Below are 72,089 nucleotides of genomic sequence, written 5' to 3'. Positions count from 1 at the left end.
AACTGTTGCTGGGCTCTGAGCACCAGAACGGCCGAGCACAGGAACATTTTTTCCTTCAGGCAATAAATCTCTTGAACAGTTTTACGATAGACAACACTTTATTACAGTGTATATATGACACGCATTATTTACATTCCATCCATGTACTTAATATATTGTGTATTATTCTGGTTTTTTTTCTATTTTGCTTTAAATATTTTTTGTATATATTTTAATGCACTTATTTTTATATTTTTTTTATTATCTGTATCTCATCTTGTCACTTTCATTCTGTTTGTGGAAGCATCTGTCACCAAAACATATTCATCATCATACCTGGCAGTTTACTTCTGTTACTAGCCTAAATGTCAACACCCTTTATTAATTCCCACCTGAATATTCCCAAAATTGTGCAACCCTATGAAATTATTTATGTAAGACCCGGATTATAGAAGACATGAACCAAGCAGAAGTGTTATGCTGCAAGATGTAGATGTAACATACGATAACAGAGGGACGGTGTTACAAGTAGAAAGAGTGTAAAGATGATTTAATAAGTCCAATGGAACAAAACAGGTTAATCAAACAATATACATCAACAGAAAAACCACATAAAAAGTTTCACAACTCTAACCGACCAATAACTTAAATAGTGGAGTATAATAGGGATCAGGTGTGGGACAAATGAACTGGGGATTGCAAACAGGTGTGGGGCAAATCAAAGATGGTGGGAAGCCATACAAAGGATCGTGGGAGATGAAGTTCAATTAAAAGTCCAGAGGGAAAACAGGGCAAACAAACAGGGGAACGAACAAAAGTGTTACAGTAGGCCAAATGTCCCTGGTATGATTTACAAGACACACTCTGGAAGTGGTCTAATCTTAAACTCTGTTTTATTTATCAATATTCCTCTGTCATATATCAGTGAAGCCAGTTAGAGTCTAATGTTTTCTAACATGACAGGAATATTAACCCCTCTCTTGAAAGGTGTTGCAACTTGCAAGAATTGGAGGGAAAGAAGTGAGGGATTGTGTCCACAAAGTTCTTGACAGGTATTTGCAACAGTATCCCAACACACAGAACTTGACAAACATGTTACACTTCTTCTCACAGTTTGCCCTTTTTTGTGGTGAAGAAATAAAATATATTTATACTTTAAGTCTGGGTAACCAAACAGTTGCTGGTCCACATTGACAAAAAAAAAAACGTTAAAAAAAAAAAAAAAAACTAAGGACCAGCAACTGTTTGATTACCTACATTCTTCAAAATAACCATCATGTTCAGAAGAAGAAATAAACTCATTTCAAACTATTGAAGACGAAAAACTATGAGAATCGTATAATTTTTGGGTGAACTATCCATTTAATGTTAATTTAAATGGTGCATTTGTTTTTTAGGCTCTTTACCAATCAGTTGATGGCAAAATTCAATATGAAGGGGCAGGGAAAAAAGCAGAATCTTCCTCTGGAGACGACTAAAACTTACGAAGCAATTAAGGGTACTCAGCATTTTCTCCGTTTTAACCATGTAATTTTAACACCAACTCACTCAAATAAGATTTTCCTGTGATTTTTCTGTGAGTAAAGTTACATATAAAGGTCTGTACAGGTCTGTAATATAGAATGATTAACTTGGATCAGCGAAAAAAATGGAACATTAGAGACAAGTCTAAAAATCTGTGAGTTATTGAGAGAAATTGGATGTTGTGCCAGCCTCCTCCTATTGCTATTTTGCAGTATTTGCATTCTGCATAGTGCTTCCTTTTTATTTGATTTCTTGACGGGAGAGATTTTAACAGATCTTAATGTTTTCACATAAAAATACTAACTGAACACTCATACTGCAGTGTAATGTACACTGGTTTTCTTCACGTTTGTAATTTTTGTTTTCGTTCTACTCTTGCAGCTGCAGTCATGACACGGAACAAAGAAGTTACAGAGGCGACAATAAAGCATCATGCCTCAGAACATCTCAAACATGCCCCGGGGAGGAAGGGAGATGGATGGCACACAGGGGTGGACACTAACTAAGGACTGTTGCATGACTTTACAGTCCCTCCCCTCCCCCCCATGTCAGACCAAATTTTTTTAAATGAACTATTAGTTTAATTAAATATTATAATTTAGTTCTCTCAGCTTGTGTTTTTTTTTTTTTTTTGCTGAAGAACTTAAGTTTCCTCTTGTCTTGAGTAATCTCATGTCATTTGTTTATTTCTGTGTTTCTTTAATTAGATTTGATGGAAAATAACTGAGGACTTTTGTATGAGTACTGTAAGGCATTTTTGTTTATTTCCAGTGTAGTGGACTTTGAGTTTAACTATTATAATGTATTTACATCAGCTTGTAAATATGTTAATATTTTGCTGAAAAACTCATTAAACATTAAGTAATCTCTTGTCATTTTAAACTAATGATGTGGCTTGGTCAGCAATAAAAACATGTTTAAAAAGACATCTTATGAATGTTCACTTTTTATGTTTTTTGGACGTCATTACTGCACACTTAAAAGACGTCTAAAACAGACGTCGCAAAAACTTTCATTCTGGATTCTCAGTGGACGTCTTCTGAACGTTCAATATTTATCTCACTTGGACGTCATTACTGCACACTTACAAGACGTCGCAAAATCTTTCATTTTGAATTCTCAGTGGACGTCTTCTGAACGTCCAATATTCATGTCACTTGGACGTCATTCCTGCACACTTAAAAGACGTCTAAAACAGACGTCGCAAAAACTTTCATTCTGGCTTCTCAGTGGACGTCTTCTGAACGTATGGCAAAGACGTCAAAATTACGTCTTTTGGACGTCTCTGTGTTTGGTGGGTAGTTCTGTTGGGCTCCCAACTTTACCCCTGTTTATATAATAGTTTGTTATTAGGCACATCAACCTAAAACAAAGTTACTCTAAAACATCATTCCTGCTAAAAAAAATCCTCCTTTATGAAGGTGTTCCTACACATTTATTCCCAACTGTTTCAGAGAGATATTGATTGATTAGAGTCCGTAGTTTATGCTGCTGTAGAACTGTACTGCAATAAAAAAGGTGTTTATGTTATTTAGCCTAGACTCAGTGATATTGATAGGGTGGACAAAAAGTAGAAAAGTCTGTTGGTAAAATACTAATTTATATATTGCAAGAATGATATTAACAAAATCTTAACATAATCTTAACAAAAACTAAAAATGATCACCTTCATGAAGGATAACTTGTTGCAACACTGTTTAGATTAGACTGCATTTTTCCAAGGATAACTAACATCAAAATTGTAATGTAATAGGGAGTGGTCAATCACTTGTACTTGACAGCAAGCTGTGTGTGACATGAGTAACAGGTGTGTCCAATTCAGAGGAGAGAGGTACACGAGGAAGGGAGACAGCGACATCGCGTGGAGGAGGGAAAAGCTGCAGCCCAGAGTCATGACAGTGTAACAACAACACTAAAATTATGAATACGTCAGTACTCATACATACCTCTGCAAGGATAGTTGACAACGCCAAGGTGGTTTTGTCCACCTTGTGCTTCTTCAAGCACTCTATAAGGTTCCAAAGTTTTTGAAAAGTTTTAAGCAGAAGCTTATACGGATGAGTTACTTGTTCCGGGGTAGTCACTAGAAAATATACAGCATAAAATTATTATTACATGACAGTTGTTCAAAGTGACAAATAAAACTTCATTACAATTATGACAGATTTACATAATTTTGTAAAAGTTAACATTAGGTCCTATGTTTCTGATACTGCTGAAAGTTCAATATTTAAATATTTTATGTTATTTTATATGCTTACTTCTCCCAAATGATCTTTGATTAGATTTTATTATTATTATTTTTTCTTCTTTTTTCTCTCAGAGGAAGATGAGGAAGAGGTTGATGAAGAGTAAGTGGAGGTTGAAGATTCTGACGAGGATGTCACCCTCATCCTCTTCTTTCCTAGTTTCTCTAAACAAACATAAATGTAATTTAAGTGTCTCTGCATTAAAAATTACCTGTTAAAAACAATTGTAACAACAATGTTACTTACTGTAGCTATGAGGACAGGCAGGCACAGTTGATGGACCAGGCGCTGGGGCAGCAACTGAGTCCAACAGCTGATTCAACTCTGTTCTCAGCTGATCTCGCTGTTGCATCAATGCCCTCTTGTCTTCCTTCAGTTTTTGAAGGGTGATAGAGGCAGTTGGGGCAAGGTTTCCTCCATCACTAGAACCAACAGCTGGGTGGGACTGGGGTGGGGACGTCTTCATCACCCATGGAATTAAATCTACTAAAAAGAAGACTGTATTTTTATCATACTAGATACTTTAACCTGTGTTGAAAGTTCTGTTATAATGCTACTCTGTGCGTTTGTCACCTGTCTAATGAAATGCATAAGCATATTAAAGCGTCTTTGGGGTTTCCATGTTTTCTACAAAATAAAACCAGAAAATCGAGGGTGCATGTCGTCATTGGCAGGCGACACAAGGACACAATAGGTTACTCTAGTTAAAATTGTTTATTTCTCTGTATTAAGTTCTTAACATTTGTGATAATGTAAGAGCACAAGTGAGCAAAATGTATAACACTGTTCTAGGGTCTTGGGAATAAAAAAAAAAAAAAAAACTTGCATGTTGTGCCTTTAAGGCTAGACCCAGACTAAAATGCATGGTTGAGCTCATAACAGAAAACAACTTGCATTGACATATCTTAAAATACGTAAATGCCATTGTTTTGTCTCAAGGTGCACACCAGTAAATTTTCTAAGGGATTTTTACAAAAAGATAAGTACGTATTTTAATTTATGTAAGGCCTAGTCCTGGCTGAGCCATGTCTGTGAAACCGGGCCATTTGTTAAACCATGTCTGTGAAACCGGGCCATATGTCACATAAATAAATAAATAAATAAATATATATATATATATATATATATATATATACAGTAGTCAACATTCGAAGTGGATCAAAACCTTTCATCAAATTTGTCCTAAAACCAAAAAGAATACCTGTTCTTATCTTAGGACAACTTTTGATGAACTTTTTTGATCCACTTCGAATGTTGACTACTGTATATATATATATATATATATTAGGGATGTAACGGTATTGTAAATACCGTCGTACCGCAATAGCAAATTTTTTCGATACTACCGTGGCCGCATGACTCGATAAAACCATAGGTCTTCTAAGAAAAGTTTGCTCAGGCGAATGGAGCGAACGGGAGGTAGCGGGAACTACAATTCCCATCAGCCCAGGCGTGGCCATCATCCTTTGCGGTCTGTTGCCCGCCCCCCTTGAACGTCAAGTTCATTTTATTTTCGATATAGCGCCAGATCACAATAAAAGTCATTTAAGGTTATCTTTCTTATAGAACAAGTCTATACATTGTTCTTTTATTAAACTAAATTGGCTTATGTTATTTATCTTATTTACACAAAGGCATCTCTACATGGTCGAGCGTTTACAATGTCTCCTCCGCGAAAACACGGACTGGATCGCGGACTCCATTCATAAAAAACGAATTTACTATAGCGCGGAATGCCACAGAATTCGTTGATTTTTGGTTTAATAAATCTGAAGTTGGTCTGTCACTTAATTCAAATCGTGATATGGACTAGTGTCTGTGAAAACTGAAATGCAGAAAGACCGTTTTAATATGAATCCTGCATGTTCCGTTTGCTTCTGTCTGTATGAATGGTGGAGACACGTATTTTTTCTTTACTACACTCATACTGAAGCACGCGTGACGCTCCCGCTAATTTTTGGCATTTGCATCTCACATGAACAGATAAACTCAACCTCCAAACCTGCTGTGAGTGTCACTTTTACCGTTTCATTTGAGAAAACTAGCATCATATCATACTACTGTATACACACACAAACTTTACGGCAACCTGTCAAAATAAAAGTACGGTTTAACATGTAACAGAACAATATTAGTCTTGTATTACTTTTGCACAGTATACTGTAGGTGTTTATATATTGCTATTTAAATCATTTACATAAAACAATATATATGATAAAAAATAAATATTACAACAAGATTAACCACTTAATTATAGAACAAAAATACTACAATTATTATTTAAACGTTTTAAACTGAATATAATTTTTCTTCCATGTATTGATTTTAACAGTAAACCTCTGTTTGTTTGCCAAAAATTAAAAGGGTTTATTTTTCATTTGATTAAAAATAAATAAATGTTTATGCTTTCATTTGATTATCAGGAAAAAAAAGAAAAAACGAAAAAGATTGTAGAGCCCTATTGTTCAAAATGTTAAAACAGAGTTTTGGACTTATTTTTCCACTGAAATGAATGTTTTCGTTATTACACAAAGTAGGCTAAAGTACTGCGAAAAAAAAAGTAACGTGGTTACATGGTTTAATAATTTTTTGTTATTAAAATTTAAAAATTCCTGTTTCAAAGTTTACAGATAGATGGCTAATTTGTATGCCATTGATATGTTCAGTGTTCATGTAAACTGTTTAATAAACACTTCTGGCACTTTTTTCGAGTCTCTTCATTAGTTTTGTTTTTCCTGTAAATGATTCAATAAATACCGTACCGTGCCATTCATACCGAGGTATTACCGTACCATGAAGTTTTGATACCGTTACATCCCTAATATATATATATATATATATATATATATATATATATATATATATATAAATAGTGTTTCCCTGTCTTCAATCATTGTCTATTATGGGCACAAATTGTTGTTGTAGTGTGTCACAAAACAGTTTTGAGTCTGCATTTAAATGTGGCTAATATATTAGCACATCTGATCTCTTCTGGAAGCTGATTCCAACTGCGGGCGGCATAATAGCTAAAAGCGGATTCCCCTTGTTTTGTGTGAACCCTTGATATTACTAACTTGACTCGATCCTAGTGATCTGAGTTTTCTGTTGGGTTTATATTCAGTGAACATATCTGCAATGTATTTAGGTCCTAGGCCATTGAGTGATTTATAAACGAGTAAAAGTACTTTAAAAATCAATCCTAAACATAACTGGAAGCCAGTGTAAGGACCTGAGGACTGTTGTAATATGCTCTGATTTTCTGGTTCTAGTCAGAATCCTGGCAGCAGCGTTCTGTATGAGCTGCAGCTGTCTAATGGTCTTCTTGGGAAGGCCAGTGAGGAGACCATTACAATAGTCCACCCTGCTGGTGATAAAGGCATGAACAAGTTTCTCCAAATCTTGATGGGAAACAAAACATCTAATTCTTGCAATGTTTTTGAGATGATAGTATGTCGATTTAGTTACTGCTTTGACATGGCTACTGAAACTGAGGTCTGACTCCAGAATCACACCCAGATTCTTGACTTGATTTTTTGCTTTTTGACCCCTAGTGTCAAGATACGCATTTACCTTATGGACTTCATCTTTGTTTCCAAATGCAATGACTTCCGTTTTCTCCTTGTTTAACTGAAGAAAGTTTTGGCACATCCAACTGTTAATTTCATCAATGCATTGGCAGAGGGAGTCAATGGGGCTGTAGTCATTTGGCGATAAGGCTAGGTAAATCTGGGTATCATCTGCATAGCTGTGATATGATATTTGGTTCTTTCTCATTATTTGACTTAGTGGGAGCATATACAGGCTGAACAACAGCGGCGCTAGAATTGAGCCTTGGGACTCCGCATGTCATGGACGTCCACTTAGACTTATATTCTCCTATACTCACATAATAGCCTCTCCCTTCTAAGTATGACCTGAACCATTTGAGAACCGTCCCAGAAAGCCCGACCCAGTTTTCCAGTCTATCTAGAAGAATGTTATGATCGACAGTGTCGAACGCAGCACTGAGATCTAGTAGTACCAGCACTGATATTTTGCCAGAATCTGAATTTAGGCGAATATCATTTATTATCTTTATGAGCGCTGTCTCTGTGCTATGATGTTGTCTGAAGCCAGATTGGAAATGGTCCAGGTATCCATTTGAGTTTATGTAGTGATTCAGCTGATTGAAAACAACCTTTTCAATAATCTTGCTTATGAACGGAAGATTTGAAATTGGTCTGTAGTTGCTCAATATGGTGTTATCAAGATTTCTCTTTTTCAAAAGGGGCTTAACAACTGCAGTTTTCAGTGAGTTTGGAAAAGTCCCAGAAAGAAGTGAGGTGTTCACCACCTCTAAAAGATCTGCTTCTAAACAGTTAAGCACACTTTTGAAAAAAGATGTGGGAAGTGTGTCGAGGTGGCAGGTTGATGATTTGAGGTGCTGTACTGTTTCTTCCAAAATGTTGCTATTGATTGCTTCAAAAGTAGACATAGTGACTTCTTTTTGAGATTGCGGTCGAATCTGTCTGACCTCTGCATAACTTGAGGGTGTGCTGATTGTCTTTCTGATATTATTGATCTTCTCAGAAAAGAAGGAAGCAAACTCATCGCACTTGCTGTCGGAGAGCAGTTCACTAGGGATCTGACTAGGGGGGTTCGTTAGTCTCTCGACGGTAGCAAAAAGAGTGCGAGTGTTGTTTAGGTTGCTGTTTATAAGGCTTGAGAAGAACGTTTGTCTAGCTTTACCTAGTTCAGCATTGAAAGCATGAAGGCTGTCTTTATAGATGCTATAGTGAATTTCAAGTTTCGTCTTCCGCCACATCCGCTCAGCTTTTCTGCATTGTCTTTTCATACTCTGTACTGCTGTTGACTGCTGTACTGCTGTTGATTTTCTCCACGACGATTAGCCAGTAGCCAGTAATGGGTCTGTAATTTCTTTACAATGTAATACATCATATTAAACAAATATTAGAAATGGCTAAACATTGGGTGCTTGATTTGTAAATAACTTAGATTTTCTAACAGTTTGGCCAAACCTCTCTGAACAAAATATTTATTCTAATTTAAGACTGAACTATAGATAAGGGTCAGAGGCATTATACCCTAAATACTTAAGATGTGGAGACCAAATATAATACAACACTATAATGTATTTCTCATAACATAATTACATTATATTTTATGGGTTTAAATGCATTAGACAATTCAATTATCTCTAACTGTCATATAAATGTAATTCACTGTTTTAGAGTACAGTGCCATTTGTAGGTAATATTAAGTGTTTTCGTTAAAAAAAAAAAAACATCTAACTATTCAAAACTGAAAACAAACACTGAATAAAAAAAAAAATCCCAATACATATCCAAACAGCAGCGATTCTAGCAGAGAATTTGTTGTGTTATATCTGGCATCAGTTAGTCATTTAATGTTGATTTGATATGAATTGTTACTTTTAAACATTTATTGCAATGAAAATTCAGTTGAAGTATCTGATTTAATGACACAACACTGACCTTTTATATGAAGTCTGAGGGGACTTGACTATACAACTGGACAGAGGTTACTGATATGTACAAATCATCCAAGCAACCAATTCCTAGCATAAGCCTATAGGCTACATTTGATTAACACTGCTAAATATTATTAAACTGGAAAAAAAATAAAGATCCATCTTTGATTATCAAAATAATTCCAGGTGCAATTTACTCCCAGCCAGTTAGATTTAAAGTGTAGGCTCTAAATTTCAATAGTTTCATTATTCAGTCATAAAAGTCTGATTAGTTAAATGCGAGCGAAGAGATTCGTGTTCGCACAAGCTATTAATATGCTTTCGCGCTACAATAATGCGCTCTCGACATTTGTCCTTAAAATAACGCCATAAATAGACAGGTTACTGTCTATGCTGGTGGTTTGTCCAGCCTTTATTGAGCACTGTTGAACATGATGGTTAGACGGTGTTTTGTTATTGCCTTTGCCGAATATTGCAAAATAAAGGTGTGTTTTTGCAGTTTGTTTGTCTATTATTTTTTCTACTCTTTAAGGTTTAATTATTATTTAAGTAATATTTTTTCTAGGAAAAAATATAGGCCCGCTCACTTTTTCAATGGCCCGCCCAAAATACAATTTCTGCCTACGCCACTGTACCAGACAGCATAAAAGGAAAGACTTCTGACAGTGAATCTGAATCATTAGTTCAGAAAGACACAGAAAAAGACAAGTTTAATTGAGAAAAGCCGTTTAACAAAAACAGAGAAAACAGAAGAACTCCAAAAGGAACATGAGTCAAAACGCGACTCTAAAGTGAAAGGATCAGAATTCTCCACTTCCGATTGAACAAGCAGGGCAGCCAGCAATGAAAAAATAAAGTATAGAGAGGTCGGTCTGTGTGTCATCTGATCATTCAATTATTCCACTTAACCTGGCAAACGAAAAATGGCCAAAACAGGTTGACGTTTCATTTTTGGCTTTTTCTGTATGAACCAAAACATGACAACAGATTTCTTTTTTCCATTTTTCAGCTCAAAACCAAAAATCCAATAAACAGGAAAACCAAAATGAAATAATTTCGGCTAATTGACTTTTTTTCCCAAAGACTTACCGCTTTGCGCATGCGCAATTAATCTATGGCCTCTACTCAACCGCGTGTGGTTTACAGGTCCTACGTACGGACTCAGAGGCAACATATTGCGACAAAATGGATTATTTATCATTATCATTTGTGCTTTTCACCTTGGCTAAAAGAGTCACATTGAGGGAGGAGGACATGATGGTGGAGAATATTTCTAAAATATTCCAGGTAAGTCGGCGATCCACACAGACATTTTGAATGTGTGACATTGAGTATATCCTTCCTACAAAAAAGTCACTGTACTGTTTATACAAAAGGCGATAAATATGTGAAAATCCATGGTTTACTACACCTTTGTTTTTATAAAAGGTATATGTTCTTAAGATAATTATGGACAACTACTATTGTTAACCATGTCAGTATATAAGTTACTGATCTGTTAGAAGCGTCCAGTTATGGGATGCCAACAGTTTTCCTCCCCTTATCCCCAATCATCGTAGTTTATTAGGTCTGCCAAGTTAAAGCTAATGCTGTCTAAACATTTTGCTAGGAATTATTTTCGTGTTTGTAATGTTTGATGCAGTCCTGTGGTTGCAGTTACGTTATGATGCTGTTGAACTCTATTGTGTTGTACTGAATGGTTTTTATCATTTTGTCTACACCATTTAGATCAGTTAATTTCGGCTCAATGACAGAAGCACTCTTCTGTGCAATACAGTTTTATAACGCCACAAACTGCATCCTCCTACATCCTCAGTGAACCAAAATCTGCCATCTGATTGTAGAGATTGCCTATATCTATCTAAAAAATTTAGGCTACAATGAATTCCATGATGGTTGTGCTTCTGCATCCTTAAGAAAACCTTTTTTTTTGATTATGCAAATGTGGTAGTGTATCCTAGAGCAGATGGTCACTTTAGCTCATTAGACCTTAGAGACAAGGCCCATTATGAGGTCCATGGGGCTGTTCCCTTCCAAAAAGCTACACTTGATGCTGCATATCAATACGCAGAGAACATTCTTTGTTTGACCGATTGTGAAGCACGTGTGTCAAACATGCCAAGAATTGGCTTAACCTCAGTAGGTGACGTATTTGATTACACGCACCTGAGGGTTATAAATAAATGTGAAACGAACACACCTGCAGGTTTCTTTGTCTTCGCACCCAGGTGCTTCTTCAGATCGAGTGGAGGACGCTTCATCTCTTGCTTCTGCAGGCATTGACATGGAGAGTGCCACCTCAGAGCGCTCATTCCGTGATGATAATTCATGAGTTACTCGAGGTGCAGTACACCTACATGCAGTACAGCTGACAGACCAATTCCTTTTAATTTGTATTTAATGTAAATATAAATAATTATGTTCAGTTATGCACTCAATACTTGGTCGGGAATCCTTTTGCAGAAATGACTGCTTCAATGCGGCGTGGCATGGAGGCAATCAGCCTGTGGCACTGCTGAGGTGTTATGGAGGCCCAGGATGCTTCGATAGCGGCCTTAAGCTCATCCAGAGTTCTGTATCAAGGCACCTCAGTGGGAAGTCTGTGGGAAGGAAAAAGTGTGGCAGAAAACGCTGCACAACGAGAAGAGGTGACCGGACCCTGAGGAAGATTGTGGAGAAGGACCGATTCCAGACCTTGGGGGACCTGCGGAAGCAGTGGACTGAGTCTGGAGTAGAAACATCCAGAGCCACCGTGTACAGGCGCCAGGTCAAGCCACATTTGAACCAGAAACAGCGGCAGAAGCGCCTGACCTGGGCTACAGAGAAGCAGCACTGGACTGTTGCTCAGTGGCCCAAAGTACTTTTTTCGGATGAAAGCAAATTTTGCATGTCATTCGGAAATCAAGGTGCCAGAGTCTGGAGGAAGACTGGGGAGAGGGAAATGCCAAAATGCCTGAAGTCCAGTGTCAAGTACCCACAGTCAGTGATGGTCTGGGGTGCCATGTCAGCTGCTGGTGTTGGTCCACTGTGTTTTATCAAGGGCAGGGTCAATGCAGCTAGCTATCAGGAGATTTTGGAGCACTTCATGCTTCCATCTGCTGAAAAGCTTTATGGAGATGAAGATTTAATTTTTCAGCACGACCTGGCACCTGCTCACAGTGCCAAAACCACTGGTAAATGGTTTACTGACCATGGTATTACTGTGCTCAGTTGGCCTGCCAACTCTCCTGACCTGAACCCCATAGAGAATCTGTGGGATATTGTGAAGAGAAAGTTGAGAGACGCAAGAGCCAACACTCTGGATGAGCTTAAGGCCGCTATCGAAGCATCCTGGGCCTCCATAACACCTCAGCAGTGCCACAGGCTGATTGCCTCCATGCCACGCCGCATTGAAGCAGTCATTTCTGCAAAAGGATTCCCGGTCAAGTATTGAGTGCATAACTGAACATAATTATTTGAAGGTTGACTTTTTTTGTATTAAAAACACTTTTCTTTTATTGGTCGGATGAAATATGCTAATTTTTTGAGATAGGAATTTTGGGTTTTCATGAGCTGTATGCCAAAATCATCAATATTAAAACAATAAAAGGCTTGAACTACTTCAGTTAGTGTGTAATGAATCTAAAATATATGAAAGTCTAATGTTTATCAGTACATTACAGAAAATAATGAACTTTATCACAATATGCTAATTTTTTTGAAAAGGACCTGTATATAGTCCTGAGGTGATAAGAAACAGCTGTGGGTGACATGAGTAACAGGTGTGTCCGATTCAGGGGAGTGAGGTGCGTGAGGAAGGAAGACAGCGACATCGTGTGGAGGAGGGAAAAGCTGCAGCCCAGAGTCATGACACATATCCAATCGTTTGTGTGGAAAGTCAAAGCTGAAGCGGGCTTTCAGGACTTGGAGGCACCAGCGATCACTTGCACTGAAAACAACTTAAAATATGGCATAATTTTTGCTCATAAAGGTAAGAGTAATATATGATTCGGAGCTGTGAAGGGTCTATGTTTATTTGTGTGCACTCACAATATCAACAAAACTTTGTGAGTTTATAATATAAAAAAGAAAACATACAGGATGCGCTTCTGCCGTCTTGGTTTTGCACAGGAGCGTTTCACAATGATGAACCGAAACCGAAAGCAAAATCTTTAATTAGGCTATGAAATCCTTAAAGACGTAATTCTTTAAGGCGAATCTAATGAGGAAATGGCGTGTCAGGATCGTCAGATTTATTTTATTTTTTTATATTTCCTTACTATTTCCCCCAACACATTCATGGTAATTACTTTTGCCGGTGCTTTAGACTATTGCGTGTGCATGATTGTGCAACTCTTCAAACTGCGCTGAAGGCACGCTCGATGCTGCCCATCGGGCTCGGGCTGCACTTGTATTAAGCTTGTGTCTATTTTGATGAATATGCAGATTAAACATCTATGCTTTCTTTTTTTTTCTTTTTTTATCTAATTTTAAATGAATTTGCACTCCAAATAAACATGATACTTCTTGCAGTTGAATTGCAAAGCGACTTTTTTACTATTTTGCTCTATACAGATAATAATACTGAAGTTTTGAAGCCTATAACTTATACCAGAAATAACGGTAAAGCCAAAACTTATTGTCTTCAGTTAGACTTAGGCATGCAAAAAAAAAAAATTGTTTTGTGCCACCCTAACATTTTTACTGGCCCCTTTCGGCCACCCTATGAAAAAAATCCTGGAGGCGCCACTGGTGGTGAGCTGGGGTGTCTGCATGCTTTCGGATGGGAGGAGAATTCAAATCCTCCACATCAACATGGACCTTAGAATTACAGAGGTGAAGTACAAAATTAATAACTCTGCGCAAGATTTGCGGCAATCGTCAGCAGTAATCAAACAAAACAAATGATCATCTTTGAGTCCCATCTGAAAGCAAGCATTTAACATGGAATCGCTCCAGCTCACCAGATGTAGCACGCTCAGGAAATCCTCCACAAACTCCTCCAATGGCCATTCACCTTGTTGGAGATCCCACAGAAATTCCTCAGCCCAGTTCATCCTTGAGGGTCCAGTCTTCTGTCACGACGTGCAAGGGAATGAGGAGCCAGAGGAAAACACAGGGAAGCAGGAGTACAAAAAACACATATTTATTGAAAAACAAACATAAATCCAGGAATAAACAAACATGACATTACTTCCTAACAAAACAAAATCCAAGGCTTAAACAGACACAACGAAACATTAAGACCGGATGATGAAACTGAGGGAACAAACAACTTAAATAGACTGGCAGAGGGTGTGGCAATTTAACATGCCAGGTGATACCAAACAAGATAAACGAGGAGGAAGTCCAAATATGGACAAAAGGTGAAACCAAAACAAACTGAACAAAGGGGGAGACACATGAATGACCCAAAACAATGGAGAGTTAAATGCAATTATACCATGGTCTGTCTGAAAACTCAATTCAGATCGGCTGTGCCAAAAAAAACGTACTCGGTTACTAACGTAACCTCGGTTCTCTCTAGAGAGGGAACGAGTACTGCGTAAGAAGTATCTTACGCTAGGGGAAAATCCTTTTCTGCGAGATATTGAAGCCAAAAATTATCCTTAATTTTGAAATAATGTAAAGCGCGTTGCAGCAGCATACAGACATAGGCGAAACAGCTTGCGCGCCTATTGGCTGCTCTGCGGCAACTGCAGCAGCCTATTAGAGCGAGGCCTGACGCGACGCCAGATCCAATGGGGGCATTTCGCGCCCTTTGCGTCGCTTCGCGCCCTTTTCGTAGCTTCCCGCCTAAAAGGGCGTGGTCTAGACCTATAAATATCGCTCATAGGCAGCTATTATCTGGTTTTTCATCATCAAAGCAACCAGAGCGTGCGCATGCACGGCAAGATACGCAGTACTCGTTCCCTCTCTAGAGAGAACCGAGGTTACGTTAGTAACCGAGTACGTTCTCTTACGAGAGGGAACGAGTACTGCGTAAGAAGTATCTTACGCTAGGGGACCCAGTGTAAAACGCCGTACATGCTGAGATCTGACACCAAAGACCCAAGGGCGAAAGCCCGGGGTTCATACAGTTCATAATCACCTATGGAACTCACAGGGAGTCCGGGGAAGAGGGAGGGGCAATGCCGCACTCTTCCACATAGTGCAGCGTCACTCAGACGCTAAGTAAACGTACATACAGGGCGGGGTTACGGCCTGAGCTGACGTAAGAATAAGGGTCTTCACACAGTTTGCTCAGACACATCTTGTGCTATCACTTTCACTGTCGACCCTAGAGCTGTGCTCAGTAGACGCAGCATTCCGAGCTGATAACATCAGGTCAGACAACACTGAACATCTAGACTGACAGCAATCTGGCCTGTAAGGCGGGAACCTCCAGGTTGTAAAACCTTATAAATGTAGACGGAGAGGCCCAGCCCGCCGCCGTACAAATATCTTGCAAGGCAATCCCACTCGACCACGCCCACGATGAGGCCACGCCCCTCGTGGAATGTGCTCTGACACCTAGCGGGCACTGCATGCCCTTGGAAGCATATGCCAACGCAATAGCATCAACTATCCATCTGGATAAGCTCTGTTTCGACGCGGCCAGTCCCTTGGGACGCCCGTAAAACGAAACAAAAAGCTGCTCTGTCTGTCTAAAGGCAGACGAGCGAGACACGTAAGCTCGTAATGCCCTGACTGGGCATAGGAGGCTCGCGTCCGTTTCCTCATCATTGACCGGTAGGGCTGACAGCGCGATGACCTGTGCCCTAAACGGTGTGTTGAGTGATTTTGGAACGTAACCATGTTTGTGTTTGAGTATGACTTTAGAGTCATTAGGTCCAAATTCCATGCACGTCGCGCTCACAGAGAGTGCGTGCAAATCCCCTATGCGCTTCACTGAAGCGAGAGCCAGCAGAAACACGGTCTTAAGAGACAGGTATTTCAAATCAATAGTCTGCAGAGGCTCGAATGGTCCACCTTTCATGGCCTCTAGTACCACAGAAAGGTCCCATACGGGGACTGTGGGAGGTCTGGGGGGATTTAGTCTTCTAGCTCCCTTCAGGAAGCGAATAACTAAATCGTTCCTTCCTATTGACTGACCTAGCGTTGTGCTCGAGAACGCTGTTATGGCCGCCACATAGACTTTGAGCGTGGACGGGGTTCTGCCCTTGTCCAGCAGCTCTTGTAGAAAGGAAAGCACCTCCATCACACCACAGTTAGTGGGTGACGAGCCGCGAGCTGCGCACCAGCCCGAAAACACTGACCATTTTGAGGAATAGAGCCGTCTCGTAGACGGGGCTCTAGCCTGCGTGATCGTGTTTAATAGTCCTTTAGGGAGTTCATCATATATTCGCTGGTGGCCCAGACATGAAGGGACCACAGCTCTGGGTGAGGATGCCAAATCGAGCCTCTGGCCTGAGAGAGAAGGACTCTCCTCACTGGTATCGGCCACGGGACAGTGCTCGTCAGCTGCATCAGCGCTGGGAACCAGGGCTGGTTTTCCCAAAACGGCGTTATCAGCAGTATTGAACATCCTTTTTCGCTGACCCTCTCTATCACCTGAGGTAGGAGAGAGACGGGGGGAAAAGCATAGAGATGACGGCGGGGCCATTCGTGGGCCAGCGCGTCTCTGCTTTTTGAGTAAAATTCCAGACAGTGAGCGTTGTTCGGAGACGCAAACAGGTCTACTTCCGCTCTGCCGAATTTCTTCCACAGTAGTTGTACTGTCTGTGGGTGTAGAGACCATTCGCCTGCTGGAACATTGTTCCTGGACAGTCTGTCTGGCCCTATGTTTAGAAGCCCCGGCACATGCGCTGCTTTCAGCGAGCGCAGGTTGCGCTGAGCCCATACCAGGAGGCGTTCTGCAAGTCTGTATAGGTTTTTGGACCTGAGACCGCCCTGGCGATTTATATAGGAAACCACTGACATGTTGTCCGAGCGGACTAATACATGGTTTCCTTTTATTTGGGGACAGAAGCGCATCAGCGCGTTCTGTACTGCCAACATTTCGAGGCAGTTGATATGCAGGAGCTTTTCCCGTTCTGACCACTGGCCAAAAGACGGTCTGCCCTCGAGCAGAGCCCCCCATCCCGAGGTGGACGCGTCCGTAGACACCACTTTTATTCTCGAGGAAGTCCCCAGGCTTACACCTAACTGGTACCAGTCGATTGCTCTCCACGGATTCAGGGCTGTGACACATTACTGATTGACCGTGATACGAAGCCGACCGGGCGCCCACGCTTGACGCGGGACGCGCGCTTTCAGCCAGAACTGCAGTGGGCGCATACATAGCAGACCCAGCTGCAGAACTGATGACGCTGAGGCCATGAGACCCAGCATTTTCTGAAATTTTTTGAGCGGGACAGACGCGCCGCAGCGGAACGAGCCCGCTGTGCGCTGAATGTCTGCTGCGCGCTGTGGTGACAGCCGCGCTATCATTGACAGCGAGTCCAATTCTGTGCCCAGGAAGGAAGTTTTCTGACTGGGGGATAGTGAGCTCTTCGCCCAATTGAGTCTGAGACCCAAATTCTCGAGGTGATCGAGTAACATGGTCGTATGCTGTACAAGCACTGAGCGAGACTGCGTTAGAATCAGCCAATCGTCCAAATAGTTCAGTATGCGCACGCCTTTCAGTCTGAGAGGAACGAGCGCTGAGTCCATGCACTTCGTAATGTACGGGGTGCCTGGGACAAACCGAACGGCAGGACTGTGTACTGATATGCCTGGCCCTCGAAGGCGAGTCTCAAAAATCGCCTGTGACGTGACGCTATCTGTATTTGAAAATACGCGTCTTTCAGATCCACTGACACGAACCAGTCTCCTTGGCGAACTTGCGCGAGGATTTTTCTGGTCGTGAGCATCCTGAACCGACGCTTCACCAACGCTTTGTTCAGTTGCCTTAGATCTAATATGGGTCTGTGACCCCCGTCTTTTTTCGGTACCAGGAAATATCTGCTGTACAGCCCCCCTTCGCTTTGAGCTTGAGAAAGGGGCTCTATGACCCCTTTGCTCAATAGTTTCGCCACTTCGGCTCGAAGCAGGTGTGCTGCTTCTGTCTGCATTGTGGTCTCGACGCGCGCTGTATAGCGGCGCGGACGTCGGTGAAACTGTAGCGAATAGCCTCCTTTTATAATGTCCAGCACCCATTTCGAGACCCCTGGAAGCTTTTCCAATGCGTTTGCATGAATAGCTAGAGGCTGAATACGAAGCGCGCTCCGTTCTTTCATTAACGGAGTGGTTTCGGTATGCTGTGGCACCAGAGACGTGCTCGTGACATTCGGGGCGTGGGGCACGCTGATAGCGGGAACTATTATGTCTGTGTGTGTATGTGGTTGTGTGGCAACAGGCACATTTAACACACTGCAAACACCGTTCGCCTGCATACACGATAGTTTCGTTTGTACAGAAACCTTTTGACGTGCATAATGTGATGTCTGTGGGCACTGTTAAGTGGACACGTTTACCACATGTGAAGCGCAATCGATCTGAGCCGATTTTATGTTCGCAGGGTCTGTATGACAGGTTGTGCTTGTGTGTAGAAATGAGCACTGGAGGAGTGGGCATTTTTGACTACACGTGAAACACCATCGGCCGTGGCCGGGACTCCAGAAAATACACTCTATTGGGGGTTTATCTGGGTAGCCGTGAAAACAACCTTTGTGTGCAGGCAAGCGGGCGACAGAACCGGCTTGTTGGCTGCAGCAAACACTGGAACAGTCACATTTAACACACTCCAAACATCGTTCGCTTGCATGGAGCGAATGCACGCTGATTTCATGCAAAACGTGCTCGTGATATTTGAGGCATGGGGCACGCTGATAGCGGGAACTATTATGTCTGTGTGTGGATGTGGCTGTGGGGCAGCGGGCACATTTAACACACTCCAAACAACGTTCGCCTGCGTAGAGCGAATGCACTTTTGGTTTCGTTTTCACAGAAACCGTTTGACGTGCATAATGTGGTGTCTGTGGCCACTGTGAAGCGGGCATATTTACCACGTGTGAAGCGCAATCGTTCTGAGTCGATTTTATGTGCGCTGTGCTTGTGTGTAGAGATGAGCACTGCTAGTGGGCATTCTTACACGTGAAACACCATCGGCCGTGGCCGGTTGTGAAGCGCAATCGATCTGTGTCGATTTTAAGTGCGCTGTGCTTGTGTGTAGAGATGAGCACTGCAGTGGGCATTCTTACACGTGAAACACCATCGGCCGTGGCCGGTTGTGAAGCGCAATCGATCTGTGTCGATTTTATGTGCGCTGTGCTTGTGTGTAACGTTAGAGATGAGCACTGGTTAGTGGGCATTCTTACGACACATGAAACACCATCGGCCGTGGCCGGGACACCAGACAATACACTTTATTGGGGGTTTATCTGTGTAGCCGTGGGAACGACTTTTGTGTGCAGGCAAACGGGCGACGGAGCCGGTTTGTTGGCTGCAGAAAACACTGGAACAGTCACATTTCCTGGAACTGGACGAGCGAATAACTTTGGTGGGGGTCCGGCAACAGCGGGACTCGTACACCGTCGTTTTCCCAGTTGTGCTAGGACGATTTCGGAGGCTCAGGTTTCAACTCAATCCTGGGCCGCGGGCCGCGTCTGGCGGGGCGGCGGCCAGACGAGAAAAACGTCAGAAAGCGTTAACCACGGGTGCCTCTCAGCAACGGTGAGAGACCATGTTACGCAGCGCTGACGCGGCTAGGCGGTGGCGAAAGCGCGGCGAAGCAGGTTTGACGTCAAGCTTTAGAGGGGAGGGCCGACTTAGCACGCCGTCCAGCGGAGGGCAGACATAAGTGGGCTGCTATCGCCTCTTCTGAGCAGCATGCGCGTTCCTGCTTTGGCGGGAAACGGAAATCAGAATCAGAAACCTCTTCCTCCTTCATGGCCCCCCTCGTCAGCGGCGTCGATGGAAGCGGTGGCAGACAGCGGCCGCTTTACGTCCGGAACAGAGGCTGACGAGGTCGATGAAGCAGGCGGGCGAACCGGCGAGCTTTGTCGGCTGGGGGAAGTGTCCGGTGCCCGCTGGGCACGGCGCTTTTTACGGCGCTACACCGCGGCGGGCGGGGGAGCAGTCTCAGTGAAGAAGGCAAGGCAAGTCCTCAGAGTCACCATTGGCATCTGCACGAGCCGTATGAAGGCATCTTTAAAAAGACGCTTTGCTCTTTTTAGAGAAACAGTGTGTATCGCAGCGGCGACACACTGTAGATTATAAAGGATATAGGCGCCGGAAAGCGCAGCAGGAAGGCACGGAAGGCGGCGTGGCCAGCAGCTTCAGTGGCTCGTCCCGCTGAGATGCTTGCAGTCAAACGGCGGCTTCTTCTTCTTTTCCGGCTCCAGCGATGCGTGTGCTTCGCTTGAAGGATGAAAAATCAGATAATAGCTGCCTATGAGCGATATTTATAGGTCTAGACCACGCCCTTTTAGGCGGGAAGCTACGAAAAGGGCGCGAAGCGACGCAAAGGGCGCGAAATGCCCCCATTGGATCTGGCGTCGCGTCAGGCCTCGCTCTAATAGGCTGCTGCAGTTGCCGCAGAGCAGCCAATAGGCGCGCAAGCTGTTTCGCCTATGTCTGTATGCTGCTGCAACGCGCTTTACATTATTTCAAAATTAAGGATAATTTTTGGCTTCAATATCTCGCAGAAAAGGATTTTCCCCTAGCGTAAGATACTTCTTACGCAGTACTCGTTCCCTCTCGTAAGAGAACGTTTGATCCTCACATAGTTTCAAGTCAGTTTAATCCAAATGATGTATTTATGCACAAGGCACACACTAGGCTTGTTGCGATATTCAGTGTTATCCGTGTTACTCGATGTTAAGCCACAACACCAGGTTCGTCACTTGTCCACCATGGCACCACCCCCATCATAGTTTTGAATTTTTATTTTATTTTTAATAAAAATCACTTAGTTCAGTTAGAGAACAGACGGTATAATTATAAACTGAAAGCAGCTGCTCAATGCAGCGTACAGGTTTCATTGTTAATACAGAGAAAGACTCTCAACAGAAAGCAGGTACAAATCTCTTTCTCTCTCTCTCACTTGTTAACCCTTTGAGCAGTACGGTCCCACATATGGGATTCTAATTTCTGTGCCCCTGGGAGTACAGTCCCACACATGGGATTTAGAACGTTCGGTGACGTCACGCAGCTGACAAATTCAAACTGCGCTTTGGGGCGATGGCTGGCGCTGAGCCAGAGACGGCGGAGCTCTGCACTTGTCATACAATCACAACTATGCAGTGTTTTTAACCACATAACGCTTATTTTAGGTTTCAGACATTTAAATACACATAAGTACTAGTAAAACGAGACATTAAGAGCTTGTAAAATACACACATAGGTCTATGGAAGCAGCAAATAACCATCTATTCAAATATAATTTGCCGATGTGTTTTATTTCTATCACATACACATAGGAAAAGTAACTAAAAGGTTCACTCTATTCCTCTTCTAGTTCACCAGCCACTTACTTGCATGTATTTCGGGAGAAACGGATGAATGTACGTGATGTTAATGCGGCTGACAGGACTCTCTGAACTGCAGCGCGAACAAACATGGCCGCGCCCATCTCACGTTTCAAATCACGATCCATATCATTTACATAGGGTTTTAAACGACGAATCATACTAATTCAAACATATTTGTGAATCGGAATATTAGATAGTTCATGGTATGGTAAGCAAGTGTGTGAGTATTCTGGATAAAAAAGGAAAAACGAAATTAAAGCGATCTATCTGTCATACAGTGTTATTGTGGCTGTGTTGTGTCACGTGACAAGCATGACGCGTCGCCATGGAAACAATAAGGACGAACGTTCTAAAATAACGGTCGCTTAAAAAAAACTCACGCTGCGTCCGAAATCGCATACTACTTAAGTAGGTACTACATTTAAATTCAAACGTACTACCCGACCGTTAAAACAGTACGTTCTATATAGTATGAATGTGGGTAGTATGAATGGAATTCGGACATACTACATCCGCCATATTGATGTTGTCACTTGTCTTGCGTCATCACAACAGCGCGAAAATTTACACTTGAAAAGAGCCGTGTCTCCATAGATACATATATGTAGATGCCTCATTACAGTGACTTGTTTCTATGGGCCCGTTATGCGTAAGCCGTCCGCTATTTTACTGCGGTCCACTTGACGTCATTCACCCATAGATCTATGTAACTGACAGTGTTGGGGTTAGTTACTCAAAAAAGTAATATATTACATATTACATATTACTCTCAAAAATAGTAATGCCTTACTTTACTTTATTACTCCCTGGAGAAAGTAACTAGTTATATTACTAGTTATATTACTAGTTACATTTTTTTTTCTTACACAAAAAAATGTTATTCTGAACAAAAAAGCATGACCTATACTGCGTGCATCCAGTGCATACGCGATCTCATAAAGCTCTTATAACAATGGATATTATGCACAATTAATCTTTCATAAAGGTCTACGTGTGTTGTGATTCGTAAGCACGCAATATTCAGCACTGTTCAAAACTTTTGAGCAGTGAGTGAATTCTATCTTAAACACCATTGATTGGCGATGCGTTCCAAAAATCAGCAGATGGCTACATTGCTCATGCTGCAAAACAAGTTTTAAATCGAAACTGCCTATTCTTGCTCTTTCTAATCATATATGTTGTTCTTGCTGTTTTTGTGCAATAGATGAATAACATTATTATTATTTTTTTAGATATTTTATGTTTAGATATTTCTATATTGCGGGAGTCCCGCGAATCATTTTATTTTCCCGCATCCCGCACACGCACACACACACACACACACACACACACACACACACACACACACACACACACACACACACACGAGTCTCTACCCGCCCGCACCAGCACACGCACTTGTCCATCACGCCGCACTCTGTTGCGTTGGGTCCCGCGGGTTTGCAGGTCTCTATTTGCAAGTGCCGCTCTGCTGCTGGCTGCCGGGTGTCGACCAATCGGTGATGGTAATTTAATGATACCTCGTGCCAAACCCAGACCAATCACTGTTCAATTCACGCCCCCCTCCCCTTCCCTTCTGTTCTCTGTGTTGTCGTGTGCCTTGTGTGTGATGAAGGTGCTACTGGCAAATGTAACGCAAGTAACTAGCTCGGGAAAACTGTAATAATATTACAATTTTCAGACGAGTAATGCCTTACACTACTAGTTACTGAAAAAAGTAATATTATTACAGTAACGAAGTTACAAAGTAACGCGTTACACCCAACACTGGTAACTGACCATAGTAAATCACTGAATATTCGAAATGCCACAGTCCTGCACAGCCGTTGGCAAACCTACTATATGGTGAATGACGTCAAGTGGACCGTACCGCATCTACGTGCTTGGAACGGTCCGATGAGGCATCTACGTATATATATCTATGCGCGTCTCCACTTTCCGCCATTTTTCGAATATGACGCCTCCTCCCGCGGAGCCTCATGGGATAGGAAAGTGTCCATGGAATGCCTACTACAGAATTCTGGCGGAAGCAGTAGGTCATCCGGGTACTTCTCGCCTACTGAATTTCGAATACTATGAATTCGGACATACTACTCGCCTCGCGTACTGCTTTTCGCGTACTATATAGTAGGGTAGTATGCGATTTCGGACGCAGCCTCACTCTCGGGGGTCCACTAGAATATTTTAAACTCACCACTGAAAGGGTTAATCCAAATAAATGCTATAATTCAAATAAATGTAATCTTACGCACTGCTTTATTTCTGTGACTCTTTCAAAGAGACCAGAATGATTTGTAAATGACAAAAATTATGTCAAATTAAAATACATAGCTACAATCCCGATTATAACCAGTATATGGTAATAATAATCTGTATAGTTTATGCGTATACAATTTACAGTTTATGTGAAGATTGTTTTAAAATCACCTAAATTAAAAGTTGTTATATATTTCAGAGCTTGTTAAATGTTTAAAATATTGGCTTTCAATTATACTGTAATGTTGAATGGACATAATTAATATGTAAAACTGAGAGAAAATTAATTTAATAGAGACACCAGTAGCAGTATTAATATCAATACTTCATTAGGCTACTTGGTAAAAAGATGCCATTAAACACATATTTAAAATATACTTTATGTTGTTTCTACCTTAATTTGGAGGTTCAGTGTGAAATTATGACAATATAAATACATAAATTATTACAGAAAAATTTGATTGACAGACAGCAGTGTTGGTAATATTAGTTCATTTTAGTGAATATGCATTTCAATGTAATTGTATAGCCCCCCGTAGAAAAAGATCGGGACGGCCCCCACCCCCCTTCAAATTTTCAGTTCGATAATCCAGCCCTCAAATGAATCTAATTGAATAGCCCTTTTTTAGGCTGTAAAGACCTTTGAAATAACTGAAATCATGTGGCAAAGTGATAAAGACATGTAATGTGGTCAAGTGCTGCCTGAAACTACGTTCGCTGTGCCAATCAGATTCAAGCATTCAACAACCCCATAGTATAAATTACTTTAATGCACTTCATGTAGAGTGGTTCTTTGCCTAAAATAATTGAATGCACAGCTACCCTTACTAATATAACTCAAAACAGCATAGTTAGTTGTTACTTTCATTGTACTTACTGGTGCGTTTCAGTGCTGGTGAGAATTGCATTTCATCATCTGATGAAATGTCTGAGAAGGTCGTCATAACAGACAGATAGGCACTGCAATCATCATGGCTTGTGGTCTCATAACTCATTGTATATTTACATTTAGCAGACGCTTTTATCCAAAGCGACTTACATTGCTTTACATTTTTTTTTAAGTACTTGCAATCCCTGGGATCGAACCCATGACTCTGGCATTGCTACTGCCATGCTCTAACCACTGAGCTACAGGAATGTATATGGAGCTGAAGATGTTGAAGCCTGTGCAACAGAATGCCCTGGAAAAGTGGATGGTGTAGTTGCCCATGAAGTAGAAGGCACTGTTGAACATGAGAGGGATGTAGAAGGTTGTGTAGCAACAGGCTCAGCGAGAGGCGGAAAACACAATTCAGTGGTCCTAGGGAAAGTTACTGTAGGTGTTATCTCATTACTGAATCAGAGTCTGTACTGTCATCTTTCTCATCCTCACCACAAAAGGAGTTACACTGTTAAACAAACAAACAAACACAAAAGATGCATACTCAGACATCACTTTATAATGTAAAAAAATATGTCGTAAAAAGTATGGCATACCTCTATTCCTTTGATGACCTGAGGTACAAGGTCTTTGATTTAAACACTTTGTGAATCAGTTCTCCACTCATCTCCTGGCCTTCACACACCTTTGGGGCAACTAATTTATTTCCACGAGGCATCATGAACTCTAATCTATGAACAAGCATAAACAGCAAAGGTCAAGCAACACGTTTGTAAAAAACCCATCAGTTCTATATCAGTTTATGGAAAAAAAGTAGGTCACAAAGTCTTCAATGGATAGTGACTGAGGTTAAACTACAGATGTTTTAGTAATTACAACCAAACAAAATAATCAACACCAATTTATTAACTATTACCAGTACCACTTATTGGCATATTCATTCCTTTGTAAACCATGGTCAGAGTCCTGCACGGGTCTTACACCCGCTGTAAAAATGGGTGTTTTGTAAGTTTGCTGGCCAAAAGGGATTTCGAATGGGATTCATACAGTAAGTAAAATGGGAGAAACCCCACTGATCTTGTGTTAGATGTGCTGTTTACATATAATGTTGACTTTCTATCATGCAAGGAAAAGCAAGATGAGAAAAGAACATCCACTAACCGCGAGAGTAAATTTCAGTGGATTGCGAGAGACTGTGAAGGGCATCCACTGCTGAAAAGAAAGAGCAGAATCGGAGAAACTCATATGCGTTCTTCAGCTACAGGTTGGTCTCAGCCTGTATCCTGTATTTTGAATGGGTGTGGGTGGAGCCAGACTAGGTTGGCCTGTGTCTTCTCTGGTTAAATCAGTTCAATTCATATTGCTTTATTGGCATGACATACTTGGGTACATATGGCCAAAGCACTGTACATAGCAGAATAAATACAAAAACACAAAACAAAAATACATAAAAAAATCTATGTCGATCTCTGAATGCGATGTAATAGTGAGGAGAGTAAAGATGGATAGCTCCTAAAGCATATTTACATATAAATGCACGGCTAATTCGTTGTTTTGTCGCAAGTGAAAAACAATATTAACCTTCTAGTTGTAAAAAGAGCCTCATATGGAGTCCATTCATTCGCATTCGGAGATCGACACTTCTTGACTGGCAAGATGGCTGCGAGCAGAAACCCAAACAGTGTAAGTGAGTTGTTCAAAACATTTCTTTTTAGTAAACTCTGTGTACACAAACAATGTTCTCAATGCTCGAGTTCATGTGTAGAGACCCAGGCGATACTTCGAGCAAAGTTTCATGGTGTGTCGAGCCTTCTTAGTGTCGTAAAAATATCGATTTTGATGCGCTCAAAGTAGTGCCCTTAGCACTCCCATTCACTGGTCATTTGACCAGAAAACGAAATCACGGTCAATCTTAAAAATGGCTCGTTCGTCGTAATTATGCTTTTAGATATAAGTTTGTCTCGTTTACAATAAAAAAAAAAAAAACAGCCCCGGTTGCATTTTGGCAACAGTTATCCTTTAAGACAAAACCAACAGTGTTTATGTGAACCATGTGTTTTTTTGACAGTTTAAACTTGGCGATAACCTTGTGTGCAGCGTGTCAACATGCAACGCAGTTGTGCTTCGGGTGTCCTGTGTTCGAGTCCCGGCATGTGGATGTTTCCTGATCCAACCATCCCCTCTCTTCAACATCACTTAATATATAACTACTTTCTTATCAATTAAAGGCAAAAAATGCCTAAAAAGTTTAAACTGGCAAAGCACACAGCTGCGTCTCTTAAAGTTTTAAGTGCCCATTGTGAGCAAATAATTTGAAGCAGCCATTATGAACAGCTGATTTGTACAGAGCCATCTGATGACCAAACCACATCGGGACAATTTGTGTTTACAACGTACAATATGTTTTTTAGCGAACCGTACCTTTAGCCGAAAGACCACCTCTTGGTTTGGTCTCGGTTCAGTTTGCTTCTGAGTTTCTGTAATCGATTGGAGTATTAACAAATAGTGAAAGGTCCTCTTTATTGCAGAAATACATGCCTACATTAATACAGTTCCATACACATTTCATATTTAGGCTAAAATACCAGGGTGCAGTTAGTGTTACTACAGCAAATCAATGGAAAAGCCTTCAGACTGGATCATTTATGGCCCTAGTGTGAATTTTCATATGGACTTTAAGATTTCCATGTTTTTTGAAACTTTTACCACAATGAGGGCAATTTTATGGGCTCTCTTCAGTGTGAGTTCCCATGTGCTTGTTAAGGCGTACTCGATGATCGAAACTTCTTCCACATTGATAACAGATGTAGGGCTTTTCTCCAGTGTGAGTTATCATGTGCCTTTTAAGATATACTTTACAAGTGAAGCTTTTTCTACACTGTTGGCAGGAAAAAGGCTTCTCCCCAGTGTGAATTCCCATGTGCCATTCAAGAGCTGTTTTACGAGTGAATCTTTTTCCACATTGTTGGCAGGGAAAGGGACACTCTCCTGTGTGAATTCTTGTGTGCTCTTCAGGACCTGTATTACGAGTGAAACTTTTTCCACACTGTTGGCAGGTGAAAGGCTTTTTTCCAGAGTGAATACTCATGTGGCTTACAAAATCTCTTTTACGAGTGTAACTTTTTCCACACTGTTGGCAGGTAAAGGGACACTCTCCTGTGTGAATTCTCATGTGCTCTTTAAGACCTCTATCACGAGTGAAACTTTTTCCACACTGTTGACAGGTAAAAGTTTTTTTTCCAGTGTGAATGCTCATGTGGCTTACAAAATCTGTTTTACGAATGAATCTTTTTCCACATCGTTGGCAGGTAAAGGGACACTCTTCTGTGTGAATTTTCATGTGCTCTTTAAGACCTGTATTACGAGTGAAACTTTTTCCACACTGTTGGCAGGTGAAAGGCTTTTTTCCAGTGTGAATGCTCATGTGGCTTACAAAATCTCTTTTACGAATGAATCTTTTTCCACATCGTTGGCAGGTAAAGGGACACTCTATTGTGTGAATTCTCTTGTGCTCTTTAAGACCTCTTCTAGTGAAACTTTTTCCACACTGTTGACAGGTGAAAGTTTTTTTTCCAGTGTGAATTCTCATGTGGACTTTAAGACCTCTTTTACTAGTGAAACTTTTATGACACTGTTGGCAGGTGAAAGGCTTTTTTCCAGTCTGAATTCTTCTGTGAACTTTAAGGTTTTCTTGTTTACTGAAACTCTGAAGATTCTCATATTGATCTTCCTCTTTAATCTCATTAAGTACTTCCTCCTCTTTCAGTGCCATTAAGTCTAAGGTGAAAAACAAACAAATACAAGTTTAAAACAGCAGGTTTTTTTTTTTTTTTTTTTTTTTTATTGACTTTTCATATAACCACAGAACAAACAACACTTAAACTGGAATACAAAAACACACCACTCTTTACAAACATGCTCAATTTATAATAAGTATAAAAAAAATAATAATAAAAAAAATAATAATAATAATAAAAATAAATAAATAAAAAAAACCCACACAAAAAAAAAAACCCACACACAAAAAAAATAAAATAAATAAAAATAAATAAATAAATTAGTTACAGACAGTATTTACAATGTCCAAGGAGCAGTCAGTACAATGTCCAATAAAGGCTGTGTTCACATTTACATAATACTCATGTATGGTTCCCAAAGCCGCTCAAAGTTTCTCTGCTTGCCCTTTGCAATATATGTTAGTCTCTCCATTCCGATACAGTTCAATATCTCTTTTTTCCACATTTTCAAGGATGGCACATCCATGCTTTTCCATCTCAATGCAATAACTCTCCTAGCCTGAAGGAGGCCAAAATCTATGAGCTTAGTCTGTTTCAAAGTAGACTCCAATGGGTATATACCAAGTATACAAAGTTTAACATTCAGAGGAATATTTTCACCGAGCATGTTCGACATACATTCAATAACATTTTTCCAAAAGTATTGTATTTTTTGACATCCCCAAAGGCAATGATACAATGTTCCTCTCTCATCCCGACATTTAGAGCACACATCTGGGATGTTAGCAGACATAAGATGAAGTTTAACGGGAGTTATGTAGGTTCTCATTATCCATTTATATTGAAGTAATTTAAACCTTGTATTTATTGTTTGCATTTGTGCTTTTAAACATGCCTCGTTCCAGTCTGCCTCATCAATATCTTCATGCATATCCAATTTCCAGGCATTCAATTTATCTAGTGTTGATTCAGGGCTGTGTTTAACCAAAAAATTATAATACATAGATATATGCCCCCTTCCTTCTAAGTTTTTAAGAGTTATTTCCTCTAATTTTGATAAAGATGGTATATAGCTTATCTGTTCCTTTTTTGATGACATGTAACTTTTTAACTGTAAATATTTAAAAAAATGTTTTTTGGGTATTGAGTATTTCTGGCATAAGTCATCAAATGAAAGTAAAACTCCATCTTCATATAGATCCATAATTTTCTGAATGCCTCTTGCATTCCAAAACTTAAAACCTCCGTCTTTTTTGCCTGGTATAAATTGTGCATTACCCCAAACAGGAGTGAATTGGGACAGTTCTGGCATATCACCAATATATTTATGAGCAGCGTGCCAAACTGAAATCGTATTTTTAAGAAAGGGATTTCTTGTGTTCCGTTTTATGGACTTCACATCTGAAGAGTATAAATACATTTTTAATGGCAAATCTGGAGTGCATGATTGCTCAATGTCTACCCAAGCCGGAGGTGGTGCTGTATGGAAATAGTTTAATGCTGAAGTCAGCTGGGCGGCCATATAATACCATCTAAAATTGGGAAGCTGAAGCCCTCCCCTGTCATAGGGTAAATGTAGTAATTTAAGGCGAAGTCTAGCTCTCCTGTCATTCCAAATAAATTGGGCAAGTAGTTTGTTAAGTTTATCAAAAAACACATTTGGTAATGGTAATGGGAGTGTTTGAAAATAGTATAAAAATTTGGGTAGAATATTCATTTTTATTATGTTAATTCGTCCGATCATGGATATTGGTAAATTTGACCATTTTTGCAATAACTCATTAGTTTTGTCCATCAGGGGATCATAATTTATTGGGATTGTTTTGCTAAAGTTGGGAGTGATTCTAACACCTAAATAACTAAAGCCCTCTGTAGTTGCCATGAAAGGGGTGTTTATTATAGGTTTATGTCTTTCTTCCTTGTTAAGAAACAGCAATACTGACTTAGAACTATTAATTTTGTATCCAGAAAATTCTCCAAAATTTTCAATTAATCTCATTATATTAGGAATACTGCTTTTCAAATTTGTCAGAAAAAATATAATATCATCCGCAAATAGAGAAATTCGATGATCCTCCCCCCAAGTATAATACCTGATATTTCTGTATGGACTCTTGCTGCCATAGCTAAGGGTTCGATTGCCAACACAAACAACAATGGGGACAGAGGGCACCCTTGACGGGTGGATCGCTGAAGATTAAAAGGTTTTGAGATTATGTTATTAGTTAAAATCTCAACAGCTGGATTGGTATATAGAAGCCGAGTCCACTTAAGAAATGTTTCGCCTAATCCAAACCTGGGAAGCAGATCGAACAGATAGTCCCACTCTATCCTGTCAAATGCTTGGCATGCATCCACAGATAACATTGCCGTGTCTTTTTCATTGTATCGCTCATATAGTATATTCAAGACCCTTCTGATATTATGATATCCTTGTCTTTTTTGTATAAAACCTTGTTGGTCATCGTCGATTAATTGGGGAAGATATTTGTCCAATCTTCTAGCAAGTGCTTTACAAAGTATTTTTGTATCGCATCCCATTAAGCTAATTGGCCTGTAAGATGAACACTCAGTCGGGGACTTATTTGGCTTTAGTATTAATGTTATGATAGCTAATCTTAATGAATCTGAGAGCATTCCTGTCATAAAGGATTCCTCATACATGTCAAGCAAAGGTCTTATAAGCTGTTTCTTAAATGTCTTGTAAAATTCTATTGGAAGCCCATCTGGTCCTGGCGCTTTACCACTATTAATATGTCCTATGGCTTCACTGAGATCTTCTATTGTTAATGGGCTGTCTAATGTTATTTTCTCCTCTTCTGATATAGTTTTAAATTGCAGCTGGTCAAGGAACAGTTTCTGCACCGTTCTATTTCCATTATATTCGGATTTGTATAGTATTTGATAAAAATCCCTAAAATGGTTATTTATCTCTGTTGGATCCATAGTTAAATTACCAGACTTTAACTTTATACTATTAATTGTTCTTTCAGATTGCATCTTCTTTATCCTCCATGCTAACAGTTTACCTGTTTTTTCCCCCTGATCATAGTATTTTTGCTTAGTCCACAGTAGGCTTTTTGCCACTTTATCGGTTGTTAACTTGTCATAATTAGCTCTCAAGATAGATAAGTTATGTAGCTTTTCAGGGTTATTATCAGTATTAATTTCAATTTCAATTTTTTTAATATGTTCTTCTAAGGTTTGTAGTTCCTGATTGTAATGTTTAGCTTTAGCACTTGTATAACTAATAATTTCTCCTCTTATGTAAGCCTTAAATGCTTCCCATCTAATACTTGCTGTAGTTTCATTGGTATTTAGTTCAAAATATTTATTAATACAACTCTCCACAAATTTAATAAACTCTGGGTCCTGTAACAAATAAGTTTGCAACCTCCATCTAGGACACTGTTTGAATCTTCCTAAGTGTATTTCCATAGACACTGCTGCATGATCACTAATTACTATACTATTGTACCAGCATTCTTTTACATTGGACAATAAGTCTGCAGATATTATAAAATAATCAATTCGTGAATTAGTTTTATATGAACTTGAATAACAAGAATATTCCCTTTTGTCTGGGTTCAGCTCTCTCCAGATTTCAATTAAGCTTAGATCCTTCATATAATCAATTAATGTTTTCCTAGTTTGTGTATGGGTTGTATCCCTTTGAGTGGATCTGTCCAATATTGGGTCAAGGGTACAGTTAAAATCACCTCCAATTATATTAAATCCCTCCAGATCAGAAACAGTTAAAAATAATTTCTCAAAAAATGATGGGTTATCTTCATTGGGACCGTAAATATTTATAAGATTTATTTTTTGTGTCAGAATACTCCCCTGGACAATTATATATCTTCCAGAAGGGTCTTGAATAGTTTTAATAACTTGAAACGGCAGCGACCTATGAATGAGGATAACTACACCCCTTGCATGAGAACTAAAGTTTGCATGGAATATTTGGCCTGGCCATCTTTTACTCACGTAATGCATTTCTGATGTCATCAAATGTGATTCTTGCAGAAATACTATTTTAGATTTGAGATGTTTTATCCTATTCAGTACTTGTTTCAGTTTGACCAGTTTTCTCATTCCCCGGACATTCCAACTTGTAATTTTAATATCCATACTACCTTTTACTTTTGTTTCCTCCATAGATTACTGTCTTAGTATATAAGGAAATATATAAATAAGAAGAATAAGAGAAAAAGAGAAAAAAAAAAAAATAAATAATAATAATAGGGTGGTGCAAATATACACAAACCAACACCTCCTACCCCCTCCCACATGTTCAACTCCAGCATTCTCAACCGAGATGCCAACCCCTCCCATTAACTGACAATCTGGGGAACGTTGATCCACAATATTTGAGGAGCAACAAGCCAACGTAGCTCGGCTCAAGACCCACAGTCTGCTCCTTTCCCCCGTGCAAGTTAAACGTACAATTCAATTTCACTTCTAACATAAGCATGTAGCTTGATCTTATCAAGAACGACACCCTTTATAGGCTATACATAATCAACATTTACATGGCAACGCCAATTCTGTTATACCCGACCAATAAAACAGAAAACATAAATGTACAGTAGGCATAAAACTCAACATGTCAACTAAATTATGTTTCAAATGACTTAAACTCGCATACTGCACATCTCGATCGTCTGTTGTATTATACAGACAGGATTTCAACCTGTTGATACAACTCAGATCACTTAACTGATGATTCTATGCTGGTTGTGAAATGCTTTTGTAGAATTTTTCAGCTTCTTGCGGCGTTGAAAAAAGATGAAGCTTGCTGGCGTGTAGCACTCTCAGCTTACAAGGGTTATGTTGAAAACCACGGAACGCGTTGATATCCACAAACAGCTTTGTAACTGGATTAAATCCCCGTCGGATCCGCATTGTCTCAGCTGACAGGTCCTGCGCAAAGGATATCTTGACTCCGTCGTGCATGATGTCCCGCCGCCTGGATTCCCGGTAGACAAATTCCTTCTCCTGAAACTTTAAGAAACGGATGAGGATAGCTCTGTTTTGGTTGGGCTTCCCGGACGCTAATGTGCGATGAACCCGTTCTAAAGTAAACGACTTGTCCGGCCCCAGCCATTGTGCCAGCATTTCACTGATGAATTCGAGTAGTGTTTTCTGGCCTTCGGCTCCTTCACGTATACCATAAAGACGGAGGTTTTTCCTTCTGCCCCGGTTTTCCAGGTCATCCGTCTTTGATTCAAGGTAAGCGATTCGTTTTATGGCCGAGTCAAGTGTAGCTTCGTTCTTTTCCAGTGACTTTTCCGTATCATGAATGCGGCCTTCCGCCTCTTCGATACGTGTTGCGTTGGAAGAGACATCTCGTTTTATATCTGACACTTTACTTTCCAACGCTGCCATTGAGCTTGCCATATCAGTCAGACGAGTGTCGATATTATCCAACTTCGTTCCGATTTCTGATCGAAGCGTTTTCAGTTCTTTTAAAACTTCGGCTAAGCTATCCATTTGGTTAGCTTCCACGTCACTCGGTAACTGTTCGCTTGGCGAAGTTGTTTTAACGCTCGTCTTGCGCCCTCGAGTAAAGATGTCACACTGTTTCGTTACGGAAGGTTTTGACATTTCAACGCGAAGTTATTGTTAACAGATCAGCAACTTATATTGAGAGTTTTTATATTAAATCGTGCACGGTTACTCAGAGCTTCTCCGCTAAGCTGCCATCGTAGTCTCGGCCACGTGACCCCCCCTTAAAACAGCAGGTTAATGGCACAAGACAAGAGATATCAATATATTAAGGGAATGTTTATAGGATACATTTTTTAACTAAAAACTAAATTTTTCAAGAGTTCTCCAAGTAGGAATAACTGCAGTTCAGGAGCAATGAACATAATGAAAGGTTCAGGCATGCTGAAAGGTTGGGGAGAAGAGAAATGTCTTCATGATTGGTGGACAAAGCTGTCTGTCAGGGTGTGGGGGTGTGGTTAGGAGTAGTTTCTGTTGTACCCATTTACTTTTTGGCATGCCCATTGCTCCAGACTGCGGCTATCCCTGTCTCTGAGTTTTGGCTGTTCATTTACACGACAACCTGATTTTGGAGGCCTGAAAACACAAGCCTTTGAAAACAGGTTTTAAAGCAGGGGTGTTAAACTCATTTCCTGGAGGCCCGCAGCACTGCAGTGTTGTTCCAACCCTGCTCCAACACACATACTATGCAGTTTTTAATTAAGCCTGAAGGACTTGGATCAGGTGTGTTTAATTAGGATTGCATCTAAACTTTGCAGGGTTGTGGCCCTCCAGGACTGGAGTTTGACACCCCTGTTTTAAGGGGGTCCTATTATGAATTTTCGCTTTTTAAAAAATCTCCTTTTAAGAACTACAACGAACGGCTCCTTTGGACTACAGCATTTGTTTTCCAGAAGCTATGATGTCACAATGCGGTATCCCGCCTACAGAAATTCAAAATTAGTGATTCGCCTTTAGCGTTGACAGCCGCTTCTGGACGGCTCACATAAACCCGAGCTTTGACTAAAGTGTCTGCGAACTGCTCCGGTAGCCGTGTTGGAGCCGCGCCGTTGATGTGTGGTACAGAGGGTCGAAACACAGGCTGAGCCATGGTTGATGTAACACAAGTGATAAGTCAGAAGTGACGATCATCGGTTGCAGTGTGCAGTGTGTGGTAAGAGATTTATTCTTCATACAGTGTAGATAGCTTCACTAGCCTTATGCTGGAGCTGGTTTCAGGCATGTAAATAATTAAATACAGTAACACAATAATGATAATATCATGTATCAGTGTTCTCGCAGGCTGAAGATAGGACCAACAATACTGTAGGGTATTATTTACTCACCCTTCATGCACCCTAGGTGTATATGACTTCCTTATTTCAGACGAACGCAATCGGAGTTATATTAAAAAATCAATCCTGGCACTCCCAAGCTTTACAATGGCATAGACTGAATGGCATAGATGAGTGTTTCTCTCCATCAGTCCAAAACAAGTCGATCCACAATAAAAACGGTCTCACATGGCTCGGAAATGTATGACTTTCAATTCAGAAATAGACATTTGGTTTAATGTTACACAAAATAAAGTTGTTTAGGAATTGCATAGTATTTCTCCTAATAATAATAATAATAATAATAATAAATTATGTTAATAAATGAAGATCTTCTCAGGTTGAGTAAAAGGCAGCATTAGTATTTGTCTTGTCATGTGAGCTCAACGTCATAAAACTGATTTAATTAAGACACTCATATCACATTCTTTAAAAACATCATTTCTGAAGAGCTGGACATTTTAATAAAGACAAATGAGTGAGTTCAGCTTTGAGAATGAAAACTAACCTGTTTGTTCCTCAGTATCTTCATGTTTGACTCTGAATGTTTCTTCAATCTTCATGTCTTCACTCTCCTCTTTAATAAACACCATCTTTATAATAGTGTGTCACGTGGATCTCGTGTTTGTGATTAATAGTGTTTGGATGCTTTGTCCTGTTTAACATCAGAATAATTAACAGAAAGAAAAATAAATACAAATTAAATATTTGATTGATTTGATTATCTCAATCAGCTTCCACTGGAATAAGAGTCAGTGAATTAATTAATTAAACTGCCTGAGAAAAAAAAAAACTACATTAAAGCTATAAAGATACACACACACAAACTAAGATATTTCTTATTTAGGAATTCATTATATACATTTGGTACTTAATTTATATTTAACACTTCCATGAAAACATTTGCAGTTGGTTTGTTGAACTTGTCATACACATGTTTGTGTTCTCGTTGGTGTGATTGTCATTGTTCAGAGCAGCAGGAGTCGGTGAGCGCGCGCTGATTTGAACGATTCGAATCACTGAATCATTTTATGACGCAAATGATTCCATGAACTCGGAGTAAACTCGAAAAGCTCCGTTTCTCTCATCACGATAAACTGATGCATTTTACTCATGAGCGGATGCACTTTATTTACACATAATAACATTCATAAATGTTACATAAAGTATTTCATTTACAATGTTAAATTCAATAACAAATATGCCACTATATCGATTTTTTTTTAAACTACAAATCTGCCTGAACATTTTGTCTCACTGTAAACACTGTGAATGCTTAAAAACACAAACCTTTCATTAGAGTCACAACAGATGCGGGAGCGCGCTCAGCCTTATGATGTCACCAAGAGACCAAAATAAAAGTTCCGTTCAAAATCATAATGAGGAGTTCATACATTAATGCATGCTGAATGATGTGCTGAACATATTAAGAAATCATGAGAGAGTGTAGGATTCTGTCTAAAAGTCACAGTTGTAATATTTAGGTGCAGAAAGCTTTAATGACAACCATATATTAAAATGCAAAAAGAAAAACTTGTTAAAAATAACTCATAAAGTATGAGTATGAGCTTATAAAACAGTGCTAAAGGTCACATATTGTACACCTTTCTAGAGGTTTGAGGTTTGTTTCTACTTGTTGATGTCCTTATGTACATACATGTTTATATATATATATATATATATATATATATATATATATATATATATATATATATATATATATATAAACAGAAAGTATAGTGTTTTAAATGTACATTAAATGAAAAAAATAAATAAATAGACAAAAGTATTCCTAGATTTACAATGTTAATACATTTGGAAAAGCATCATTATTCGATTTTACATACAACATTTCTATGATGTGTCTGTGATTCTAGAGAGAAGTGCACCAATGGGACTTTTATTTTGCTCTGATGGTGTGACGTCTTTAAGACGCGCAGCGCTCCTCATCTGTTGTGATTCATCTAAACAAGGTTTGTAGTTTTGTGTTTTATATAATGCAAACTGTTACATCAATTAAAGCGTTTTTTCAAGCTATGTAAAATAAATGCAGTATTGTTAAATATAACGTTGCAATGCTTTAGTGATTTAGATACTTAGTTAAATAAAGCGTTAGCCTTTAGTAACAGAGAATGTGCGTCTCATTTCGCTCTCTATATCATGAATCAATCGTGTGATGATAAGAAGTGAGAGACTCAGAATCCGAATCATTTGAATCAAATAATTTGTGAAATGATTCAGTGATTCGATTCAGCGGCACGCGGACTACAAACGACAACAACAAACACAAACGAGTGAATCACAACCGAGAATGATTTCATTAAAGTGAAATTTAGTAGATATGAACAAATAATTGAATACCAAATATAAATCAAGATAGCCTAAAATTGTAATCAAAATATGAACCTTTGGTGTAATTTGTATATATTTTATACATTTTATAAATGTCTCTCTCTGACTGTTACTAGTGCACTGACTAAACTAGGAGCTGATTGACAAGCAGATAGAGATCTAGTTTGCATTGATTTTTCTCTCTATTAATTATTCTCATCTTAAACAGGACAAAGTGTACAAACCCACAGAAAAACTCCTGGAGAATCAACAGATATCCATGTGACACTATTATAAAGATGGCATTTATTAAAGAGGAGATTGAAGACATAAAGATTGAAGAAACATTCACATTAAAACAAGAAGATACTGAGGAACAAACAAAGATGGTGTTTATTGAAGAGGAGAGTGAAGACATGAAGATTAAAGAAACATTCAGAGTCAAACATGAAGAAACTGAGGAACAAACAGGGCTGCGTTTCCCAAAAGCATCGTAAGCTTAAGTTGATCGTAGCTCCATTGGTTTCAATGGGTCTACGATGTACTTAAGCTTACGATGCTTTTGGGAAACGCAGCCCAGGTTAGTTTTCATTCTCAAAGCTGAACTCACTCATTTGATCCTTATTAAAATGTACAGCTCTATAGAAAAAAAACATATTTGTGTAACATTAAACACATTATCTACTTTTGATTAGAAAACAATGAAAGCGGTATCTGACCAAAAAAAACGTTATTTTGCTTGAAGCAAACAATGACACTTCAGTTTTTAACTTGACATTTGTTTTAATTGTAAGTGATTTTTTCTGCTATCATCAAAAGTGCTACATTAAAATGTAAATAGCAGTGAATGTCCATTACAACAAGCAATAAATAATCATATTTCAGAAACACCAGCTTGTAGCTTGTTAACTGAAGATGCAGGACAGCCACCTAGTAGTGCATTACAATAGTCCAGTCTAGACATCATGAATGCATGAAATAACTTTTCTGCATCAGAAACAGGTAACATGTTCTGTAATAGTTATTCATTTTGTATTTTAAATATGAAATGATGTTACATGAACTTTGTTACTCTCCAACTCTGGAGCCAAACAATAAAATAGAAACCGAAAATCACTCATCGTAACTTCTCTGGGTTTAATTAGAAAATATTTCTTACTTGAATGCTGCTTTTAAATTCTCTAGCGTGAAGATAAACATGGCAGATTTTGTGTGTTTTTTTAAAGGAGCTAGTGTTTTTATTTATAATTATATGGTAGTTGTGATAAAAGCACAGCAATATATATGTCACAAATAATTGTTTTATATGTGTATGTTTTGTATTAATGGCTAAAATTGGAAGGAAATTTGTTTAATAGAGACAGATCAGTAGCAGTATTTGTATCAATGAGACAGGTCTTCAGTAAAAATTTGCTACTTGGTGAAAAGATGCCAATAAGCCACAGATTTTAAATGTACAATCTTTGTTTTACATTGTTTAATTTGGAGATTTAATGTGAAATTGTTTGTCAAATAGTTTTTAATTGATTGACAGCACTAGTCTAAATGTTTTGATGTTGCTTTGTGCCATTAAATTGCAGTTAACTTACATTTTTCTTATTTCACCTCAGACCTGATGGCACTGAAAGAGGAGAGTCAAAAACTCAATGAAACAGAAGAGAAAGATCAAAATGAGAAACATGATTTCAAAACTGAAGAAAAATCAATTAGTTGCTCACAGAATAAAAAAACTTCCTCACCAGAAATAAATCAAAAAACACCAACTACAAACCTTAATTCTAACATGAGAATTCAGACTGGAGAAAGACCTTACAGCTGCCAACAGTGTGGGAAGAGTTTCTCACGAAATGGAGATCTTAAGACTCACATGAAAATTCACATTGAAAAGAAGCCATTAATATGCTCTCAGTGTGGAAAGAGTTTTACAAAGAAAAGATACCTTACTGTCCACATGAAAACTCACACTGGAGAGAAGCCTTTTACCTGCTCTCAGTGTGAAAAGAGTTTTATGCTGAAAAAAACCCTTATTGACCACATGAGAGTTCACACTGGATAGAAGCCTTACTCCTGCAAACTGTGTGGGAGAAGTTTTACGCAGAAAAAATACATTACTGTCCACACGAGAACTCACACTGGAGAAAAGCCTTTCACCTGCCCTCAGTGTGGAAAGAGTTTTACACAGAAAAGTACGCTTACTGTCCACATGAGAATTCACACTGGAGAGAAGCCTTTCATCTGCAAACAGTGTGGAAAGAGTTTCACACATAAAGTAAACCTTAAGATTCACATGAGAGTTCACACTGGAGAGAAACCGTACAAGTGTGTTCAGTGTGAGAAGAGTTTCACATATGAAAGCAGCCTGATACGTCATTTGCAAACTCATTCTGGAAAGAAACTGCCGTTTTCTTCGATGCAAGAAGAAGTTTAGAAAGTGGAGCAATTTCTACAATCATCTACACATTCATTTTGAAAGACATTTAATTGAAGTCAAAGTAGCAAAACATTTTTTTTCATCACAGATACTTGTGAACAATCATGCAAATGTAAAACTCTGTGTTCTTTGTTCAAGAGTGTACTGAGATAAAAGCTGTGTAAAAATCAAGTCTATGTTCACACTGTGGGCTACATCTGATCATCTGATCACCTTCATGCATCCTTCATTTTTATGCTAAATTTTGACTATGTAGAGATGTTCACTTAATTCCATGTGTTGATTTCTCTGAATTAAAATATTAGTCAAACTTTTACCTTGCTGGGAAAAGCAACAATGTAACTGGAAGATTACAAATTAATTGACATAAAATGAACAAAATGACTTGTTCCCAATGATTTTAAGTGTAGTTTAGCTTATTGTTTAGTTGATCTCAATTTAATGTTGTAATATCTGTTTACGTTTATGGTAGTGGTGGGCCGTTATCGGCGTTAACGTGCTGCGTTAACGTGAGACTCTTATCGGGCGATAAAAAAAATATCGCCGTTAATCTATTGTCAAAGTTGGGTTGGGAGCTGGGTCTATACTACGCAAACTATGACATTGATGACTTTCACCTTGATAGTTTAACGCGGATGTATACCAAAGACTAGAATACCCATACATGGTCGCGCATTTACGCCTCCTCCGCCAAAACACAGACGGGATCGCGTCCTGCATTCATAAAAACCGAATCTACTATAGCACGAAATGCCACGTAAATTCGTTGATTTTTGGATTCCTAAATCAAATGTTGGTCTGTCACTTAATTCAAATCACGATATGGACTAGTGTCTGTGAAAACTGAAATGCAAAAAGACCGTTTTAAAATGAATCCGGTATGTTCCGTTTGCCTCTGTATGTCTGAATGGTGGAGACGCGCTTTTACTACACGCATACTGAAGCACACGTGACGCTCCCGGTAATTTTTGGCCTTTGCTTCTCACATGAACCGATAAACTCAATCTCCAAAACTGCTGTGAGTGTCACTTTTACCGTTTCTTTTGAGAAAACTAGCATCATATCATACTGTATACACAGAAACTTCACGGCAACCTGTCAAAATAAAAGTACGCTGTAACATGTAACCACATGTAACCTGGTTTAATGTGCCACCGGGCTTGAGAAATCCATTCTCAAAGACTTACTTTTAGTCATTATTTGGGTAGCACACATATTCTGAATGCCTTCGGCAGAATTCAAATTAGCCCTTTTAATCTAGATTAATTCCAAGATTAGAGTGAGATTAATCTAGATTAAAAAAATTAATCTATGCCCACCACTAGTTTATGGACTTCATCAGGAGAAGCACTGAAATATTATACTAGGTTTGTGCAGGTCTGTTTTTTAATCAGCACAGTTCATTCTTTGTTGTACTTCCAGTAGCCTGTATGTACAGTAAATATAAGTACTATTTCCTTTATAATTCATTTGCTACAATAAACAATCCTAAGCAGTTGGCCTTCATTCATTTTCATGTTAATTATACATTAAAGAAAGTATTTTTTAAAAATTGATTAACCAGTTGTATTCAGCAGTAACATTTTCATACCCCTCCTCTATCCATGCACAAATATCTTCTCATCAGCCCATTATATCTATTTTCTTTTGGCTACCCAGCCAAGCTACATTTTACAACTCATCACTTTTAGCACATACTTCAAACACTTCTCATTCATTCTCATTTGCACAGCATTTTTTCTGTTGCCAAATTACACAGTTCGGTCATACACTGTTCCCACAGTGTGTAAAACGTGTCACTCTTTGCACTTTCAGCCACTACAATTTCAGTCAGTCACACATTAAGAACCTATCAGCTCTTGTCTTGATTTCGTCATGTGGTCCACTTCTTTTTGTACAGCTTATAGCCTTATATCACTTTTACCTTCATAGTGTCATGACTGTATGCAACACATAGATTAGAATTAAATGAAAGTTCTTTAATAAAATCCACAAAGGGTAATCCACACAGGTAAGCAGGGGAATATATATCCAATACAATATAAAGACATTTAAACAGAAACAAAGAAAGGTGAAAAACAAGGCAAAATCAGTCCGTAAATTTGATATAACTCCCCTTTTCCAGAGGGTACATCTCACGCAGTAACATAATCAACTGGGGAGGAGGATTGGCCCCCTGGAGGCTGCTAACTGAGGGAGACATAGAAGGTCTCTAGGGCGAATCAAGAGCTCGAAGAGCCATGGCAGGTCAGTAAGCCTGGGGAGCCATGACAAATCAGGGTACTCTAGGGGCCATGGTGGATCAGAGAGCTTGGGGGAGCCATGACAGATCAGCGTACTCGAGGGGCCATGACAGATCCGGGTGCTGCCCGGGGGGCCATGGTGGATCAGGGTGCTGCTTGGGGGGCCATGGTGGATCAGAGAGCTTGGGGAGCCATGGTGGATCAGGGTGCTGCTTGGGGGGCCAGGGTGGATCAGGGTGCTGCTTGGGGGGCCAGGGTGGATCAGGGTGCTGCTTGGGGGGCCATGGTGGATCAGAGAGCTTGGGGAGCCATGGTGGATCAGGGTGCTGCTTGGGGGGCCAGGGTGGATCAGGGTGCTGCTTGGGGGGCCAGGGTGGATCAGGGTGCTGCTTGGGGGGCCAGGGTGGATCAGGGTGCTGCTTGGGGGGCCAGGGTGGATCAGGGTGCTGCTTGGGGGGCCAGGGTGGATCAGGGTGCTGCTTGGGGGGCCATGGTGGATCAGGGTGCTACTTGGGGGGCCATGGTGGATCAGGGTGCTGCTTGGGGGGCCAGGGTGGATCAGGGTGCTGCTTGGGGGGCCATGGTGGATCAGGGTGCTGCTTGGGGGGCCATGGTGGATCAGGGTGCTGCTTGGGGGGCCAGGGTGGATCAGGGTGCTGCTTGGGGGGCCATGGCGGATCAGAGAGCTTGGGGAGCCATGGTGGATCAGGGTGCTGCTTGGGGGGCCAGGGTGGATCAGGGTGCTGCTTGGGGGGCCAGGGTGGATCAGGGTGCTACTTGGGGGGCCAGGGTGGATTAGGGTGCTGCTTGGGGGGCCAGGGTGGATCAGGGTGCTGCTTGGGGGGCCAGGGTGGATCAGGGTGCTACTTGGGGGGCCAGGGTGGATCAGGGTGCTACTTGGGGGGCCAGGGTGGATTAGGGTGCTGCTTGGGGGGTCATGGTGGATCAAGGTGCTGCTCGGGGGGCCATGGTGGACCGGGGAGCTGTACAGACAGTTCGGGGAGCCATTGTTGAATTACAAAAGCTCGGGAAGCCTTGGCGGAGCAAACCGTTTAGGAAGACATGGTGGATCATGAAACTTGGAAAGCAATGGCGGAGCAGCCTATATGGCCTTGGCCTCAGCACTCAACCAGGCCCTTACCACTTACCAAACTGACATTCAATTCACCTTTAAATATAATGATTATACTTATTCACTAAATCAACTAAATCACAACTAAGGCTGCTTAATATCTCACATGCGACATCCAATGTGCCTCTTGTCATAAGGCCAGTTCTATAAACAGTAATGTATCTCCATCACCTGTGAGTGTTCAGATCAGAAGAGCTCTATCTGAACATGTACAGGTGATGGAGATATACTACTGATTACACAGCCAGTTCTACTGACAAGATGCACATTAAATATCACATGTGATATTCTGCAGCCCTAATCACAACAGCTACCATGCCGAAAAATCTTGGCAAAAACTGATCAAGCAAGATCTTTACAAACATGCTTAAATATACTTTCATAACAATTAGATGCTTTCTGTAAATTTAATTGCTATTTTGTCATGTATTATACACATTTATAAACCATATCACAAACTTTTGACCGGTAGTGTGTATATTGTTTATTGTAGTCTTTTTTTTTTTTTTTTTAAACTGATCAATTAAAATTGAACCCTCGAGTCCTCACCCTGATTATCCCTGATCAGGGTGGAAAAATTGGCCTGGAGTCTTTCATCAGAATATCCAGTATCCATGGACAATGATATTTGTTGCCCATTTCAGTTTCCTCCTCAGGATTTTCAATACACATGACAGCCTCAAATACACTAGCAAAGTCTAATAAATGGTAAATGTTGACCTGGTAAATGTTGTTAGCCTCTGGAGTGATGTAGTTGTCCACTGTCTGCTTCTCATCTAGTGTGTCTTCTGCAATTTTTAATACACAAATGTAGCTATAAACTTTTTTATTTGCACACAGTGTGTTTGCTTTGGTGTGAAAGGCATGGCACATGCACTTGGAAAATTCGTACTCAAAAAGGTTGAGCCACAAAAATAAATAACTAAATTAACACACAGAAACACATGCACAACACCATCTTCCAGCAGACATCTGTGAAGATATTTTATTGTCTGGGTGGGGTAGTGCGTGTTTGTGTTGATGGTTGGGATTTAGTTGGTGATATGATTGAGCTTGATGTTTGAGATTCAGTGAGCGGTAGTGTAGATGTTTGAGGGGCTGATGTGGATGAAGTGATGGATGTAGCTTGTGTAGTTGGCCAAAAAAAATCTAGCACAGAGATCTTCAACCCTGCTCCTGGGGACCCACTTGAAGAGACTGAGTTTGAACTTGAGTTGATGTGTGTTACATTGCTATTGTGAATAGTGATGTTGACAGGTGGTAGTGCTAAAACTAATACACTGATGGAGTCTGTAGAGTGTCTAATATAGACTGAAGTCATTTTTGATTTTTAATAGTGATATTGCCATAGTTGTACATGGTGATTCAGGAGGATTTGTTGTAGGTGTTGCATGTGTGACAGTGAACTTGGGAAGCATACAGTGGCATATTGGGTAATTTGTGCTGTCGTGGACAGATGTGGTGAATGTGTATTGTTGTTTTGATGTTGTTTGCTGAGGTTCTGGGAGGTGCTGTGATCTATAGGAGACGTGGCACTTCATGTGGACTTACATCTGTATACACATTGTTATTGCGTATGTAAAATATATATTGCCAAATGGCGAGGTTGCAAAAACATCATAAAAATACAGAACTAAAAAAGCATAGTGGTTTTTAAAAAAAAGCCTGTTCTTTATGATAAACATGGTATGATGGGTTTTTTTTATTCAATAGACAGATGACATGACATTTCGGTTTATTTGGCTCCATATGAAGAGGGATAAGGTCTTCACAAGAAAGTGTTTGAAGAAGTGTTGAGTGTGTTATGTGCTTTTGGTATTGTAAGGTATCAAACACTGTTTATGTGTATGTATTTTTTTGTCTGTTTGGGAAATTATTAAGGATATGGGTCTGCAAGACCAACTCAATCCCCAGGAAGCAAAACAATTCAGATGTGAAAGAGGAAGAGCAGCTAAAGCCATTCTTTTATATATGTATGTATTTATTTATTTTTCCTTTTCAAAATCGTGCTTAATTATTTCTTCCAGGTAAAAGTATAAGCACACATATTATAGTACATCAATATTTAATTTTAACACAGTTATGCTATAGATGGTTCATTTCATCATTGCTATAGTTTCACTTTCAATACTGCAGTAAAACCATAGTTCTTTTGTAGTTACTATTGTCTTACTACAAAAACATGGCTTAACTACAATTACTGTAGTAAAACCAAGGTTTATTTTGTAGTTACTATGGTTTTACCACAAAACTATAGTTTTACTATGGTGACTGTGGTAGACCCATGGTTTATTTTGTAGTTAATATGGTTTTATTTTTAAAACCATGGTTAAACCATGGTTACTATGAAAAAAACATTGTTAATTTTTTATAAGGGAGTGATCACATATATATAGCTGACTTTTCTCCAGAGTGAACTCTCATGTGGCTGTTCAGGTTTACTTTTCGGTTGAAACTTCTTCCACATTGCTGGCAGGTGAAAGGCTTCTCTCCAGTGTGAATTCTTATGTGGTCTCGAAGGTTTTGTTTATGATTAAACCTCTTTCCGCACTGAGGGCATGTGTAGGGTTGCTCTCCAGAGTGAATTCTCATGTGGTCTTTAAAGCACCGTTTTTGACTGAAACTCTTTCCACACTCAGAGCATGAGTAAGGACTCTCTTCATGAGCTCTCTTATGGACTAAAAGGTTTTCATGTTGATCAAAATTCTTTCCACACTGATCACACATATAAGGCTGTTTGTGAATTTTCATGTGTCTGGTAAGGCTTCCTTTTAGAGTGTAGTTTTTTCCACACTGTTGGCAGATGAAAGGCTTTTCTCCAGTGTGAATTGAAACATGTCTTTCAAGATTTTGCCTGTGATTGAAATGCTTTCCACATTGTTCACAGGCATAAGGTTTCTCTCCTGTGTGAACTTTCATGTGGACTCCAAGCTTTCCAGATTCAGTAAAACTCTTTCCACATTGTTGGCAGACGTAAGGCTTCTCTCCAGTGTGAACTCTGATGTGGACTCCAAGGTGTCCAGGTTGAGTGAAACTCTTTTCACACTGTTGGCAGGTGTAAGGTTTCTCTCCTGTGTGAACTCTCATGTGTCTTTTAATACTTTCTCTTTGATTGAAAGATTTTCCACACTGGTGACAGGTGAAATAACTTCTTCCTGTCTCTCTCTTTTTTCTTGAGAAAGTCATTTTAGTCTATAAACAACTAACAGATTTTTCTGCATTTATGAAATCATGATCTTTCTCTTCCATTTCATTCAGTACTTGACTCTCCTCTTTCAGTGCCATCAGATCTAAGGTGAAAAAAGACAAGTAAAAGTTAACCCCAGTTTAATGACACAAAACAGCATCAAAACCTTCAAACATGTAAAGTGTCAAAACTAACATACAACTACATCCTATATCCCCTAAGCCAGTAGTTCTCAATTCCAGTCCTCATGCTCCACCCGCTCTGCATATTTTTCATGCCTCTCTTAATTAACGCACCTGATTCTGATAATCAACTCATTAGAATTGACCATATGCACGGATTACTTCCTTGTTTAGTTAAGCCAGCTAAGTAATTTCTGGTCAACTGTACTGTGCCATAATATGAGGGTACTTTGCTCGTTTTCTCTTCATAATCCATTCACAATTGAAGAAAAATATTATTTGTCTAGTGGACCAAACGTCCATGTACACCTTTTCAAGAATGACAAACGCGAGTATAACAACATACGTGAGTAAATCGGCTAAATATGCGCGAGTCATTGCTATGATTGACAGTAATAACTGAAACATCTGACAAGCTGATGTCAAAAACAGAGCTTAAATGATTCAGATTAAACTCAGAGTAACAAAACTACAGCAGTAACAAGTATGTGTTGGTTAAATATAGACTATTTAATAGCTTTTACAGTTCAAGACAAAACTTAAAAGATGTAGTTATTAGATTATATAAAATATTTCAAATTCCTATCGATTCATATTGAGTGCATTATTTAATTACTATACCATCAATATTTAACTTATTTGTAGTGAACTATATATAAGTATTTAAATAATTCACCCTTATAGACTGTTTGTGACTGAGCTTATTTATTTATTTATTTAAATGACTATCTCCACTTGCTATACTATATACTTAAGGGCGGTAAAAGTACTACAATTTATTATACTAGTAATTTTATAATAAATCGAAAAGCAAAACATCTTGTAAAGTATAGGAAGTTGAAATGGCAGCTGCATAATAATTAATCCTCTGCTGCCATCTATTGGTTACAGTGGGGAAAATAAGTATTTGACACATCAGCATTTTTATCAGTAAGGGTATTTCTAAGTGGGCTATTGACACAAAATTTCCACCAGATGTAGCCATCAAGCCAAATATTGAATTCATACAAAGAAATCAGAACATTTAAGTATACAACTTGAGTCATAATAAATAAAGTGAAATGACTTAGGGAATAAGTATTGAACACATGAAGATAACAAGGTGCAAAATGGCATAGAAAGCCAGAAGATCACCTGAAATCTGTCAGTATTGAGAGAGAAACCCTGCCCTCTATCAGTACTAATTGATATCAGCTGCTTTAGTCCTAATTGATGGCTTATAAAGGCTTCTCATTACCCAGAAGGCACACAGGAAAGACTTCATGATGGGTAAAAGCAAAGAACTCTCTCAAAATCTTCGTAATCTTACTGTTGACAAGCATTTTGATGTGAATGGTTTTAGGTGCATTTCCAGAATGCTGAATGTTCCTGTGAGCACTGTGGGGGCCATTATCCGGAAATGGAAAGAGCATCAGTTCACCATAAACCGGCCACGATCAGGTGTTCCACGTAAGATCCCTCCAAAGAATAATCAGGAGAGTTCTCCAAGAGCCAAGAACCACTCGGGCAGAACTTCAGGAAGACCTTGCATCAGCAGGTACTGTTGTTTCAAAGAAAACTATAAGCAATGCACTGAACCGCCATGGCATCCATGCACACTCACCACACAAGACTTCATTGCTGAACAAAAAGCATGTTGAGGCTCAGTTAAAGTTTGCGAAACAGCATTTGGAGAAGCCTGTGGATTATTGAGAGACTATAGTATGGTCAGATGAAAGCAAAATTTAACTTTTTGGCAGTCATTCTACACACTATGTTTGGAGAAGACATGGCACTGCCCACCACCCCAAGAACACCATACCAACAGTTAAGTTTGGGGGTGGAAGCATCATGGTTTGGGGCTGCTTTTCAGCAAGGAGTACTGGCAGACTTCACCATCATTGAAGGCAGGATAAATGGAGAAATGTACCGGGAGATTCTCGATAAAAATCTGCTGCCATCTACCAGAAAGCTGAAAATGAAAAGAGGATGGACATTTCAGCAAGACAATGATCCCAAACACAAGGCCAAGGAAACAATGAAGTGGTTTTAAATAAAGAAAATCAAGTTGCTTGAATGTCCCAGTCAATCACCTGACCTAAATCCCAAAGAAAATCTATGGAGAAAACTGAAGATCAAAGTTCATAAAAGAGGCCCAAGGAACCTTCAAGATTTAAAGACCATTTGTGTGGGAGAATGGGCCAGAATCACTCCTGAGCAATGCAGACGACTGGTCTCTCCATACAAGAGGCGTCTAGAAGCTGTAATCACCAACAAAGGCTTTTCTACAAAGTATTAAATAAAGTGTGTTCAATACTTATTCCCTGTGTCATTTCACTTTATTTATTATGACTCAACTTGTATACTTAAATGTTCTGATTTCTTTGTATGAATTCAATATTTTGCTTGATGGCTACATCTGGTGGAAATTCCGTGTCAATAGCCCACTTAGAAATACCCTTACTGATAAAAATGCTGATGTGTCAAACCCTTATTTTCCCCGCTGTATATGGGTAATTCCATATCATTTTAGCCTAAAAAAAAGACGTTTTTAGCTAACGTTAGCCTAAACATCTTATATTAGTGTTTAGCTGTCAGCATTTAAATGTACAACTATGCAGGTAGGCTCCTGGGATTGCCAGGCTCCCGTTTAAATGATATGTTGTTAAATAATATGAAACTGAATGTTCATGCTGCTATTATTATTTACGACGTTGCAATTATAATTTTTCTCAGTTTCTGATAAGAACGAGGCAGTAGAGGAGTCTCAAGAGTCTCCACCTATATATATCACATATAAAATGAGCTTCAGCGTAAGTTTACGAGCTGGCTTATCTTTATGCGGAAGTTCTAAAGAACGCTCCGTGCATTTGGTCAGTTGAGCTCTGTGCATGAACTGTGTTCCAACTGACATGGTCCCTACACAGTATTTATTGTTCCCTAGGCACTGGAAACCTGTTGAAGTTTACTTCACTTCGGAACATTCATTCACTAATATGCACTACGCCACCGCCTGCAGCGTCTTCACACACAGACGAATCTTACTAGAGAAGTGTGAAATCTGTAAATAAATACAATTTCTACAATGTCTTGCACACTTTAATGACCTTTAAATGAAACACGTACACTTGCTTTGAACTGGAATCATGGAAGGATATCCTATGATGTCCACTTTGCAGGGCACTTCCATTCGAATAGAACAAATGTTGTACGTGATGAGAGATGCACACAAAATATACAGAGCGGTGAGGACTGCTGTACTAAGCAGCTGTAAGAGGTGTAATTGCAAAACTCTTCACTTTTTTAGAATGTCTCTCCTATCAAGCTGGCATTGAACCCTTGATTTAAAATAATAATAATAAAAACAGTTTGACCCAGAAGATCTAATTAAGGGGGCCTAGCACCGAAGGCAGGCACCTATTGTAATTGGTGTTTTTCTTCATTCACTCGAATCTATGGCAGCCATAGAACCACTTACAGAAAAGTTGTGAAACTAAAAGACAATTTGCACTCAAGTATATGCTAATAACTTTTAAACCGCAAAAGCAATTTTTAAAGAATTTACTCCCACATGGATAATAATAATAATCCATATGGATTATTTGAATCCCCAGATCCCAGTGGAAGGGTCATTCCCCATTTTACTTCCCTGTTATTATTTTAATTCTTTTAAATGTCTTGTTCTGGGTGTCTCTGGAACCATCACTACTGTCACTGTAACAGTCTGTAGACCTCCTAAAACAAATGAAGATTTAATGCATGAATTTGCAGATCTGCCTCAAGTTTGAAAGAACTCTTATCCCGGGGACTTTAAAGGAACACTCCACTTTTTTGGAAATAGGCTCATGTTGACAATAGCCAGCTTGGGTCAGTGTGTACCAGGGCTAACTAGGGATGGGCGATATGGCCTAAAATCCATATTGCGATATACATTGCAGCCTCTTGCGATAACGATATATATTGCGATATATAAATTATAATAGAACCATTTCAGAACAGGTTACATAGACCCTTAGGAAAGCCAAACTGCAATTTTTTTTTTTTTTTTAAGAAATAAAGAAACGTTACATGTCGTTTTGAGAACATTTATTGTGCAAAAGCAAAACTGTAATTAAACAACACAATGTTGCAGATAAATAAACTAAATGTAGTGGTAGAACAGATTAGTCGTGTTACCTCTCTTAGCTGGAACTTTTGCCCCACACACTCTACAGAGTATATTTTGCTGCTGCTCGTCGGACGGCTTAAAGCCAAACCACGTCCAAATAACAATTGTTGCACCCAGGGCCGCTGCTGGCCAAATGGGTGCCCTAAGCAGAAATTTACTTTTGTGCCCCCTCTCCCAAATTTTACAGAAGTAATAATAAAATAATAATAAAAAACACCTACTATAGGGGCCAAAATAGAACTTTATTCAAATAAAAGTAAATAGTAAATACATAAATAAATTGTCTCATTTATAAATTACAATTGTAGCTCTACAGCAAAAAATACAAACTAAAATTACACTTTAAATAAAACAATTAAAAATGTGAAATCTCAATCAAATAAACCATAATAAACTGAAATAAAATCAACACTGTCATCTGCTGGAGCTTTCCAAAGTTCAAAATTTACAAAGGCACACTTCTGCTTTTTCTTGAGGCAAAGTCGTAAATGAGCTCTTCATATGATAAAGCCTTTGCTATTTGACAATAAAGCAGACAAGGATTATGATGCACACATATTTTAGTTGAGGAAATGATAAGGGGAAGATTATGTGGATATTTTAATTAAATGTTTGGTCAATATTAAACTAGGAATTTGATCATTATGTAAGTGTAACAACTGCATTTACCAGGCCTTTGGTGCCCTTTTCAGGCATTTCTATTGAAATTGTAATGTAAACTGTTAATTTTGTATTAGATTTTGTATTTTAACACTTATTTAATGACACTATATGGTCATTATTAATCAATAATCATAATTGCCATAATTGTTTTAATATAATACATTTTAAGTCATTTTGTTTACTTAGATCTACCTGTATTCATATTAAGAAAGATGCGTTAGTCGTGAAATTATTACCGACATTAAAACACATTATTAATGTCGACAGAATAATATAAAGTTTCACAGGATTATGAAAGTACCTGAAAGTGATGCACGGGCTTCATCTTGGGCTTTTTTTTCCTTTCGTTTCTCGGCGCCGGACTGTTGATGTCTCTTTCCAGGACCAGGCATATTGTTCATCAATTATTATCATCATTTTTGGCCAAATAGGCAGCCGTTGTCACAGTTATGTCTTGTCATTGGTTTTTCCCATTTGTCTTCCCCCTGTCATTTTGTGATATTTGGTTTAGCCCATCGTTTGTGTGATTCCCGGCACCTGTCTCTGTAATCAGTCACCCTTTAAAAGTCTGTTTGTCTCATGAGTTCTCTGTCGGTCTTTGAGTATGTTACATGTTAGTCGTGTGTGGAAGTTATTGTTGTTCCTGCCTGATCCTGCTTGTATATCTGAAGACTTATTAAATGTAAATAGTGTTTATTGTTAATCTCGTCTCGTCTCGTCTCATCCAGCACGTCACCTTGTGACAGAAAGACCGACCTACAACAGTTTACCCGGCACCTTCCCCTACGTTTATTTTGTCGTTTGTTAGCCTCAGTGTTTTGTTTTTTGGTTTAGATTTTTCAGTATGAACACTACAGTGCAACTTCTCCTCCTGAGGCAGGGGGAACGCTCCCTTGAGGACCACACACGTGAGTTTCTCCTCCTGGCAAACCAGTCTCATTCCCCGGATAGCAGCCTTATCGTCTACTATCACGTTGGACTAAATTCCACCACCAAAGCGCTGCTATCCGGGAAGGGTCCTCTTGGGAGCTTGCCGGACTACATCGAGTGGGTGTTGGCGTCCTGTCAATCATCCTGGACTATCGACTTCGTCGAAGAGGACGTCAGCCCCACTCCAGACCCAGAACCCAGCCCAACATCACCCCGACAGGCGGAGTGGCAGCCCGAGCCCACCGACGATGGAGAGCCAGAGCCGAGAGCGACAGAGCCAGAGCCTGAGCCATCGGACCAGGTGCGAGAGCCGGCTGTAACATCCGTGATGGTGGAGTGTCAAGTGGAGCAAGAGAGGGCGATAGAGAGCCCTGCCCACTGCACCACCACTGGGGGTGAGCTTGAGTATCATTCTGGGGACTTAATTGACTTTTTCTCCGAAGTGTCTGTGCATGAATCATGTGATTTAATAGACTTTTTCACGGAACCACTGGCAGACACAAACTTCCCACCCACCCACCCTCTTCAGCCCACACCCATGTCTGTCTGCACACCGCTGTCCCCTGACAGCCCCTCAGCTCACCCTCAGTTCACCACCTGTGCAGTGGGCTCGCCGCGGGGCTGCCAGTTTCCATCGGCGTCTAGGTTGGAGGATCCCTCTGCTCCGCCTCCAGCCTCCGAGTCCAGGACTCCGCCTCGGCCCTTCGACCCTGCGGTTCCACCACGGCTCTCGACGCCCTCCTCTCCACCATCGCCCGTCGATCCACCAGCTCCACCGGGCTCCATCGTCTTTCCGGCTCCGCCCTGGTCAGTCGTCACCCCATCGGCTCCTCAGGACTCTGCTCCTCCGGCTGCGCCTCGTCGCGCCGTCCCACCGGCTCCTTGGGACTCCTCCTTCCTGCGGGCACAGCCTCCATCCTCTGTCGCTCCGGCTCCGCCGCGGATCTCCGGGACTCCGCCTCCGCATCGGGCGCCAGAGCCTGTTCCACCTTGGCCCTCCGGATCCTCGGCGTCACCCTGGATCTTCGGCTCTCCGTCTCCGCCTCGGGCTCCTTCTCCACCGGCTCCGCCTCCGTCGGTCGGCCCCATGGAGCCGGCATGCATTCTTCCACCATGGCTCCTCCCTCCGTCGGCTCCTCCGTGGGCCATCATCCTGGCTGTGGTCTGGGTCTGTTCCTCCTGCCCTGGATCCCTCCTGTCTCCTCCCTGGCTCCTCCCACCATCGTCACCCCCTTGGACTGTCTGTCTTCTCACCTGGACTTTTGTTTTGGTCCCCCTCCTGGGGTGGCGTCCTCCGCCGAAGCCCCCTCCATTATGGACTCTGGTTTTCTGTTTTTTCGCCCTTCTTTTTTGTTTTGTCTTTCTTTTTCTACGGCGCGAGGACGCGCCTTTTCGGAGGGGGGCGTAATGTCACAGTTATGTCTTGTCATTGGTTTTTCCCATTTGTCTTCCCCCTGTCATTTTGTGATATTTGGTTTAGCCCATCGTTTGTGTGATTCCCGGCACCTGTCTCTGTAATCGGTCACCCTTTAAAAGTCTGTTTGTCTCATGAGTTCTCTGTCGGTCTTTGAGTATGTTACATGTTAGTCGTGTGTGGAAGTTATTGTTGTTCCTGCCTGATCCTGCTTGTATATCTGAAGACTTATTAAATGTAAATAGTGTTTATTGTTAATCTCGTCTCGTCTCGTCTCATCCAGCACGTCACCTTGTGACAGCCGTAAACAGAGGTGAGGGCGCGTTGCGACGCAGATGCTGCGCGTTATCACGTGTGTTTACAAGCCTGGTCTGCGTATAGGGAGCGGCGGTACTGGTTGCACCAGTCTTTTTCACGAGCTCCTCTGTTTCGCTGACGCTTTCAGCAATGTTTATTCAAGATGATGCGTTGAAGCCGGCTGCAGCTCGTTACTGTAAATTTCGCGGGTAGATTGCGTCATCAAACATGCATTATCGCGATAGTGCAATAGAATTAGAATCTCTATCGTAGGCCAATTTTGTATCGTTTATATCGCATATCGTTTATATCGCCCATTACTAGGGCTAACAATGAGCTGGACCGGGTCAGTGGCTTTGCAACTCAAAATCAAGCAGCATTTCCACTGTCAGACCAGCGCTACTGTAAAACCCACCCCTATCCCTAACACGCCTCTCTGAAGCAAACATCACACAACCCCAGCATTTCACCAGCCAGGTGGTATATGTTAGAAAAAGCAGTTTAAACACTGAGGCGGCTGATAAACTGGTGTGTGTCTCAGTCCAGCTTGAGTCTCCAGATGAAGCCGCCAGCTGCTTATTTACATGCTTCACTTTCAAAAGATAAGACATATGTGAGGTTGATGAATGATAGGCGAATGTTTTTATTTCTTGCCAGATATACTGTAATTAGTCCTAGATGTTAACAATCTGTTTAACCTTTTTGACATGGACAATTTCTGTGACTGACCAAATAATAAAATATTAGTTGACTCTTTTCATAAAGTAACATTCAGTAAACTATTAAAGCGGCAGCCCTAGTCGAGTGAAAGCGACGACCAGACTTTATTTCAAATACATTATCAATTATCAATCATTACATCAGAGTAAGACCACATGCACACAGCCTTTATTTACCTATTTCATGTGAAAATATTACTCAATCTTAGCAGTGAATATTTACATTTAAATATTAGATGAGACAAGTCTTTAAATGCTGTTTTTTAAATCAGAGCACTATAAGAGTGCAAAATGGCCTTTAAGAGAACTCGAAGAAAAAAAATGAAGGGCAGAAGGGCAGAGAGTGAAAAAAAAACATGTGCCAAAGACAAATGAATTGATAAAATGTAGAGGACAGTTCATAGAGTAGTCCAGCTTTGAGAATGAAAACCAACCTGTTTGTTCCTCAGTATCTTCATGTTTGACCCTGAATGTTTCTTCAATCTTCATGTCTTCACTTTCCTCTTTAATAAACGCCATCTTTATGTTGCATGGATCTCAGTTGCCTCACCAGAAGTTTTTTTTTTCCATGTTTGGAAACTCTGTCCTATTTAAAAAAAAAAAAAAAAAATCTGTGTGCATCTCAATCAACTCTAGTTCAGTAGTCAGTGCACTAGTAAGGGAGTAAGATAGTTACCGGACTTAAATGATCTGATTAGATAAAATTCAGTTTTGATTAACATTTAATGATTAGTATATTACATTTAATCGAGGCATATAAAAAATGGCTATTGTTTATTGGCTATTTTAAGATTGTCATTACAACAACAAATGATCTGAATAGACAAACACTCAAAACTATATTCAGTTTTGATGATTTAATGATTAGTATATTATAGGGATGTAACGGTATCAAAACTTCATGGTACGGTAATACCTCGGTATGAATGGCACGGTACGGTATTTATTGAATCATTTACAGGAAAAACAAAACTAATGAAGAGACTCGAAAAAAGTGCCAGAAGTGTTTATTAAACAGTTTACATGAACACTGAACATATCAATGGCATACAAATTAGCCATCTATCTGTAAACTTTGAAACAGGAATTTTTAAATTTTAATAACAAAAAATTATTAAACCATGTAACCACGTTACTTTTTTTTTCGCAGTACTTTAGCCTACTTTGTGTAATAACGAAAACATTCATTTCAGTGGAAAAATAAGTCCAAAACTCTGTTTTAACATTTTGAACAATAGGGCTCTACAATCTTTTTCGTTTTTTCTTTTTTTTCCTGATAATCAAATGAAAGCATAAACATTTATTTATTTTTAATCAAATGAAAAATAAACCCTTTTAATTTTTGGCAAACAAACAGAGGTTTACTGTTAAAATCAATACATGGAAGAAAAATTATATTCAGTTTAAAACGTTTAAATAATAATTGTAGTATTTTTGTTCTATAATTAAGTGGTTAATCTTGTTGTAATATTTATTTTTTATCATATATATTGTTTTATGTAAATGATTTAAATAGCAATATATAAACACCTACAGTATACTGTGCAAAAGTAATACAAGACTAATATTGTTCTGTTACATGTTAAACCGTACTTTTATTTTGACAGGTTGCCGTAAAGTTTGTGTGTGTATACAGTAGTATGATATGATGCTAGTTTTCTCAAATGAAACGGTAAAAGTGACACTCACAGCAGGTTTGGAGGTTGAGTTTATCTGTTCATGTGAGATGCAAATGCCAAAAATTAGCGGGAGCGTCACGCGTGCTTCAGTATGAGTGTAGTAAAGAAAAAATACGTGTCTCCACCATTCATACAGACAGAAGCAAACGGAACATGCAGGATTCATATTAAAACGGTCTTTCTGCATTTCAGTTTTCACAGACACTAGTCCATATCACGATTTGAATTAAGTGACAGACCAACTTCAGATTTATTAAACCAAAAATCAACGAATTCTGTGGCATTCCGCGCTATAGTAAATTCGTTTTTTATGAATGGAGTCCGCGATCCAGTCCGTGTTTTCGCGGAGGAGACATTGTAAACGCTCGACCATGTAGAGATGCCTTTGTGTAAATAAGATAAATAACATAAGCCAATTTAGTTTAATAAAAGAACAATGTATAGACTTGTTCTATAAGAAAGATAACCTTAAATGACTTTTATTGTGATCTGGCGCTATATCGAAAATAAAATGAACTTGACGTTCAAGGGGGGCGGGCAACAGACCGCAAAGGATGATGGCCACGCCTGGGCTGATGGGAATTGTAGTTCCCGCTACCTCCCGTTCGCTCCATTCGCCTGAGCAAACTTTTCTTAGAAGACCTATGGTTTTATCGAGTCATGCGGCCACGGTAGTATCGAAAAAATTTGCTATTGCGGTACGACGGTATTTACAATACCGTTACATCCCTAGTATATTACATTTAATCGATTACAAACTTAAAAAATTGCCATTGTATTTTAAGATTGTCATTACAACAATAAAAACATTTGTAATTGTTTGTAAAAGTTATCATTGTGTTCGTTGTTCTCGTTGCATTGACTGTTTTGAGCAGCAGGTCTCTCAGCGAGTGGCGATTAGAAACAGTGAATAATTTTATGAAGCAACCGATTCAATTGACTCGGAGTTTCTGATGATCTGAATCACTACACAATGAACAAAATCAGACTCATCTGTGGATGCGCTTTAGACACAATAAATAACGCTCATTATTAGATAAAATATTACAATGTTACATGCACTAGTAAGATAAAGGCTGTATAGTTGCAACTTTTCCGTTTCTCACAAACCTTCATGCAAAAGTTCATTTTATTTGATCTTCCTTACTTTTATGGATTACTGATACAGGTATATATACATATTAATTCCTCAAACATTTTCATTTCAAAGGTGAAGAAACAAATGACTTCATGAAGTACCCAGTACAGCTGACTACTGAAGCCCAAGCTGAGCTGCAGTGGAGATTCAACTACTACAGTAAAGCAGATCTGGCTTCTTAAAAATACTTAATTCCTTAAAAAACACAATGCCACGCCACACAGAGACTAGTGTAAGTATTCCACTTTATCCTCCTGACCTAAAGTTTGTTGTACTGAAGACAGTGAGCTGTGTGATTGTAATACACAACTGTGAACATGGGCATATCATAAAAAACAAGTTATGAGTAGAATCTTTTTTTTTCAAGATCAGAAAGAGCTTCATTGCCAAGTAAGGAATTCGTTTTAGCGACAAGAGCTTCCAGTGCAGAAAAAAAGTACAGACAGTGCAAATATACATATATTACTGCAGTGCAGACATACAGAGAAATGACACAGCAATGTCTAGAATCTATTCTCATTCATCAACACAGTTTCACTGAAGATCCGATAAATGCATAAACCCAGGATGAGCGTCTGAGTGAATGTGGTGTGGACTGTGTGGATGAGGCTCATTGTGTCAGAGACGCTGGAGAAGGACAGAGTTCACTCTCATCCACATACACTCCTATTCTACGGCTGGACACTACAGACAGTTCAGCCCGTCTGTTATTATGAACAAATGAGTATCTAGAGGGAGAGCAGAACAAACTCCAGGATTGATCCTTACGTCCAAACACACTCATCACCCTCTCCTTTCCTGCTGATGCTCTTATATGACACTGATATCTCCACACCAAACATCCCACTCCACTCAATCTCCCAGTAACAGCGTCCACAGACTCTCTCTCTACAAAACACCTGAAGATTACATCCAAGTAACTTATTGTTTAACCCAGCATTTCCCAACTCCAGATACAAAATATGCAATGGGTCAAGGACTGGAGTAGGGAAACACTGGTATAACCAGTCCATCACAAGAACGGAGCTGTTTACAGAATAATCCAGATAATCCACCTGATTTATTACAGGTGATCTAATATGAACCAGAGCTCAGAACTGTCTTCACTGCTCTTATTTCACTCCTCTCCTCATTTCAGCCGCCTGCTCTCACCTATATTTCAGTTGAGGCGCATCTCAAATGAGATCAAGGACGGATATCACGTTATCACACTCACGTGCTGTGTTGCTAATAAACATGATATAATTTCAGCTGTTTTTATATGAAAATAAATTAGTAGAATACCACATGACTTTTTACTCATGCGTCTCTCTTGTCTGTCTTTCTTTATCCTAAATTAATGCAGAAATTTACATGAACTTTTTTTATAATGTGACTTTGTATATAGATCCTTTTTTACATTTACGGGGTTCTCTAAAAATTAAATAGTCATAGTTTTGTTAACTTCTTTAGTGGTAAATGGAAACTGCCACAAATATATTTTTGTGTCCTCATTTGCCCCAATAGCAAAAGAAAAATAAAATCCCTGACAGTGTTTCAATGACTGTCCAAAAGAGGAATAAATACAAAAACAAACAAAATAGCAAGAGATTGATTACAATAGTCAAAAGAGTGATAGATCAAATTTGCCATCACACCCTCTTTGTAAGTTACGCAGCCGCATTAACTAGTTTAATGTGAACTTAATGGCAATGTATAAAAAAAAATAAAGTAGTGTTTTAAATGTACATTAAATGAAAAAATAAATAAATAGACAAAAGTATTCCTAGATTTACAATGTTAATAACTTTGGAAAAGCATCATATTCTATTCTATATACAACATTTCTATGATGTGTCTGTGATTCTAGAGAGAAGTGCACCAATGGGACTTTTATTTTGCTCTGATGATGTGACGTCTTTAAGACGCGCAGCGCTCCTCATCTGTTGTGATTCATCTAAAAAAGGTTTGTAGTTTTGTGGTTTTATATAATGCAAACTGTTCCATCAATTAAAGCGTTTTTTTTTTTCAAACTATGTAAAATAAATGCAGTATTGTTAAATGTAACGTTGCAATGCTTCATTTAGTGATTTAGATACTTAGATACTGATTTAGTTAAACAAAACGTTAGCCTTTAGTAACAGAGAATGTGCGTCTCATTTCGCTCTCTCTATCATGAATCAATCGTGTGATGATAAGAAGTGATGAGAGAAACTGAGAATCCGAATCATTTGAATCAAATCATTTGTGAAATGATTCAGTGACTCGAATCAGCGGCACGCGGACTACAAACCACAACAACAAACACAAACGAGTGACTCACAACCGAGAATGATTTCATGAACGTGTAATATATTAGATATGAACAAATAATTGAATACCAAATGTAATTAAAAAATAGCCTGCCTAAATATGAACGTCCTGTGTAATTTGTATATATTTTTAATCAAGTCTATTAACTCTCTGCTGTCTTACTAGTGAACTGACTACTGAACCAGGAGCTGATTGAGAAGCAGATAGAGATTTAGTTTGCATGCATTTTTCTTTCTATTAATTATTCTCATCTTAAACAGGACAAAGTGTTCAAACACACAGAAAAAAAAACTCCTGGAGGATCAACAGAGATCCATGTATTAAAGAGGAGAGTGAAGACATTCAAGAGGCATTCAGAGTCAAACATGAAGATACTGAGACACAAACAGGTTGTTTTTTTTTATTCTCAAAGCTGAAATGAATTTTTATTTATGAATAATGTCACAAATGGAGACATTCAACAGAAGTGTTCCGATCACATGACAAATACTAACAATGAATATCTTGCTTTCAAAGTGTGCATTTGTTATGACGTCATGCATTAATAATTAACCTAAACACTGTGTGTGTGTGTGTGTGTGTGTGTGTGTGTGTGTGTGTGTGTGTGTGTGTGTGTGTGTATATAAACCCAATATTTGCTTCTAATATTAAAACCATAAAACAGCCAGGTTACATCTAAATGAATCCGCATACAATTGAAAACAGCCTTTTTGTTTTAAAATATTGTCCATCCACACTAGTGTTTTCAAGCATTTTTCAAAAGGTTCTTATCCACACTGAAATGTCAGAAAACTTTAAATTCACCTTACTCAAGGACGAACCCCGGTCCTGGAGAGCCACCGTCCTGCAGATTTCAGCTCCAACCCTAATTAAAACTCACCTGCCTGTAGCTTTCTAGTAATCCTTCAGATCTTGATTATGTTGTTCAGGTGTGTTTGATTAAGGGTTGAAGCAAAACTCTGCTGGTATGCGGCTCTTCTGGACTGCCATTCGCCACCCCTGCTCTCCAATTAGCATGCCGCTCCCAAAGAAAACATCTGGGTCCACCTCTCATCTCTGAGAATTAAGTCCTCTGCTCCATGGAGCTTCGTGAGGCAACCATACCAGGTGTATTATGCTTCTGTATGCAAGCTTCTCCCTGGAGCTCCAATCATGACTGCCCTTATGGTTTAGGTGGCAGTGTCTCCTAACCTTAACTCAATTTATGTCATGTTATGTCAAGCTATGGGGGCTGTTTCCAAAAGAGTCTAAGAAAAGCTGGGATTAAAGTCCAAAACCTGACTTGAGATAAAATAACAAATCAATCTGGGTTAAAGCGGTACCATAAATGACCATTTAAGGTCACACAATCTCACTAATGTGATCCTGGTTCAGTCAGTGAAGGCAATTTGATGTGCACACTTGTTTTTAAGCAGTCCTTAATGTTGGTTTTTGGATCTATTTGTATTGTTTAATACATTTGAGATGTTGTGTTTTCCTCAGGGCATATTCTTCATCTGTGAATGTTAGAGAGTCATGCAAACATTAAGTTTACTGTCAGGAGTGGATGAGGTTTACACAAGTAAACGAGTAGTACACTAGTAAACTGCTGCACGCTAAACAGACTGAGCACAATATAGTAGTAGCTCAATAATTCTGGGAAAAGTAGACATTTTGCTAAAATATTTGTTTTTGTTCATAAAATGTGACACATGTACAATTATAATCCTAAATGCAAGTGTATTTTCATCATAGCAGTAAATGAAAATAAAATGTAAGCTGACTAATACAGTCTTAATTACTAGCTCAAATGAGTAAATGTCTGTTCCTCTTCCCAGTTAAAATGTAGGCTGTTTTCTATTATTTCATTTTTAATTTAGTTCCTTAAAGACTCATTTTAGATTTGTAATTTTTTTAAATATATATTTTAAAACAACATCATTAAATCTTGGGCACAAAACAATAAACACAGTTGTACGTATTCTATGTTTTTTTTTTTTTTTTGCGTTGCATTTCCTATGTACTTTTATGTTTAAAGTGATAATAAAGTTAAATATTTGTGTGGGAGAGAGTCAGTGCTCCGGGTGTGTTCACGCTGTGTGTGTGTGTGTGTGTGTGTGTGTGTGTGTGTGTGTGTGTGTGTGTGTGTGTGTGTGTGTGTGTGTGTGTGTGTGTGTGTGTGTGTGTGTGTGCGCGCGCGTTTGTGTGTGTGAGCGCGCACGGACACTTGGATGGATTAAATGTAGAGCACAAATTCACCATACTTCAGCACATCTCACTTCACATTCAATTGGTGTAAAAATATTGCCTGTTTTCTTTTAAAGGATATGTTCTGATGTGATGTGTTTTTTTTTATTTGTTTGTTTTTTTACAGTAAGTTATGGGGCATTTTCCATTTAAAAGGTCAGTGTAACAGACCAGTGGTTCCCAACCATGTTCCTGGAGGCCCCCAAACACTGCACATTTTGCGTCTCTCTTTTGTCTCACACACCCATTTTAGTGCAGGGGTGCACAAACCTGTTCTTAAAGATTTACCATCCTTCAAAGTTTAGCTCTGACCCTGATCAAACACACTTGAACCAGGTAATTAATGATTTAATTAGAGAAACATGCAGTGTTGAGGGGCTCCAGGAACGTGGTTGGGACTCGCTGTAACAGCCCATTTTTATGATTGGCTAACATCATGGCCCCCTTATTAAAAGCTCAGAATTATTGTGTGATGAATTTTTCATCTTACCGTTGAGTGGGGAATTTGTCCATTTTCCTTGCCTTTCTTATATTTGTTGCATTTGATCCCCTAGAAGAAAAAAATGGTACGTCATAATTGAGATCAGTCTATATCTAGGTTTCCTAAACTATTATTAGATTGAATAAATTGTATAGCAGCCAGCTTAAACTCTATAGGACACCAGCCGACTATGATCAGGTTTGGACACCATGATATGAGATCTAGCATACATGCATTACATACAGTATCTACATGTTTTGGTGTTACCTGCTTTGTGGCATTAAACTGGGGTTAACTTTTATTTCTTTGTTTTCCCACCTTAGGCCCAACAGCACTGAAAGAGGAGAGAGAAGATCTGAATGAAACTGAAGACAAAGATCAGTTTGAGAATCTTCATGTTTCCATAACATAATTTCATAACATCATTTTGTTCCTTACAGTCAGAAAATACATTTACACAAAAAAGAGCTCAAAAGGCAAGAACTAGGAGTTTTTTTCACTTGCTTTCAGTGTGGAAAGAGTTTCAGTGAACAAGGAGAATTTAAAGTCCACATGAAAATTCACACAGGAGAGAAATCTTTCGTCTGCCAACAGTGTGGAAAGAGTTTCAGTCTCAAAGGAAACCTTAAAGTCCACATGAAAATTCACACAGAAGAGAAATCTTTCGTCTGCCAACAGTGTGGAAAGAGTTTCAGTCTCAAAGGAAACCTTAAAGTCCACATGAAAATTCACACAGAAGAGAAATCTTTCGTCTGCCAACAGTGTGGAAAGAGTTTCAGTCTCAAAGGAAACCTTAAAGTCCACATGAAAATTCACACAGAAGAGAAATCTTTCGTCTGCCAACAGTGTGGAAAGAGTTTCAGTCTCAAAGGAAACCTTAAAGTCCACATGAAAATTCACACTGGAGAGAAGCCTTTCATCTGCCAACAGTGTGGAAAGAGTTTCATTCAAAATACAAACCTTAAAGTCCACATGAAAATTCACACAGAAGAGAAATCTTTCGTCTGCCAACAGTGTGGAAAGAGTTTCAGTCTCAAAGGAAACCTTAAAGTCCACATGAAAATTCACACTGGAGAGAAGCCTTTCATCTGCCAACAGTGTGGAAAGAGTTTCATTCAAAATACAAACCTTAAAGTCCACATGAAAATTCACACAGAAGAGAAATCTTTCATCTGCCAACAGCGTGGAAAGAGTTTCAATGAACAAGGAGAATTTCAAGTCCACAAGAAAATTCACACTGGAGAGAGGCGTTTCATCTGCCAACAGTGTGGAAAGAGTTTCAGTCACAAAGGAAACCTTAAAGTCCACATGAAAATTCACACTGGAGAGAAATCTTTCATCTGCCAACAGTGTGGAAAGAGTTTCATTCAAAATACAAACCTTAAAGTCCACATGAAAATTCACACAGGAGAGAAGTCTTTCATCTGCCAACAGTGTGGAAAGAGTTTCATTCAACAAGGAACCCTTAAAGACCACATGAAAATTCACACTGGAGAGAGGCGTTTCATCTGCCAACAGTGTGGAAAGAGTTTCATTCAAAATACAAACCTTAAAGTTCACATGAAAATTCACACAGGAGAGAAGCGTTTCATCTGCCAACATTGTGGAAAGAGTTTCACTCGAAAAGTAAACCTTGAAACTCACATGAGAATTCACACAGGAGATAACTCTTTCACGTGCCATCAGTGTGGAAGAAGTTTCAGTAATCCTGGAAACCTTAGAGTCCACCTGAGAGTTCACCCTGGAGAGGAGCCTTACACATGCAATCAATGTGGAAAGAGTTTCAGTAAACGAGGAAACCTTGACAAGCACATGAATATCCACAATAGAGAGAGCCTTTTTATCTGCCAACAGTGTGGAAAGAGTTTCACTCTAAAAGAAAATCTTAACAGGCACATTAAAATTCACAATAGAGAGAAGGCTGACAGATCCCCTCAGTGTGGAAAGAGTTTCAACTAAAATGTATAAAACAGTTTTGGTCCTTGATTCTGATTGGTTGAGCCACATCTGAAGCTGTTGTAAATTACTCTACAAACCGACATTCTTTGTTGCTCGAAAAAAAACAATGTAGGGTCCGGACCAATCAGACACAGTTGTTCATTAGATTTACCAAATAATATATATATTTTTTATTAGATTAACAAATGATCACAGACCCCCCTCACCCAATCCACAACACTGGCTGCCATAATGTCTACAAATGGTCTTACTATGGCAACCAGGACTCCTCTGCCAGACCAAATAAACTTTACGACTCAAAAGAATGTGGAGAGAACTTTCCTCAACTAATACTCTAAAAAGGACACATACTGCCATAGGAACTGACTTCTTTCATTAATTCTTAAAAAAAAAAAACTTTCTGTGAACGAACACACATATCCTCAGATCATTGTGTATATTATTACTGTTCATTTATTTTGTCTTTTGTATTGTAAAATGTTTTTATGCATGTGTTATGATCACTATGTAGTATAACATCACAAATAAGTTGTTTGGTCTCATTGAATTTGTTGATGATTTAAAAGGTGTATGTTATCTTTTGATACCTATGCAACATATTAGTGTTTTAAGAATCTTTAGTAGTTTTTGCATGAACAACCAATCCCAATACATATGCAAATACCATGCTTACAGACAAAGAGTTGTAAACTTTCCCTCCAAAAGCAAAAGTCACCATTGGCTCTCTAGCCTCCCAATTATCAATTACCCTGGCCTCTCAATTACCTTTATCTCCTGACTGTAACCCCCAAAAGAGATAAAGGCTTCACACAGTGACTCGCCTCAATTCTCCTGGCTTTTCTCAGTTCTTTTAGTCCCGTGTCTCATCACCTTGCCATCTTCTGGTTGATAAGTCCCAGAGTCGATGCTTCTGCGCCTGGGAGGCCTTAAACTCCTAGGAAGATGAGGAAAATGAGCTAGAACTCTCCAGAACCCCAAGCCTGAGCCAGGCCCTGCAGCCTTGTCTTTTCATTCCCCAAAGATCACAGGATTTCAGCTAGGTCTCTCTCTCTCAGCTCATCATTCTTCTTCACTTTCCACCTTGAAAGAAACTCCCAATCACCACAGAACCAGGACACCTTTGAAATTCATCGCTCCTTAAACCCATAAAAATGTGATCCCAAGTCCAAAACCTTGAAACCATCAAGACTTTCATCTAAGACCACATCCAAACACTCGTCAACGACCAAGGCAATGCAAGTATCATACATTTAACTAAACAAACATATGTGTTTAATTTGTTTAAAAAGTTTAATTTGCAAACGCCTTTGTAAAACGGCACTGATGGTTTCATTCAGGTGGTTAAGTGACTCTTCTCATAGCGTAATTTTTCTTGTTTCTCTAATGGCTCCATTTATCCAATCTGACTTGCCCTTCCTCCATGTATGAGTGATTGTATGTTTGTTTGTTTGTTGATTAGTCATGTGTTAGTCCTTAATTAATAAAACTCTTGTGCACAAATTACATGAGGTTCTGATTCTGCCTTGTAAATTAATTACATGAGGTTCTGATTCTGCCTTGTAAATTAATGTCTCTTTACGATTCTGATCAAGCTACATGCTCTAATGCATTAATACTGTAAGAATGTTATTTTACGAGTTCACACTTACATATAATTACCTGAAGTATGTAAAGCGTGTTTGGCGTGCTGTCCAGGGAAGGGCTCCGAGCTCGGAAATGGCCCGAACCTAGAGTACCCCCCAATAAGCGATGGATAGTAGGACAGCCGCCGGACTAAGGACCCCCCCAAAGCGCTGAGATCTGACGGGGGCTGTTGTTAGAGAGAGAAGTCGCTTGGTGTCGAGTGTGCGAGCGGTGTTAGGGGGTTGGTAACCTGTGCGGAGGGTGTGGATACATCTTGTGAGGATGTCTAGCATTATGGGTTGACGAGGGTAGGGTAGGGTCGGGTCGGGTGGGCCGAGAACGTTGGATCCCTTTGATCAGAAGGGAGGTTTGTGCGTTACCTATTTCGGGCGAGGGGGCGCCGAATATCAGTTTATGAAAAAATTGGACGCCGCTGAGGTAGCCCTTGATGGACCCGACTTGGAGGCCCTTTACGCTGTTGATGAAGGAGATAAATGAAGTAATTGAAAGTAGCGAAAAATCAGGGAATGGTGTATTGTACGAGAGGTGAAAAGCCTTGAAGCATCTCCATGCTGTTATGTATGACTGGAGAGTTCTGGGAGAAACTGCTTGGAGGAAAGTGTTGAGAGAAGCGTCGAGGAGAGGTTTCAGTGGGTGGGTCATGTGAATATTAATTCTGAATAAGGAGGAACTGGAGTTGGGGATGGGTCCGCCTCTGGAGCCAGCTTCCTGAATTTCTGAAACAGAAAGCGAGATAAAGAGTCAGCAATTTGGTTGTCTGCGCCTGGAACGTGTTTGGCGATTATTAAGAATTGGTCGCATGTTGAGATCCATATTAAACGTCTTAGGAGAGGCGTGAGGGCGGGACAGTGACAACGGTTTTTGTTAATGCAGTGGACAACCGCTTCGTTGTCGCAACGTACTAGAATACTTTTGGAGGCCCATTTGTTCCCCCATAGAAAGGCTGTGACCACGAGGGGGTACAACTCAAAGAAAGCGGAGGACTGGGGAGAGCCCTGCAGCTGGGGGGGCATGGAGATGAGAACCAACGTCCTTGGTAAAAACCCCCGAAACCAGTTGAGGGGGCTGCGTCAGTAAATAGCTGAATGTCAATGGGAGACGAGATGAGGTTGTTATAGAAGAGGGAAAGGCCGTTCCATTGTTTGAGGAACATTATCCATAGCCTAAGTTCGTCGCGGCACGCATGGGATAACGAAATAAAGTCCTTGAGTGCGTGAACCGAGGAGGCGAGCGAGAGGAGATGAGAGATGAAAGGGCGGCCTTGGGGAATAATGCGCATGGCGAAGTTTAATGCCCGAGCAAAGAAAGGAGTTCACGTTTAGAACAGCTTGGGCTGCTAAGGAGAGTGGAAGAGACGAGAATTATTCTATCGATCTTTTCCTTGGGAAGGGAGGTCTGGAATTTGGCCGAATCTAAATTGATGCAGAGGAACTCGATGGAGGTAGCGGGTCCCATGGTTTTTTCCTGAGCGATGGGGATCCCGAGCTCGGAAAAAACTTTTTGGGCTGTGAGGATTATGGGCGGCAGGGATTGCATTGGGGGGTGAAATGACTAGAATATCATCGAGTAGGTGAATGAGGTGCGGAATTGCGTAGTTGTTCGACAAAATCCAGCAAATAGCTTCTGATAACATGTCGAAGATTTTGGGGCTGCTTTTGCATCCGAATGTTAAACGGACGGCGAAATAAATTTTTCCAAGCCAATGTATCCCGAATAAGTGCCATGAATCTGGACAGATGGGCATCACTTTGAATGCAGAAGTGATGTCTACTATTTATATACATTTCCCTCTTAAGCTAATTCATAACAACAACTATATGTGAGGAAGTTTAGGTCAACACTTTTCCTCCTTTTCAGAATCTGCAAAATATTCCCTAAAGGATTCCAATTAGAATTATCATATTTTGGAATCGTTCCTTGGATACCATTAGGAATTGTCTTATAGGATCATCTTATAGGACGAGACAAATGTCTTGTAGGATAATTTCTACATGATTTTAATAGGATTCAATTTTAACTTGAATCTTTTAAAAATGTTTTAGAATACAACTTTTTTATTGTATCTATTACTAACGAATAGTTTTTGCAGTTTACTTAAACTCACCTCGATGTACTTTGTTCATTGTTGCATAACCTACATTAATGCACTACCCTGGAAATCCAGAGGTCTCGCGAGAGCACAATTTGAATTGTCTCTGCAAGACACTCTGGCATCAAGCAATGATGCACGTTACTGCATTACGTAAGCAGTTCTGGGAACCAATCAAATCGGTGTATCTGATGTAGGCGGGCCAGAGGCGAGCTAAGCTGATGACAGCGCTGCGACGTCTGGAATCATTTAGTAAACATTGAATGATGGCTACAGATGAACACCAGTTCTTTGAAACGACTTTGGCCGCTACAATGAACAAGTTAGACTTGGCTTTTCATATAAAAGAGGAACAGAAAACCGCGCTCGAATCGTTCCTTTGCAAGAAGGACGTTTTTGCTGTTTTGGCAAGAGTTTAATCTATCAGTTAGCTCCGCTGGTAGCTAAGCATATGGGGCACTAACACCTGGATACGTCACACCGTGTATTGTTGTGATTGGTCGTGGCGTTATCCAATTGCGTGCAGTGAGAGTTTCAAATGCATGCTTGGTGCAAAAGACAATTTCAAAAGTATTTTAACTCTTTCCCTAACAGCATTTTCGACAGTACCCTGTTTTATTACATATTTGATGGGTTTTTGAGAATTGTACATCCTAAAAGTGAGGTGCCCATGCCACAGAAGCATCCCCATATCAATGAAAATTGATGCATTGTTGCAATGTTTTGCTTGAACTTGAACACCTGACAACTGGACAATGTTTTGTTTATTAATGTATTTACTGATTCAGGAATTTCATAGGAAATTCAGAATGTCAGAACTGCCTAGAAACCTTGTTATTTAACACAGATATTGCTGCTACATTTTAGATAATTGAATACATTGATGAAAAACTAGTAGTAGCTAAGTTTGATTAATTTTACCTTCCCATATCAAGATTTAGGAAAATGCAGCAGTAAACCAAACAAAGTCATGACTGAAATGCATGGATGTCTGTTGTTGCTTTGGTAGTCGTCAGGTCCACTGCTGCTCTGGATCGGCTGCTGTCCGTGGTGCTGAAGCTCCACAGCTTCACAAATTAAGAATTAAGTCAGGGCCCGTGTTTACGAAACATCTTAAGGCTAAAAGTAGCTAAAAACTTGCAGATTTAGGAGAAAATCTTAAAAATAATGGGCATGTCAATCCTAAATTTAGGACTCTTAAATGTTTGCTCTAAAAGTATTTCACAAAGCATTCTAGCGCTAAACCTAGCTCCTAAATCTGTAAAACGTTAGGAGTAGTGAAGAGGACTGCTAAGTCACTAAGACCAAATAGCAAACTAGGCCTAACCTCTCTGATGAATAAAAAACAATCATCACAGAAATTCTAATTGTTTCCACTACAAATACCATTAACTTTTAACCATTAAAATCATTAATAAATGGTTTCCTGTACTGTTTTTGGGACATATTCCATAAGGATTTAGTGGTTATAACAAGCCACCAATAGAAGGTGACCAATTATCAGGAACAGGATCAACAATCAACAGGAACCATTACAGTTACCAATAAAACCAATACAATTTCTATTTTAACCAGTAAAAACATTAAAACAATTTTGTAATGGTTTCCTTTTTTTTTTTTAGCAGGGCTAAAATGCTGTTGCTGGCTATCTCCCTTGGAATGTAAATATTTTAGGAACATGTTGCATTTATTGGCACACATATGTTTTCCCACACATCTTCTTTGGTTTTGGAGGTTATCCATACTCCAAATTTTCCTTTGATTATATCCTTGTTTTCATTAAATGGTTGGGTAAGAAGCTGTTCTTCAGTCCAGTTCAATTTTCTTTTATGTTTGGAAGTCTTGCTATCAGCCATGATTATTCTAGTCGGTCAATTAAAATGTTGTTTATATGAATATCAGCTAATTGTTTACGAGAAGCACACATGTAAGAGGCTGAAAATTGTTTAATTATTGACACTAATTGACATTAGTGGCAACATCTTAATTTTTGTATTTTTATTTGAATATGGCAACATAATATTGTCCTCTACAATATTTTATGAATAAATCTCTCCCCTATCAGCCAATCACAGTGTGCATAGTTAGATAGCATGCTGACATCATCCATAGCAATGAGGTCAACCCCGCCTTTACTCTTAGCTTAAGACTTCTCTCTATTCCTTAGTAAAAGTTGGTCTCAAAAGCTTTGTGAATAGGTTTTAAGAGAAAACTCTTTGCTTAAAACTTTTACTGCCATTTAGGAGAACTCTTAAGCCCGGCTCACACTACAGTAGTCTTAGCTCGATTTTGCCCCGATTTTCCCCTCCCGAGAATCGGAGCAAAAATCGATCGGCCCCGATGTTCGGCGCAGATTATCTTGTAATGTGAGGCGTTCAAAGATCGAATCTTGCACCTCCCGATCTGCAAGCACACAGATCGGGGCTGCCCCGATCAAATCAAACATGTTTGAATATAAGATTTTAAATCGCGATGATGACGCTATGTGCTTAAATCAGCACTTTCACAACAGCCAATGCGTGACCGCAAAACACGGGTCGTTCGATAGTGGAGATGGAGGAAACTGCTGCTTGAGTTTTAGTAGTAACACTGTCTTGTCTGTATAATGTGTCGAACACAATACAAAGTGGCTTTAAGAAAATACTTAAAACATTAAATATTCTCATTTCCAACATCAGGAAATAAGGAGTTTTAATGGACTGGAGATGTTAAAAATCAGCTTGAAACATGATTTGTGTCAATATTGTCTTAATGTGCAGCAAAGAGAACAATTTAAGTGGCCAAATACTCTTCAAAGATCACAGATGGAAAATTGCAGAAATCAGTTGCATTTTAGTGTCATAAAAAATATAAAAAATAAAGGAAAACTGCACCTCCATCACAACAAGTCATTTCAGACACTGACTACGTTTACATGGACACCAGTAATCTAATTAATGACCTTATTCTGAATAAGACAATAATATGATTAAGCTGTTTACATGAGTTGCTTTTAGAATATTCCTTTCATGTTCCCGTTTTACATGTTATAGTGCATAGATCGATTAATGACACACATCATTACGTCCACACGCTATCAGTTTATCTTCGTTACTTTTGGATGTTTCGGTTTTAATTTTACAAAAGCTTGAAGTGGCTCTGGACATATGCAACACATTTTTTAGAATGTGTGAGTTAAAATTTGCCGTGGTCGCATTTGTGCGAGTGCATGCTGGTCTGCTCCATACAGCGACCGTTTCAGAGCCAGTCGACAGTTTTTAGGAGAAAAAAAAAACACTCGCAAGCACAGTCACCGAAAGCCAGTTTAGTTTTACTTTTTTTGTTTGTTTTCATTTTGAAAAGCCTGTTATCTTTGCCGTTTACCTCACATTACGCTTTGGAGGCTTGTTGGAATTTACCGGTATTCTAAGAATACCTACTTCCCCCCAGCTCGTTTATTCGCCCTTTAAATAAAACAGCTCGAGTCCGCGTCAAAGTTTAAAGCCAATTTAATAGTAAAATCAAAGAGTGCTGAGCTCAGGATTCCAGAACAGC

General features: G+C 39.6%; 1 pseudogene; it reads left to right on the top strand.

Annotated features, from left to right (window-relative positions):
* The first annotated feature begins 38,001 nt into the window (after window positions 1-38,001).
* On the top strand, window positions 38,002-66,325 carry LOC141325648 (uncharacterized; annotated as a pseudogene).
* Window positions 66,326-72,089: the final 5,764 nt, after the last annotated feature.

Source organism: Garra rufa, chromosome 2 (assembly GCF_049309525.1).
Source record: "Garra rufa chromosome 2, GarRuf1.0, whole genome shotgun sequence".
Lineage (NCBI taxonomy): Eukaryota > Metazoa > Chordata > Actinopteri > Cypriniformes > Cyprinidae > Garra > Garra rufa.
The sequence above is the reverse complement of the archived record's forward strand: the minus strand, read 5'-3'. Positions and strand labels throughout refer to the sequence as shown.